The sequence below is a fragment of the Stenella coeruleoalba genome (genome assembly GCF_951394435.1).
Source record: "Stenella coeruleoalba genome assembly, chromosome: 8".
Taxonomy (NCBI): domain Eukaryota; kingdom Metazoa; phylum Chordata; class Mammalia; order Artiodactyla; family Delphinidae; genus Stenella; species Stenella coeruleoalba.
The window spans coordinates 10,937,430-11,008,864 of NC_137154.1; the positions used below are offsets into that span (position 1 = coordinate 10,937,430).

At 44.6% G+C, this 71,435-nt stretch overlaps 2 protein-coding genes across 3 annotated transcripts; one reads left to right on the plus strand and one right to left on the minus strand.

Moving 5' to 3' along the window:
• The first annotated feature begins 335 nt into the window (after positions 1–335).
• Positions 336–34,292, plus strand: OSBP (oxysterol binding protein). Of its 2 annotated transcripts, XM_079930052.1 has the most exons (14): positions 336–1,044; positions 7,300–7,508; positions 10,096–10,346; positions 14,767–14,965; positions 15,220–15,322; positions 15,647–15,701; positions 15,892–16,023; positions 20,649–20,894; positions 21,175–21,295; positions 28,357–28,460; positions 29,838–29,933; positions 30,682–30,863; positions 31,648–31,868; positions 31,971–34,292. In XM_079930052.1, exons 1-14 carry the CDS (start codon positions 680–682, stop codon positions 32,111–32,113), a joined length of 2,427 nt encoding a protein of 808 aa, XP_079786178.1. In that variant the 5' UTR covers positions 336–679; the 3' UTR covers positions 32,114–34,292. The 2 variants fall into 2 exon arrangements, with proteins under 2 accessions (XP_079786178.1, XP_079786177.1); XM_079930051.1 differs by having other exon boundaries at positions 31,648–34,292.
• Positions 34,293–56,013: 21,721 nt separating this feature from the next.
• OR4D11 (olfactory receptor family 4 subfamily D member 11) lies at positions 56,014–57,504 on the minus strand. The gene is given in 2 exon segments (XM_079930075.1): positions 56,014–56,525; positions 56,528–57,504. Coding segments are annotated over 2 exon segments (921 nt in total). The 5' UTR covers positions 57,219–57,504; the 3' UTR covers positions 56,014–56,295.
• Positions 57,505–71,435: the final 13,931 nt, after the last annotated feature.

Consider the following 71,435-nt stretch of genomic DNA (forward strand, 5'->3'; position numbering starts at 1 on the left):
CCCGGAACCAATCATCTCCAATCACCGCTCCGTCTCTCCGCCGACTTGTGAGTGGCATCCATTCCAACCAATAAAAAATGAAAGTGAGGCTGTGGAGCCTACACTCCTCCCCTTTCTCCTCAACTCTTTCTGCAAATGGTAGAAAAGGTTGAGCAGCTGATACGAACCACCAATCCGTAAGGGCGGAAGAGGGGCGAGGAGAAAAGTGATGGGAGGGGGTGACGTGGCGGTGACGGAGGCATAAACTAAAATGAGTGGCAGAAATACTAGCCAATCGACAATCACACTGGCTGGGTAGACTGCATTCTCGAGTCCTCCCTGAGCGCTGGAGACTTCGGGAAAGCACCAATGAGCTTTTCATGAGTCTGATTGGCCTTCACCTGCACCAATCAACGGCGTGCCTGGCGGAAGCGTCCCACCACGGGCTCTCACTGGGCGCTGGTGGAATGACAGGCCCAAGAGAAATGCCAATGTCCGAGGGGTCTTCCGCAAGTGACACTCAGCGTCACCAATCGACTTCCTCCTTCCCGGCGGCAGAGCCCTCCTCCCCGCGGCCGGCCTGGCTGGGCGGGGACGCTGCGCGGCGGCGGCTGATGCGCTAGCCGAGTGGGGCCCTCCGGGCGGCGACGGCGGCTCTCGTAGGCGGTTCCGGTCCTGTATCTCCGGGCGGCGGCGGCTCATGGCGGCGACGGAGCTGAGAGGAGTAGTGGGCCCGGGCCCGGCAGCCATTGCGGCCCCGGGCGGCGGCGGCGGCGGCGCCGGTCCCCCCATGGTGGGAGGAGGCGGCGCCGGTGGCCGCGGAGACTCGGGGCCGAGCTCTGGGATCGCCCCGGGCACGGTGGCCGCGGTGGCTGCGGGCGGCCCGGGCCCCGGGGCCGGGGGAGTGGCGGCGGCGGGCTCGGCTCCTGCGCCGCCGGCGGGGGGCTCGGGCGCTGGGGGTTCGGGCTCGGCTCGCGAGGGCTGGCTTTTCAAATGGACCAATTATATCAAAGGCTACCAGCGGCGGTGGTTCGTGCTGAGCAACGGGCTCCTGAGCTACTACAGGTAACTGCTTCCGGGGCGCCGTCCCCCACTGCAGCCCACAGCCCCTGTGCCAGTTACCCTCTCCAGCCCGCGCAGCAGCCAAGGTCGCCCCAGGCCCCTTTTCCTCACTTGCGCTCTTTGACAGCCCGCGACACGAGTCCACCATCACGAAAGTGAACGCCCCAGGACTTACCGCTCCACCTGGGTGATCCACCCTTAGTGCCATACCTTCCCCTCGGTCCCTGGCCCTTCCATTTGTTCGGAGAGCATCTACTCTTCCATTGTGTTTCCAACAGCGCATCGGTGCAGTGATTAATTCTGCAAGGAAGGCGCTGTTGTAGGTGTTTAAGGGACACGTATGGGAGGGCAAAGTCCAGGCACCGCTCGCAAGGAACTTACTGTAAAAAGTCCCAAGGCTTAGCTCTCTGTGCCTAGTCTCCAGAATTAAAGGTTATTAGCAGCCCTTGATGTACCCGCCTTTGCTCTCTCCACATTCAAGCACAAGGACACCACGCGTAGGGTGGCCTCGGTATCTGTCCCCTCTCTTTATCTCTCCAAGATTTGCCTAGGCTTTCGCCTTCTGGACAGACCAGAATGGAGAAGGGCACTCCAGTGTTTCTTTCTGCCTGCCCCACGTCCTCCTGTGGGAATCATTAAGTGTTCCATCCAGTATTTCTGGGATCTCTCTGGTCAGTGAGGTTTAAGTTTCATTAAGAGAAGAGTCCGTGTCTTTTGTATGACTACTTCTGTTCAAAAATGCTTGTTTTGGGATGTTCAATATATTTTTACGGTGACCCACAATCTTCTCACAACATAACATGCTTTTGGCTACTCATGTTACTATAGATAGAGAGGTTAGGACACTGGATTTGGAGACAGGACATAAACATTTCCTGAGTGCTGGACAGTTTGGATGGGTGTTTAACATACGGTATTCTTTGACTCCCCAAAACAATCTGGAAGTTAGGAGATATTCCCATCTTTCCAATGAGGAAACGGAGACTTAGCTTGGGCAACTTTCCCAAGGTCTTGAGTCAGGATTTGAAACTAATTCTTTTCACACCAACACAACCTAAAACCCAGGTTAGTGTTACATGGATCAGTCAGATATAGAGATAACTACTTATCCATAGCTAGTACATTTATAGATCATGATACTATGTATATTTTATACAAAATGTATAGAAGTTCCCTGTAAGGGAGATTTTGCTTAATATAATGGCATTTCTAAGTGAAATCTTTTTATAAAGACCATTCTATTTGGGCCCCAAAACAGTGTTGTTAAGAACGGCTCACTCTATATTTCTTTTCCTCTGCCAGTAGTCACTTTGCCACCAGGAGGGTTTGGGTGAACGAATCTCTTTTCCACCAACTCCATTGTATTGGCTCTTAAAGAATTTTGAGAGGAAATTGAAGATGGGAGTTGGATTGATGGAGAATGAACAGTTTCTAAAAAAAAAAAAAAATGATGGGGGTTGGAGGTTGTTGAAGTAGGAACACAGGCTTATCTGGTCTCTAACAGTGGAAAATACCTTAGCACATCCTCACTGCTTAAGCCACATTAATTGTGAACACTTGTGTATTACATTTCTTTTTTTTTTTTTACCATCTTTATTGGAGTATAATTGCTTTACAATGTTGTGTTAGTTTCTGCTGTATAACAAAGTGAATCAGCTATACGTATACATATATCCCCATATCCCCTCCCTCTTGCATCTCCCTCCCACCCCTCTAGGTGGTCACAAAGCACCGAGCTGATCTCCCTGTGCTGTGCAGCTGCTTCCCACTAGCTATCTGTTTTACATTTGGTGGTCTATATATGTCAGTGCTACTTTCTCACTTCGTCCCAGCTTACCCTTCCCCCTCCCTGTGTCAAGTCCATTCTCTATGTCTGCGTCTTTATTCCTGTCCTCCCCCTAAGTTCATCAGAACAATTTTTTTTTAGATTCCATGCATATGTGTTGGCACAGGGTATTTGTTTTTCTCTTTCTTACTTCACTCTGTATGACAGTCTCTAGGTCCATCCATCTCACTACAAATAACTCAATTTCATTTATTTTTATAGCTAATGATTCCATTGTATATATGTGCCACATCTTCTTTATCCATTTATCTGTCAATGGACACTTAGGTTGCTTCCACGTCCTGGCTGTTGTAAATAGTGCTGCAGTGAACATTGTGGTACATGACTCTTTTTGAGTTATGGTTTTCTCAGGGTATATGCCCAGTAGTGGGATTGCTGGGTCGTATGGTAGTTCTATTTTTAGTTTTTTAAGGAACCACCATACTGTTCTCCATGGTGGCTATATCAATTTACATTCCCCCCAACAGTGCAAGAGGGTTCCCTTTTCTCCACACCCTCTCCAGCATTTATTGTTTGTAGATTTTTTGACGATGGTCATTCTGACTGCTCTGAGGTGATACCTCATTGTGGTTTTTTTGTTTTTGTTTTTGTTTTTGCGGTATGCGGGCTTCTCACTGTTGTGGCCTCTCCTGTTGCGGAGCACAGGCTCTGGACGCGCAGGCTCAGCGGCCATGGCTCACGGGCCCAGCCGCTCCGCGGCGTGTGGGATCTTCCTGGAACAGGGCACGAACCCATGTCCCCTGCATCGGCAGGCGGACTCTCAACCACTGCACCACCAGGGAAGCCCCCTCATTGTGGTTTTGATATGCATTTCTCTAATGATTAGTGATGTTGAGCATCCTTTCATGTGTTTGTTGGCCATCTGTATGTCTTCTTTGGAGAAATGTCTGTTTAGGTCTTCCGCCCATTTTTGGATTGCGTTGTTTGTTTTTTTGATATTGAGCTACATGAGCTGCTTGTATATTTTGGAGATTAATCCTTTGTCAGTTGCTTCGTTTGCAAATATTTTCTCCCATTCTGAGGGTTGTTTTTTCGCCTTGTTTATGGTTTCCTTTGCTGTGCAAAAGCTTTTAAGTTGCATTAGGTCCCATTTGTTTATTTTTGTTTTTATTTCCATTTCTCTAGGAGGTGGGTCAAAAAGGATCTTGTTGTGATGTATGTCCTACAGTGTTCTGCCAATGTTTTCCTGTGAGAGTTTTATAGTGTCTGGCCTTACATTTAGGTCTTTAATCCATTTTGAGTTTATTTTTGTGTATGGTGTTAGGGAGTGTTCTAATTTCATTCTTTTACATGTAGCTGTCCAGTTTTCCCAGCACCACTTATTGAAGAGGTTGTCCTTTCTCCATTGTATATTCTTGCCTCCTTTATCAAAGATAAGGTGACCATATGTGTGTGGATTTACCTCTGGGCTTTCTATGCTGTTCCATTGATCTGTATTTCTGTTTTTGTGCCAGTACCATACTGTCTTTATCACTGTAGCTCCATAGTATAGTCTGAAGTCAGGGTGCCTGATTCCTCCAGCTCTGTTTTTCTTTCTCAGGATTGCTTTGGCTTATGTATATCATTTGCATTATTATATTCAGAGTTGATTTTCATTTTAACCCTTTCTAATTACTGATCCAGGACTATCAGTTTAAGGTTAAATCACAAATCTAAAATTTTAGTCTGCTCCAGAGTTTTTCCCCTACTCAGGTTCATGTTTTCCTGTTACACTGGCCATCATTCTAATGTTCACTTGATTCATGTCCTAACTTGGCTCGTAAGTCACTGTTAACACTGATTCCCCATTTTCAAAAGTTGTGTATCAGCTGAGGGCCTTAATGTGTGGTCATCTTTCCTCATCCAAGTTCCTAATCAAATCTGCTTTCTAGCCCAGTTGAGTCTTTGATCAGTACCAGTCTTGATCAGTATTGATCTTGGTTGGACAGTAATAACCTATATGTTGCTATCTTTTAAGTACTTGTAACCCCTTTTCACTTCTCTCTTACAGTAGCTAGTGGTACCTGTCTGACTACAGCTAAAACTACTTGCAAAACATATCAAACCACATATTGGGAAATATACCACGGGCCTGTCCTTGCCAGCTAAGATGGTTCCACCCACACACCAACCAAGCAACAGGATCCAAAGTTATCAAATCTACGCACTACCCTCAGAATCACATTGAAGTACTTCCTATCAACGAATTGGTAGTTTATTCTTTCGAACATGTTCTTTGGGTCCCCATCTCTGTATTTAGCCAACTCGTCTTTCCTCCTGCTTTTCTTGCCTCCAAAACCAATCGTATCTTGTATATGCCTTTTACAAAATACTGTTTTCTTTTTAGCTGAGTACTTCCTAGACCCATGCTCTGATGAACTGTCCTAATAGGCTTTGGCAAGCCTTCTTTTTACCTATCCCGTTCTTCCTCACAAAGTTACACAGATCTCCGGTTACTTAAAACCATATGTAGAACCCCAGCTCTCCTAGACACATCATGACAAGCTCATAGTATTAGTTTTCCTGGCTAGCCTCTAGAGACTGAGTTACTATTTCGGCTGGCCTTTTCAGGGAAGACCTTACTAACCAGAAAATACCACCTAATACTGAGGTGCCTAAAGAACTTATCTTGCACTCTGAAAAGCATGTCTTTCTCGCCTCTGCACTCACCATTTATAAGCATAGGTGTACCTGCTTGAACCCAAGGGCTCCGAAGTTAAGCCCGCCCTACTTCCAGAGTTCTTTGGTATTTTAAAAACTGCTACAGACATTATGTGATTTGAGAAACTTCTTTAGTTCATGAAGATGACCCAAGCAGAAGAGATTCCTAGGAAGTGGCTTGTGGAATATACCAACACGTTGTGAGGAGTGTGGTAGACGGTCCAAGCAACACCTTTGGGGTAGAAAGCAAGGGTGAGCTGGCCTGTCAGCTGCGGGTCTGTAATTCAGCCTGCATTATTCATAATGTAACTGAAGCTTGGGGGCAGGGGAGGGGAGGTAAGAATAGAAAAACCAGGGATTCACGTTACAGTGTGGCAGGTGCGGCGGGCGCGATGGAAGATGGCCTGGTTTATTGAGGACCCGTACCCCCCTCCCCCCGCCCCGGCCATCCCATACTGCTCATTTGTGCATCTGAGGAAGAAAAACCAGTTTCATGGGACAAACCGAACGATAGCAAATCTGTCTTCCTAAACACAGCACACAGACTTTCTCAAAGCCACCAAATCTTAGTTTCCAGAGATGGAGTGTGTGTCGTCTCTGGCATGCAGGAATTCTGGACGTGCCAGGTATGTTTGGCCGCTTGGCACTCGTGAAAGAGAAACGGCTCTGCTTTGCACTGTGGCAGTTGGCAAAGGACTTTGACCTCTTTATGTTCCAAGTTGGTCAGGGAAAAACTGCAGTCTCAACATGCAGGTCCCTGGGCATAATCAGCGGGTGGGGGCGATGAGCACAGTTTGCCCTGTACTCTCAGTTGTGCTAGCAGCTTGATCTTTTACGCCAGGTCTCTTGTAGCTTGTTGTCACCACCAGTGCTGTAAAGTTCAAAAGTTAGTCTATTAATAGAACTGTCAGTCAGTAGAAATGGGGAAAATTTTTATACCCAGTCCTCTGAGAACAGATTTGCTGAATCTCTCCTAGCTATTAATAGGATGGCTTAGGAGTTCCCACCAATAGAGGTCAGTGGACCTTAGGAAAGAATATATTCCAGAAAGATTATACCACCTGGTGATTCTTTAATGATTATTCTTTCTTTACTCCCACAGAAAGCTAGTTATTCCTATTTCATATCATTTGAGCTGTAGTCAGTATTTAATACTCTAAACGTCTAAGGGTGCCTTACACTTCTGCAAGATAGTTGTTAAGAGTAGTATGAGAATTTCATTTGGGCTGAGTTATAGTTGGGGGAATGGGTTGTTCAATACATGTAAAATGGAGCTATTCTTTCTCTTAGAGAATAAGATTATTTTACAGAATTTTGTTGCATGAGTTTATAAAGCACTATTTCATAATTATATCTTGCTAAGTAAAAGGTAATTCCTGACTGCAAAAGGGCATGAGGGAACTTTCTGGGGTGATGGAAATGTTCTACATCTTGATTGTGGAGGTGGTAGCACAATTGTATATATTTGTCAAAACTCACTAAATTGTACTCGTAAAATCGTTGGGTTAATACCGTATGTAGTTATCCGTCAGTGAAGCCTGTTCTTTAAAAGCTAAGGGTGAGAGGGACAGCAGAGCAATAAAATCTTATAGGCTCTGAAAGGAAATCCCTACTGATTGTTTTTTGAATTTTAGGGAGCCATTTGAGGGAAATATTGGAACTTGCTAGTTCCTAAGACTGCTGTATTTTCGAAAGGCTTAGAGTTATGAAATGGAATGTGATGGAGGATAAACCAACTTTCTACTTAGCTTGTCTTTGGCTCGTTATTGCAGGTCAAAGGCAGAAATGAGACATACCTGCCGTGGTACCATCAACCTCGCCACAGCCAACATCACAGTGGAGGACTCCTGCAACTTCATCATTTCCAATGGGGGTGCTCAGACCTACCATCTGAAGGCGAGCTCAGAAGTAGAGCGGCAGCGCTGGGTCACCGCCCTAGAACTGGCCAAGGCCAAGGCTGTGAAGATGCTGGCAGAATCAGGTGGGGAGCAAAGAATATTGTGTCTGGGGAACATTCTGTTTGCCCCTCTTATGCACGAATCTTATTTTGTCCCTCATTGTCATTGTCATTTAATTAGCAGCTATCTCCTGGACATCTCAGGCTTCTGCTCACCAGGCAGAATTTCTCCTGGAGTGCTGGTTTTCAGCTGGGGGCAATTCTGCCCCAAAGGGGACATTTGGCGAAGGCTGAGCATTGGTGGTGCTAATGGCCTCTAGGGAGTAGAGGCCAGAGGTGCTGCTGAACCTCCTGCCGATGCACAGGGCAGCCCCACAGCAGAGGTAGCTGGCCCAAAATGTCAGAGTTGTTCAGATTGGGAAGCTGTCTTAGGAGCATATGTTATCCTTTTGGCTCTTAATGCCAACTGACTACCTTAAATTTTGAGAAATAATTATTTTATTGATAGATCAGTCAGGATTATTACAACTCACACTTTGGATCTGTCCTTACTTTTTTCTTTTCTCCTGACATCTTCTTACTTAACTCTTTTCTGGTTGAGTTGAAACCAGCAGTCTTCGTAGATGGCCAGAAACATTGTACGTGAAACCCCCTGGCAGTGGGCAAAGAGACACCTGATGGGTGGTGCTGCTCTTATATCAGTCTGGGCAGAGGAGTGCCCAGCCCTTTGTTCAACCCAGCTTGGTGCCTGGGCTGGTGGCCAGAGCTGTTTCATGCTTGAGGCGCATTAAAAAAATAATAATTATATGTGATATTTTCTGTGAAAAATCTTTATTTTGCTACCATAGTCTCACTAAAAAGAACAATCTAATTATGTTTTGATTTTTCTTAAAGGAAAATGGTAGGATTTCCCTGCAGATGTTGATAGTTTAGTCGTTCTGAGCTTGTTCACTTAGAGCTGACCAAGATGCTCACCTGCTAACTTCTGTTCATCTCTTGTGTTTCTTATCCCTTGTTCTTTCCCATGCTGTGTTTAATATCTCTTAAGCAATGAAAGGAAAGTTTGCTGCTTTGTAAATTTCCGGGTAACAGGTTATATTTTGACTCTGGCCCTGCCTGTTTGCCTAACAGATAGGGCAGGTCCTTCCTTGTTTCTTTTGTTTTGATTTTAGTGCTGATTTTAGCTCCCCCAAAGGAAGTGACATTGCTGGAAAAGAACTTTGCAGCTACAAAGTGTTAAGGACAAAACTGATAGCAAGAGGCACAACACAGCTCTCTGCTTGACTTATTATTTGAAAGTCATTTAACAGAAGACCTTGCACAGCTTTCAGTGCAGGGGTGGCTTTAGTGTCAGATGAGCTCATCCTGAAGTTCCTGAGTTCTCCTTTAGAAAAGATACGTTAATGAGTCTTTTGATGATGTGGACATGGTTTACAGAGAGCATCTAGACTGCAGTTCTCAACCCATGTCATACAGGCCCACTGATCACCCAACAGATGATAGTGGATTTGCACTAATAATCAGTGTGACTGGATTGGGACCCTCAAGCTAGGGTTAAAAGGCTCAATAATTCATTCCCAGCCCCAAGAGCCATATAGCTTCTCCATCCTGTCCTCTGGGTCACTGGTTCGCAAACCTCAGTGTGCATCAGAGTTACCCGGACAGCTTATTCGAAATACAGATTTCTGGACCTTGCCTCACACCAGCCAAATCAAGGTTTTTCTGGGGGTGGGGCCAGAGACTGCACCTGTAAGAAGAACCCCAGGGTTGGGACATGAGGGGATGGAGGAGGGTGGTCAAAAAGTACAGGCTTCCAGGGACTTCTCTGGTGGCGCAGTGGTTAAGAATCCGCCTGCCAATGAAGGGGACACGGGTTCAATCCCTGTTCCGGGAAGATCCCACATGCTGCGGAGCAACTAAGCCTGTACTCCACAACTACCGAGCCCACGTGCTGCAACTACTGAAGCCTGTGCGCCTAGCGCCTGTGCTCTGCAACAAGGGAAGCCACCGCAACGAGAAGCCCACGCACCGCAACGAAGAGTAGCCCCCGCTCGCTGCAACTAGAGAAAGCCCACTCACAGCAACGAAGACCCAACACCGCCAGAAAAAAAAAAAACATTAAAAAAAACAGATTAAAAAAGAAAGGTACAAGCTTCCAGTTATAAGATAAATAAGTCCTGGGGATGAAAATACAACATGACGACTGTAGTTAACACTGCCGTTCGGTGTATTTGAAAGTTATTAAGAGAGTAGATCCTAAAAGTCTCATCACAAGGGGAAAAAAACCTTTTTGTATCTATATGAGATGATGGAGGTTAACTTATTTTAACCATTTCACAATATATGTAAGGTGTATATGCTGTACACCTTAAACTTGTAGCAGTGCTATATGTCAATTACATGTCAATAAAACTAGAAGGAAAAAAAGTGTGAGCAGAAAAATTGCTTATTGTTGTCTGTCCCAGGAAAAAAAAAGTAGTAGTACCCCAGCTGTTTGTGACACAGGTGGGCTGTGGACCACCTGTAGGCAAATCGTCTGGCAATGGTGAGCTCTCAGTCGGTCAGAACGCACAGCCTGAGGAGTGTCAGTTTGGTTGTGGGCAGAGTGGGTAGGGTTCCGACTCTCAGCCCTGGGCGCGGAGTCCTATCACTCACCTTTCCGCCCGTACAGATGAGTCAGGAGATGAAGAGTCCGTCTCACAAACCGACAAGACCGAGCTGCAGAACACCCTGCGGACCCTGTCCAGCAAAGTGGAGGACCTGAGCACATGCAACGACCTGATCGCCAAGCACGGCACGGCACTGCAGCGCTCGCTCAGCGAGCTGGAGTCCCTGCGGCTGCCGGCCGAGAGCAACGAGAAGATCAAACAGGTCAACGAGCGGGCCACGCTCTTCAGGATAACGTCCAACGCCATGATCAACGTAAGCGCGCACATGTCTGCCTTGCTTTTTGCTTCTTTCCCTCTTTGAAATGTAATTCTTCCCAAATGCTGGAAAATTGTAGTTGGTAAAGCATAGGACGTTAGGTCCTGCTTAATCGTTCAAGGGATTTGAGTTACATTTTTTTTGTTGCATGAAATGGAACAGGGTGCACAGATGGAATGACATTCCCGCTCTGCTTGAATGGTCAGGAGGACACTGCTCCAGCCCTGCGTCTGCCCCCAGCAGGGCATCTGATGGTGATGTTAGTTGAGTCCCTTCACCTCTCTGGGTTGTGGTTCTATCTATCTACCTATCTATCTATCTATCTATCTATCTATCTATTTTTCTCTAACTTTATCTATTGGAACTAAAAGGTCTTCATGGGCCCTTTCCACTTCCATGTTCTTTGAGATTTTGGTTGGAGTCTGACCCCTACTTTGCTAACGCACCCTGGCCTACAGTGTGGTAAGTCCCCGGGGGCTGGATTAAGTACTAGTGAGAACCTGTAATCCTGGTTAGTCCCATCTTGAGTCTTGGATTTGAGGGGTAATTCTGGGTGATAAGACAAAATATTCAACGTTGGGTACTTTTCTTTTCAAAAGAAGGGGCCAGTGCTTCTGCCTCCTTATGACTAGCTCGGGTGCTGTCGTTGCTTTAGGGAATACTTGGGCTGCTTGGGTGCAGGGCTCCAGGTAAACCCAACGTGCCACTGACGTTGGTGACGTGTGTCCGATACTGGGTGATAGGTATGGAATGAGTGCACAGTTTAAACAGCGCCCTTTTTCCTCTGCTGGCGACTGATCCTCACCCGGCAGGTTCGTCAGCTTCCGCATAGGAACACGAGAGGATGCTTCATACGGCACGTGAGAACACTGCTCTTTGAGAAGGGGCTTGTGCAGGTGGTGGTTTTGTTTTTGTTGTTTTCCTATCTAATTAAATGGGATGAACTTACTTCACTAGGGTCAGATTTTTCCTTGTTTGAGGAGTGATAATAAGGCATCTGCTTAGAATTAGTTGTGTTCACGTGGCTCTTAGAGATCGAAGGTCTTTTCCTATGACCAAGGGAAAATTTGTTTTTTTGCATTTAAAACCCCTTTGTTTCTTAATAGAAAGTTGTAGTAACTTTTACTTTCGTGTCATTTTCTGAAGCGTTGAGCACTCTCTTCAGTGCTCTGACTCCCACGAAGTAGAGGAGAGAAATTATTTTGTCCCCTTAAGGACTGCAGGCAGATCAGTGTCTCCCAGCACCATTCTGCAGACCAGCACTGGCGCTTGTGTTTCTGATGTTGGGTCGTGTGCTCTCTTTCCAAACTCTCGTACTTCTTGGTGCCTGTGTGCCTGTTTTTCTGGTCCTCCTGTGATCAGGAAAACCTCATAAATCATACAGGTCATTTAATCAGTAGTAAATAAATATACTTTTGAAATAGAACAGCTCAGGACACAACCATCTGTTAACCTTTTATCCGTGTCAGGTGAACACCCTGCTCCATGACAATTTTTTTCCTACTCTGATAGGAAAAATTTGCTAAATAAAACACCTCTTGATTTAAAAATGTCTCATAAAACTAGAACTTTATTTTGGACTTTTCTCTTGAAAATATGCTTATCTTCGTTCCTGGCGACAGTTCTTTTTCCCTGAGTTCTAGGTATCCAGAGTTTGTGTCAGTTCTCATTCTGTTCTCCCTGGGTGCACTGTCTCTGCCCCTTTTATAGCCAGTTACTGCAGGAAATGCATTTTTTAGCCCTGTGTTATTTCCTTTGTACCTTTTAGGGGATGATGGCAAGGCCTTAAAACTGACACGCTAGCACATCACATCTCTAAACAGGCAGTGTTATAGCAAAGGAAGAATGCACTCATTTCACGCAGTTGCTTGCTTGCTTAGGATATAGCTTTTCTTATTATCAGAGTGAGGCTAAGCAGGGGAGCGCATTTGACACTGTTAGCGTAAGCATTTGCTAATGCAGTGAACACCTATTGAGCACCTTCTGTGTTCTAGGCACTGTGCTGGGGATATAAAACTAATGTGGCTGTGGTCCCTGCCCTCAGGGAGATTACTGTCCAGTGAGGGGCCAGAGAAGTGAACAGATCCTTATGGAGTGTGCTGCGTGCCAGGAGACATGTGAGCACAGGCTGCTGTGCTGTAGCGCCGTGGATTGTCTAGCTCAGACCAGGAGCACCTGAGAAGGTAGCCCCCCAGATAAATTCTGAAAGACCCGAGAGAGTCTTCTTATGAAAAAAAGGCAACAAAGAGTTTGGGGTCCTGAAGTCTAACTGCCCCAGTTCCCCTCTCTGTGACCTGGGGCACCCTAGTCCCTCGGTGGCCCCAGTTCCTTTTCTGTAAATGGTGATGATCCTGGTAGCTGCTCTCAGGGTGTGGAGCGGCTTTTATTAGATAGTGGCTGTCGAGTGTTCAGTAAAGTGCCTGGCATATAATCTTCTCTCGCTAACTTTGAATTGTGACCCCTGTTCTTCAAAGGAAGTGAGGGAAGAGAGTTGATCCAGGTGTGGTGTGTGTGGATCCCTCCCTCTCTCCCAAAGTCTAGGAACCACTTGCCGTTGACTGTTACCCAAGCAAGGAAGTAGCTAGAGATAAGGCTGAAGAGGAGCTAAGTATGGGGGGTGGGGGGCTGTGTGCAGATCCTACTAATGGGCTTGGTAGTAGTGGATTAGAAGAGGATAAGACCGATTTTGATGCAGGCTTAACTCTTAATAGATAACACCTTATTGAATGATTACTGTGAGCCTGGTCTAAGTGCTTACATGTTAAGCAACAACTTTTGAGATAGCTACTGTTGTCATTCTTTGTTTACAGATGAGGAAGATGAGTAACTTGCTAAAAATTCCGTAGTTAGATAGTAGGATGGAGCTGTGACGATTCCAGAGTATGTCCTCTATACTGCTTCTGAGTGTGGAGGAACAAAAGAAATGTACAGAGTCCAGAAATATTGAAGAAAAATCAGTAGGATTTGATCATTGGATGTGGGGAGGGAAGAAAACTAAGAATCAAGGATCCCTCTTAGTTTTCTGGCTGGGGCAGGTGGAAGGGCCCTGGAACTGTTCTTGGGATGGAGATGCAGAGTCAGAAAGGGAACATGGTGAGTTCATATGGGACCCACTGATTCTGAGATTACTCTGAGCCATTGAGTAGGCAATTGGATAGTCTGGTCTGCAGCTCCCTGAGCGCAGAGCTGGAATTACTGATTTAGTAGGCATCAGCCCATAGGCAAAGGTTGAAACCATGGCAGTAGATGTTCTATTTACCTATTAGTTTCTCTTTAACAGGGTATAGACTTTTAAGCTTACATTGCTCCCTTCCTTTATTTATTAAGCAAACTGTATCAGGCTCCCACTATGTACAGAGCAGCTCAGTTAGGAGCTGGAGATAAGTATGTGAATAAGCTGTAAACGGTGTCTTCAGGTGGCTCACAGTCCATCTGGAGAGAAAGTCACGATCCTGCTGTGGATGGTGTGAAATAGAAATATGTGCAAAGTGCTGTGGAAAGTAGAGGAGAGATGGGTTTGGGGGGGGGGGGTCACAGAAGAGGTAACATTTGCCATAGATCTTAAAGAATGGAGAGGACTTGGCCAAGCAGAGAAAGGGGATAGGAAGGTATTCTATGCCAAGCAAATAGCACGTGGTCCGATGGGCAGGCCTGAAAGAAATCTGCATGTCTGAGAAAGGGTGAGCAGTTCAGGGTGCCTCCATGGCAGGGTGCAGGGGTGGGCCCAGCTGCCTGGACAGGAGGACACAAGGGCCATTTATGTCCATGACCAGTAGTTAGGATTTGGTCCTAATGTCGATGGGGAGCCAGTGAAGGGACTAATATGGTCAGATTTGTGTTTTGTCTCTAGATCTCTTCTTCGCTTCATCAGGTAGGCTTCTAATTTTTAAGATCAGTTGTTATCTTAGTGACCAAAATAAAAACCAATTAAATTTCCCCATATTTGGTTTAATTCACTGCAGACTCTCTGTTCTCAGTGTCTGAATTCCTCAGCTTTAGGTGACTTGAGTTTAGTTGAGAATGTATTGAAAGCAATACATGCTTATCCCATGCTTTTCCTCACCTTTTAGTCCATAGGTTTCTTCTTTGGAGCAGTTCACATAGCTGCCCTTTGTGATGTTGCACAAATACTTTGTCTAGGTTTGTTGCTCACTTGGTATTTGTTGTTTGGTCCTCATGACCAGGAAAATATGAAAGAACTATGACAACCACATTCAATATTTTTTTCTGGAGTTGACCTTGATTGTGTCATGGAGCTGGCTGTCCCTGATACTGTGGAATAACAGGGAAGGCCTTTCATTTTAATTTGCTAGTTCAGGTTCCCAGAATAAGGTTACTTACTGGGCTTACAGAGGCCTGAGGGGAATCTCTGACTAGCTGAGCTGAGGTGACCTATATCGACTCTTTCTCCATACAGGCCTGCAGAGATTTCCTTGTGTTAGCCCAGACCCACAGTAAAAAGTGGCAGAAGTCGCTGCAGTACGAAAGGGACCAGCGTATCCGCCTGGAAGAGACCCTGGAGCAGCTGGCGAAGCAGCACAATCACCTGGAGAGAGCCTTCCGAGGAGCCACGGTGCTGCCGGCAAACGCTCCCGGCGGCGCTGCTTCTGGCAAAGGTGAGCTGCTGGCTTGGCTCTTGGACGGCCTGTCTGATCCCAGCCACATGCTTTTCTGCAGCTGATAGAGAGAGCTGCAGATTCTCCAGAATCAGCGACTCATGTGAGATGGAATTCGAGCCCTTTATTCTTCTGACTTCCCCATTGCTTTCTACCATTTGTTACTAGGTTTGTGGTTAATATTTGAAAGCTCCAGCTGTGCCAGGTTTTGATAAATGCAGCCCAAGGAAACAAATGCGGCTTCCTCCCTGCAGGTCAGTGCTGCTCCGGCAAAGGAGACGTGAGTGATGAGGATGACGAGAATGAGTTCTTTGATGCTCCTGAGATCATCACCATGCCTGAAAATTTGGGCCACAAGTAAGTCATTCTTGATTCCCACCCCCCGCAAAATGAGCATATCTGGCCATGGAAAGGTTAGAAATGTTTCAGTGGAAGTGTCATAGTTGTTTACTAAGATATGGACTCTTTTCCTTACGTAAGTGGAAGACTGTCAGCTTTTTTACATGAACAAGTTCTCCAGAGATGTCTATTCCTACGTACTGCTTTCTAAGTGTCGTCGTTTGATCACTCATCAATAAGTTTGTGCCGTGTCCTTAGCATTCTGCTTTGTAAAGACATGGTGAGGACCAAACTCTAGTTCTGATCTTTATGCTAATTCTCATACGCTTCCCATCTGTGTAGACGTACTGGCAGCAACATCAGTGGAGCCAGCAGTGACATCAGCCTTGATGAACAGGTAACTCCTATTTGGGAATTACCAAGACTGGGGGACTTAGGTGTCATTCCCAAGGATTTGCTTATAAAGTACTAAGAGAAACAGAAAGTACTGGTTTTTTTTTTTTTTTTAGCATGGGGGAAGGGAAGCTTATAAATAGTGGGTTTTCTGTTCTTTGTGAGTGATTGAATGGCTTTGTTTTTGCGCTTAGTACAAGCATCAGCTGGAAGAGACCAAGAAGGAAAAGAGAACGAGGATACCATACAAGCCAAACTATAGCCTCAATTTGTGGAGCATCATGAAGAACTGCATCGGAAAAGAACTCTCCAAGATCCCCATGCCGGTGAGGGTCTCGCACAACCAGGCTCTGCCTGGAAGGCCTCTCAGGCCCCGGCCAGAGGAGTGCGGCCGGGACAGCCTCCACCCACTCCTGTGGCAGTTTGTGGCACGGTCCTTGTTACCCTTACAGTCATAAACGATCCCTTAAAACTAGCTGCTTTAATTTTCGCTAGGGATCTGGTATGTTTCCAGATCACCTAGAGTCAGATGCATTTGTTCAGTAACAGTTATTTATGAGCAAATTCCTATGCCAGATGTGCTGAGGACCTGCAAAGATAAAATTCAGCATCGTTTCTGTTTTCAAGAAGCATGTAGTTCGAGAGACAGACATGAAAACATGTAGAAAACATTCATTTCTATGATGGGAAGTACTGTGCATACAAAGGTTTGGGGAGACCAAAGCAAAACCAATTCATTCCAACCAGGAAGCTGTGGACCATCTCCCTGGTGAAGGAGGTGTTTGGACTGACCTCCCTGCCTCCTGTCATGCCCTCCTCCAGTCTGTCCACACTGTTTTCAAAAGGGATCTTTTCAATATTGCAAATGTAGTCATGTCATTCCTTAGCTTAAAGTCCTTTACTAGCTCCTACTGCTTTGAGAGTAGTCCCGGTCCCTTAGTGGGCTTGATACTTCCTCCCCAAGGACAAGGCTCCGCCCATACACGTGCCCAGTGTTCTGGTCTTTGGGAGTTACCTTCAGGGACTCACCGGCATCTTTTTTCTTTTCCCCTCAGGGCATTTGCACACACTGCTCTTTCTGCCCAAACTTTCATCAGCTTCCCACCCACCTATGCCACTTTTCTTTTGTCCTGGCTGATACCCTTTTTTTCAGGATTCGACTGTGGTGTCGTCTCTTTCAGCAGACCTTCACCCGTGCATCTGGTCAGGGTGAGCCGTCTCTTCCCTGTGTTCCAACAAGTGCCACTGTTTATTTCTGGACAGTGGGTTTAACTTGCTGGTTCACTCCCCAAGAGTTTAATGACTGCCTAGCTGCCTGGGGTTGTATCAGTGTATCAGGTATAGGTTCAGTTTAAAGAATCCAAAATATGTTGGTTTAGACCAGGGGGCAGCAAACTGTGGCCCTGGGGCCACATCTGGCTGCCATCTGTACAGCCTACAAGCTAAGCATAGTTTTTATGTTTTTAAATGGTTGAAAAATATCAAAAGGAGGATAATATTTTGTGATGTGAAAATTATATACAATTTACATGTCAGTGTCCGTGAGGTTTATTGGAACACAGTAAATGCTCATTCGTTCACAGATTGCCTGTGGCTGCTTTCATCCTAGAACAGCAGTGCTGAGTAGGTGTGACAGAGGCCGTATGGCACTGGAAGCCTAAATGTTTACTATATAACCTTTCACAGAAAAAGCTGGCCAACAAATATTAGCTTAACTCATTATCACGTTAAAGTCCAGAAGTAGGTGGTCCAGGGCTGGTACGATACTCCACACTGTCGTGACCAGGCTCCTTTCTGTCCTGTTGTTCTGCTGCCTGTGGCCTCAATTCCCAGGTGTTAAGTGGCTGCCCCAACTCGGGCCGTCAGGATCGCATTCCAGTCAGCGGGAAGAGGGAAAGAGGAGAAGGGCATGTCCTGCCTTTTAAGGGTGCTTCTTGGAAATATCATGAACCATTTTGCCTTCAATCTCTTTGGCCAGAACTTAGTTATATGGCCTCAGCTAGCTGGAGAGGAGACTAGAAATGAAGACTTCTGTTCTTGGTGGCATGACCTAGTTAAAAATTGGGGATTCAACTACTTGCAGAAGAAGGGAAGAATGGAGAGTGGGGCATGGCTGCAGGCTCTGCCCATAGCCGGTTGCACGGCATACAGACAGCATTCTCCCAGCCTCTTGGGGCTGATGGACCAGTGAGTGGTTTCTTTCTCTCCATAGACTGTTCTTCACGGGCAGAGACTGGTCTTTATATCCTTGATGCTTAGCCAGTGCCTGGCACATACATATCATTCAGCAAATGTTAAAGTAATTAGTTAACTGAGTCTTGGAAAAAAAATAGATTTGTATGTAAGTGCATAGGATTTCTGTTAGAAAAATGTTGACCTCCAGACAGGAAATGGCCATGAGTAAGCACACTGGAGAAGCATAAAATAAGTGGTTGACTAGGGGCCTGAAAAGAAGCCCCGCTTCTTTGCCTAGTGCCTTGAAGGAAGTGGTGGAGAGGTGGGCTGGAAATTGCAGCCTCAGAAATGCAGTTCCTGCTTAGAGATAGGTTCTGAGTCCAGGTGACCTCTCTGTCCTACTTTACCATTATTTCCTTGTTGACATCGTTACAAGGAATGTGCAGTCCGGTACCTGTTGGCCTGTGGATCTGGTCCTCACCCTTGCCCTGCTCTGTGCTGTGTCACAGGAAAGCTGATCCCTCTGGGCTGTGTTTCTCAGGCTTCCATGCCTGCTGACTCTGGCTGGGCTCCACCAGTGCAAGGCACCAGAAGGAGTTTGGAGCGGGAGGATGGGAGAAGTCCCAGGGCACTCCCCGCCCCGGCTACATTCTCTTGGGCAATGCTCTGGCAGCAGCTGTGTGGCTCTAGTTTCCACTGCAGGCCCCCCTGAGGCTTTAGCTTCTGTGCACGCCTCTGGCCTCTGCGCTGCGGTAATAACCACCGCTGCTCTTTGTTCCTCCTGCCTGTCAGCAGTTACGGCTTCCTGCCGCTGCTAATCTCCAGGCTGTCATGTTATGCTGCCCAGCTCTCCATCAGCCATATAACTAACGCCCTGCTTCTTTCCACTGTAAATTCTCAGATTTGTTTGTTTCCCTGTTAGCCCTCTGAGGGATAAAATGACCAGTATAAAAAGCTTGGCCCTTTCAGAGAAACTGTGGTTCCTGGAACGGCTGTTGGGGGGCAGGGCTGTGTGTGTGTGATAAGCGGTGATGGGCTAAGTAAGGATATACTGATTCTAGGCCCGGGTGGTTCTCATCTGTCCTGTAGCCACCAGCGGAGCACATCGCCTGTCTCATTTTCCTCGAAATGTATGGAAATGTTACTGCATGTTGCCTGCAGTTCTGCCACGGAGAGATTTTGTTGGCATAGTTAATAAGTACCGTCTTTTAAAAAGACACTTGAGGATTTGAGTTCTGTCCAGCCGTTTACCCTCGGTGTGCATTTTTCTTACCATAGTGCTTTTCTCTGTGCGGACAGCATGGCTTTGGAGTGTGGTACAGTGTTTTTAGCTGAGGCAGGGTAGATCCTCCTTCCCCCTTGGGAAATTTTCACAGAGAAATGCTTAGTATATTTCTCAGAAAAAGCAGGCTCTAGTAATTTTTTTATGTATAAATGCATAGAAACAAATATGAAACTATTAATAGTGGTTATCTTTGGGTGATGGTATTTCAAGTAGATGTTTTCCTTTATACTTTGTTTCCAAAGTTTGTTATAGTGGAAATTACAAGATGTTTCGTAATTGGGAGGGCAGTAAGCATTAAGGTAGTATGTGACTCCGAGATTGGGGGGTAGAAGGTTGGATTAAAATGCAGAAAAATAAAAAGAGGTAGGACTGTAGGAAAGAAAAGTGTTGTTTTTGTTTGTTTTATTAACTGAAATTTTGCTTTAGGTCAGCTCCATTCAATACAAAGGACATTTTTTTCTTCCTTCCTCTCTTCTTCAGACTCAACTCAGGCTAGTGATATTCAGGCTTCTTTAGCTGTATTGCTGGTTAAATAAGCTTTGTGGACTAGCCTGGGAACCTAACCTCTTTTTATAGTAAGTTTTTAAAGTAGTAAAGTCATCATAAGTTCCAGACAGTCAACTTAGAAGCTCATTCTTTGGGGGATGAGGGGACAATGTCTCTTTTGTTCACTTCTCTATACCTGCTGAGTTGTATAGGGTCTGGCACACGTGAGGGCTCAATAAATATCTGTGGCACGAATGGACATCTTCTGCCCGACAGAGGTGCGCAGACACACACTTGCTTCATCCTGTGGCTGAGTGCCCTAAGCTGGCTCTAAAACTTGAAAGGTAGAAGCACTCAGAGCCCTCTCTTAGCCCCCATCATGAATACTCCAGCTGCAGAAGCACAACTGTCCAGCCTCAGAGAAGAAAGCAGAATCCTTGCCTGATGTAGCACTGAACTGAGACTCAGCAATGGTCTAGTCTGGGAGTGGAAGCTAACTACTGTAATGTTTTTTCCACTAGTCAGGACACGACTGCACTTAGAATTTACTACCCTTTCTTTCCTCCCTCAAAAATGTTAAATACCTAACTTCTTCTCTGCGTATACTTGTGCTGAAGTCCATTTCTCCTTTTATTCATTCATTCAGTACCTATTTGATGACAGTTTCTCATGGGCCAGGCATCAGTGGCTCTTGGATATGCAGTGGTAAGCAGAAGAGGCATGGTTCCCATCTCAGAGTGCTTCCAGTTAGTGAAATAAATGAAAATGGAATTTCCACCACTCATTGACATGAACAGTTGGCCGAGGAGAATGGGCTGCTTTCAGGCTAGATCTTGGAGTTGCTCTACTGAGCAAAGGCCTCTTCTTTTCCCAGTGATTTGTTTTATCATCTTGACATCTTGATATGTGTCTCCCTCCGACTGCAAAAAGAAAAAAAAAGAAAGGAAGAAATTGTCTCATTTGGATGTGCGGACAGAGTTTTTATATCTGCTCTTTTCCTGACAGGTAAACTTTAATGAGCCCTTATCCATGCTTCAGCGCCTTACTGAAGATCTGGAATACCACGAGCTGTTAGACCGAGCTGCAAAGTGTGAGAACTCTCTAGAACAGCTCTGTTATGTTGCAGCTTTCACCGTGTCCTCCTACTCCACTACTGTCTTCCGTACCAGCAAGCCGTTCAACCCACTCCTTGGGGAGACCTTTGAGCTAGACCGATTAGAGGAGAATGGGTACCGATCCCTCTGTGAGCAGGTAAAGGAGCCTCAGGACTGTGACACGTCTCCTTTTTGAAGAAAGGGATGATTTCTTTGGTTGATACCCCTGGGTGTTAACGTTTGCAGAAATTCCAGACCCCGTCATCCCAAACTGCCTTCTTTTCCTTCAGGACTTCAACACTGGAGGCCCTGGTATTCATCTACTGCTATGGGTGTAAAAATGTCAAGTGTGAATTTGGGGTGTTTATCACCAGTTAATAGGCAGTATCTTTTTTTCTCCTTTCTTCCTTTTAATTTGAACCACTGATTTCTTCAAGGTGAGTCATCATCCCCCTGCGGCTGCACACCACGCTGAGTCCAAAAATGGCTGGACGTTGCGTCAGGAAATCAAAATCACCAGCAAGTTCCGAGGCAAATACCTCTCCATTATGCCGCTTGGTAAGGCCACCATCTTTGTAAGCATTTGTGCTCCAGGAAGGAAAGCTTTTCTGGCAGGATGGAGGCGGTTACTGGTTCAGTAGTCAGGAACCTGGAGGTCTGATTCAGGCACTGAACAGTACGAGCTAGCTTTGTGCAGGTCATTTAACTTCTCAGCTGCTGGGTGGGTTGGGGTGTGTGTGAGACTCTTTAAGGACCCATCTGGTCATAAGTTCTTTGTCTTCTTAGCTATATTTAATGCATCTTTAAGTACTATTTTAGAATACACATTTTAGCATGCATTTAAAAAATTCTTTTAGTTGGTGTTGTTTACCCCATTATCCTAGCAATCAGCTTCTCTCTATAGATCAGAACTCCTGTGACTGCAAAAGGTTAGGGTTCCTGGGTAGCCCCTCCTCCTCTCCTTTCTCCCCTCACTCTTCCTCCACCGGAGGGGTTAGGTGTCATTTATGTGACAGCTGAACTCCAGGTAAAATGAAACTTTATTTTAAAAGATCTTATTGGATTACAAGTTAATTTTGCACCAAGATCAGAAAGGTCAGGCCTGGGAATAGGAATCCTAGTATGCAGTGTTTGTGTGTCTGTACTTTAGGGGAAATGAGATTATTCAGAAAGGGTAGTAGATTCTTGATGCTCTTTTGAACTAGAGCCAGCCACATTTGGCCACGTGTGTACTGAAGAGTGAACGTTGGTCTGCAGAAAAAGAAACACAAAGCAGGTAGAGAGAAAGCAAGTGGCTCCCTAGAGACAGCGCTGGTAGCAACTGCCTGAGCTCTCGATGGCTTTCCATTTCCTGGTTCTAGTCTTTCATGTGGCAGAGCTGCAGTGCTGGGTTATTGCCGTACAGTCTTCTGCTTTAATAAATCCCCCTTTCTCTCAGAAACAAGGTAGCAGGTACAGTGCAAACTAGAAATTAGCCAGAAAAAAATCCAGGGATGTTCGTAACATATTAAAAGACAAGAAACTGAAATGTTAACTCTGTTGCCTCATGGTTAATATGCAAGAGGCCCTTAGATGAAAAGGAGACTAAGTGATTTTGGTCTTGATCTTTACTGAGAACCTTTGAACAGGTTCTAATTGCTTAACTGTCTTTGAAGCTGATAGCTTCCGAAGTGTGTTAGGTTAAGAGTAGTAAACACCTGAGATGTTCACACCTAATCTGCAGAACTAGGGTGTCAGTAGTCGTATTGCAGTATAACTTTCATCCATGCAGAAGGGTTTCAGAGGCCCCCTGAGGATTGCTAAAGGGATGGGTTATATGTATTTAATTCTAAGGAAGTTTATATACATTTTAAAAACGGCAGTAAACCTAAATTACCAGCGATGTGCTGTGCATTTTCTCTGTAATTTGACTAATCTAGAATTCTTTGAGGGGTAAATAACTATAGGAACATGATATAAGTGGTAGATCTAATTTTTTAGAGTTAAAAAAACCTTTGATAGGATTTCATTCTTTGGTTGTTTAAGGATTCATCAGGATATATTATCTTAAGTCACCCCATCTATTAGATACTGAGTATACCTACCACGTACTAGGTATGGTTCTAAGGTGCTCGGGAAATGCAAGTGAACAAAACAAAGATCCCAGCCTTTGTAGGGAGATTGAACAAGAATTGACATCGTGGGACTTCCCAGGTGGTGCGGTGGTTAAGAAATCCACCTGCTAATGCAGGGGACATGGGTTCGATCCATTTTCAGTGGTGTTCAGCTCTCAGAGGGTAAATTATTAAGCCAAGAGATGCCATTGAAGAAAGACAGATGGACGGGGTGTGAGTGAGTAGGCAGGTGGATGGGTTTTTGAGGTGGTGGAAGGTAGTCTGAGTCTTCCAGTAAAATTGACTGAAAAGGTTAGAATTCTTGCAGTCTGGAAAAAAGAATGCTTCTAGGAAATATGATTGAAGTTTGCAAAATTATGAAGACTGCGGTAGAGGGTAAATATGAGTTTGCTCATCCACTCATTTTGGAATTGGGTGGTAGCTTCAAGTTTAAAGAGATACATTTACATAGAGGATTATTTTATAGTTTGGAGTTCTCTAACCCAAGAAGAATCACAATTTGATATTATGAATGAAACAACCACTCAGCCTGTTGATCTCTGTGTCAATGACACTGCTGGGCTCCATGCACCTTGAATCTGCCCCAGCAGCACTTTAGTCAGAAAGTCCTCCTTATATATTTTATCCATTTTTCCAATTTCTGCTTTTTGATTAGAGTGATTAATCCATTTATATTTATTATAATTACTGATTAGTTAGGATTCACATCTGCCATTTTGGTATTTTGTTTCTGTACATCTTATGTCCTTTTTGTTCCTCCTCTACTCTGCCATTCGTTCCTTCTTTTGTGTTAAATAGATATTTTTCTGGTTTACCATTTTAATTTCCTTGTTATTTCTTTTACTATATTTTTTAAAGGTATTTTTATGGTTATCCTGGGTATTAAAATTAACACCTTCTAATAATCTAGTTCAGATTAATACCAGGTGAATTTCAACAGGATATAAAGACTTTGCACTTACATGGATCTATTACCTTTTCCCTCCTTTGTGCTTTTATTTTCATGCAAACTATTTTTCTACGTTATAATTCCATCAACATTGTTTTATAACTCTTGCTTTATGTAGTTGTCTTTTACATCATATAGGAGAAAAAAGTTATAAGCAAAAAATAGATGTATGCTTGTGTCTTTTATGTAGTTTAATTGCTGTTACCTTTACTGGTCTCTTAATTTCTTAAGGTAGATTTAAGTTACTGCCTAGTATCCTTTCATTTCAGCCTGAAGGACTTCCTTTAGCATTTCTTGAAGAGCAGATCGGGTAGCCAGGAATTCTTTCAGTTTTTGTTTTGCTGGGAATGTCTTAGTTCTCCTTGTTTATGAAGGATAATTTTGCTGGACATAGAACTCTGGGTTTGATGGTCTTTTTCTTTCGGCATTTTGAACGCGTCATCCGACTGCCTTCTGGCCTTCGTGGTTTCTGAGGATCACTTGTGTGTGACGCATCACTTCTCTCTTCCTGCTTTCCGGATCCTCTGTTTGTCTGTGTCTTTCTAGTCTGATTACGGTCGGTTTCAGTGTGGTGCTCTTTGAGTTGATCCACTTGGCATTCACTGGACTTCTCGGAAGTGGAGCTTAGTGCTTTTCGTCAAATCTGGGGAATTTGGGGCCATTATTTCTTCAAGTGCTCCAACTGTTATCACCACCTGTGGCAGCTGTTGTGTTAAATAATTGCCCCGGATTGTTGATAATTGCCCCAGGAAGAAGGCTGAGGTGAGCGGTGCAGAATCAGATCAAATAAAGATAAGCCCAGTGAGTGGGAGTTTACTGGGAGCCACCAGATAGGTCAGAGAACGACAGTACTTTGGAGCTGGGCTTTGGGAGCTTCCTGTTCTACTCCCTCCAGTGTTTGCTAGACTGCTTGCTGGTTTTCACGGCTACCATGACTGTGAGGCTACCAGTTTTCAAGGCTACTGCTGAGCTGGGGAGAGAAGGATAGGAATGGGGCAAGTTAAAACGCCACAAAGCTCATTTTGCTTACTGAGAGTCAGCCATTTTTCTTGAGTAAATGTTTCTTGGAGTATTGTAAGCCTTTGGTTAATTTCCAGAGTTATGAAAAAGTTGATTCTGATCACTTTTGTTAGTGTGTTCTTGTTGATTTTACTGGGGAGCTGATACATGGAAGTTCTTACTCTACCATTCTGCAAGTGGCTGTCTTCCCCTTTATACACTTTAAATGGCTCAGGTTTGGGATCTTTAACTTATTGTCAAGTTTTCAACGAAGGTCGTCACAGGGTGTTCTTTATTTTTCCACCATCCCAGTGAACTGGAAGGGACACTGCAGAACAACAGGTACATCATCAGGGTGGGATATAGGGTTATGGTATTGGACTGTACACATGTTCTGCTCTTATTTTGAACTTCAGCTCTAGCTGTCACTAGCTCTGTGACCTTGGGAAAATTATTTGACCTCTCTAAGCTCAGAGTCTTCATTTGGTAAAATGAGGATGTGGTAGGTTGAATAATGCCCCCCTGCCCCCAAATATATCCACATCCTAAGCTCTGGAACCTATGAATTTATCACTTTACACAGTGAAAGGAACTTTGGACATGTGGTTAAGGATCTGGAGATGGGGAGATAATCCTGGATTATTCTGTGGGCCTAATGTAATCAACAAGGGTATTTATAAGAGGGAGACCGGAGGTTCAGAGTCAGTGACAACAGAAGCAAGAGGTTTGAGTGATGCTAGGAAGGGTCCACAAACCAAAGAATGCAGGTGGCTTGTAGTAACTGGAAAAAGCAAGAAAATGGATTTTCCCCTTGAGCCTTCAGAAGGAACACACACCTGCTGACACCTTGATTTTAGACTTCTGACTTCTAGAACTGTAAGAGAATAAGTTGTGTTATTTTTTAAAATTTATTTATTATTTGTTTGTTTCGGGCTGCATTGGGACCACATTGCTGCGTGCAGGCTTTCTGTAGTTGCGGCGAGCGGGGGCTACTCGTCATTGCAGTGCGAGGGCTTCTCATTGTGGTGGCTTCTCTTGCTGGGGAGCACGGGCTCTAGGCACACAGGGTTCAGTACTTGTGGCATGCGGGCTCAGTAGTTGTGGCTCACGGGCTCTAGAGCGCAGGCTCAGTAGTTGTGGCACACGGCCTTAGTTGCGCCACGGCGTGTGGGATCTTCCTGGACCAGGGCTCGAACCTGTGTCCCCTGCATTGGCAGGCGGATTCTTAACCACTGCGCCACCAGGGAAGTCCCAAGTTGTGTTATTTTAAGCCACAAAGTTTGTCATAGCTGGTTTCAGCAGCAGTAGGATACAAATGTAGCCTGCAGCTAAGGTATCAACAAATATTTGAGTGCCCACTATATGCTGTTAACTATTTCTAGTTGGGTACATAATGGTGAACAAAAGCTCCTTTGCCCTCATTTAGCTTGCATTCTTAAGTAGACACAAAAGTAAATAAAACAAGTACTTTGATTTTATATAGTGGTGGTTCAGTGAAGAAAATAGAGTAAGCAGAGATGGGGTGAATGATGGAGGAAGGAGAGTGTTGTGTGTTCCCTTGTAGCAGAGTCAGGAACTTCTCTGAAAAGGTTACATTTGAGCAGAGACCTGAGAACAAAAAGAAACAAAACCAAAAGATGACTGGCAGAGAGAACCCCAAAGATAAGGGCCCTGGGGATGGAGCAAGCATAGCACGCATGAGAAACAGCAAGGCCACAGCAGCTGGTTCAGAGTGAGGAGGGGGACGCGGTGGATGAGACCAGAGGGGGTAGGCGGGAGCCTGCTCTTGTAGCGTCTTGTACACCGTGAAAGGAGTTGAGTTTTATTCTAACTACAGTGGGGAGTAATGGGGAGATTTTATGGTGTGGAAAGTTGATATGACATGTTTTAAACAGATCATTTTGACTAGAGACTTGAAGGGGGGCCAGAGTGGAAGCCGGGAGGCCGAAAAGAGGTTCGGGCAAGAGCTGCTGGTGGCTTAGACTGCAGTGGTGAAGAACAAGCGATTTAGGCCATAGTTAGGCAGAGCAAATGTTTTTGAAGATGGCTGTGAAGAGTAAATGAGTGAGGAGAGCCTAGCCTAGCCTGTCTGGTACACAGCAGGTGTTCCCAGCAGAGTTGCCATTGCTACTGGCAGTGTCGTGGTCACCAGTGTTATCCTCATCAGCATGACTGCTGCTGCAGCCACCAGGGCTACTTTAACCTTTTTGTACAAGAAGGACACGCCTCAGCCACGCTTAGTGTTCGTTTCATTAGTGGTTACAGAGGGAGCTTAGAGTTATACCGTTACTGGAATTAACTGTATTATTTAATGTGTATATCTTCTGAAATTTTTGGATTATTTTGAATCTCCACTCACCTCTGTTGAAGCCACTGATTTTGGCTTGGTATTCATTTGAGATTATAGGAACAGGAGAAGACCTTACGTACTGAGTGCTATAAAGGGTACAAATCAGGACCAGCCCCATGGAGAGACACATAGCAGAGGGTGTGGGAGGATCCTGGACATGAGTTTCCATGCCCTCTCCCCATGAAATCAGGGCCCAGCACCTTCCTGGCACATTGATGTGTTTAACATCCTAGAAACTCCACCAGGCTTCCTTGTCCAGAGATTTTATTGGGGTTTCATCGTGTGGGCACAGTTGATCAAATCCTTGGCCACGTGACTGAACTCAATATCCCGGCCTCCTTCCCTTCCTGGAAGGAAGGAAATATCATTCCCAGGAGGTCAGGAGGCCAGATCTAGCCCGTATCAGGTGACCCGCAGCCGCTGCTCTCTAATGACATGGTTGGTCTTTCTGGCCCACCCTCGTCCTAAGTCATCTTGTTGGCATAAGCTATCTAGGGGCCCACCTGAGGCACCTCATTGGCATATATCACCAGGGCCCTCATGAGTAACAAAGACACTACTGTCACGTGGGAAATTGCAAGCGTTTAGAGGTTGGACAAAGACCAGACAAATTCTTTATTATGCAACACGTGCTCACACATCGAATGAGTGTTGGAGCCGGTGCCCCTGCTCTATCCACTACTCCCCCCCCCCCTTTTTTTTTTTCCCCACTATTAAGGCCCATAGGTAGACAAGTGGTTTGCTTAAAGTCACACAGCTAGTTACTCACAACAGGGTTTGTCCCCAGTACTGACCACCAGTGTGTGCTCTTTTCCATATGCTGCTTTATTTTTTCATGTTGGGGCAGATGTGACCTGTTCCTGTAAATTTTGCAGCTAGTATAGCAGGTACAGTTAGTAAAAAGATTGGGGTTTTTGCTTTCATTTTTATTTCTACATTTGCAGAATATTACTTCCCAGCTAAGCTGTATCAGCTGTCAATGTTTGTCCTCATTAGTTATATTTTATTCATAAATTTTAAAATCACATGAAAAATTCAGTCAGTGCTTCCAACATTTATAAAGGTTATAAGTCCTTTTTGACTTACTGTTTTCTTTTTAAAAGTAAGAAATATTGATAAAATCAAATCAGTCCATCATTATTTCTAGCCAGCATGGTGCTGTTTTTCTAATATTTGGCTTAATTTGTGTGCCACTCTCTGCTTCTAGGTAGCATCCACTGTATCTTCCACGCAACTGGGCACCACTACACTTGGAAGAAAGTTACCACGACAGTGCACAACATTATCGTGGGCAAACTGTGGATCGATCAGGTGAGTAAAGGGACTCAGCGTGCTTCTGAAGTTCAGAAGAATACGTCCATCTTTGTAGTATTTAGGACGTGTGAACTGGCCCCAGACTGCTGTTACTGGTTTATCAGTTTTGCCTGAGGAATTTCTCTCAGGCAGTAATCCCACCCCAAACTCCCCGAGTTTCTATACCACAAACTATTACCTATAAATGACCAAGTTACAACATTCATTCAGTGACTGCTGTACTAGGGCTGTGTTAGGTACTATGAAGAATACAAGAAAATAATAAACATGGTTCCCATCCTTCATCCTTTCATTATTCATCAAACATTTGTTGCCAAGCTGAGTGCTAGGTCTTGGGAATACAAAGTCATATGAGGCACTGTCCTGCCAAGAGTTATTTTATCATTGGAGATATATGACAGATATGTGTAGGATGAAAAGTATTTGCCAAAATAGACTAGTGTAAGAGCTGTACTAAAATACTATCTAGGGGCTTCCCTGGTGGCACAGTGCTTAAGAATCCACCTGCTGATGCAGGGGACACGGGTTCGAGCCCTGGTCCAGGAAGATCCCACATGCTGCGGATTAGCTAAGCCCGTGCGCCATAACTACTGAGCCTAGAGCCCTCGAGCCACAACTACTGAGCCTGTGTGCCACAATTACCGAAGCCCGCGTGCCTAGAGCCTGTGCTCTGCAGCAAGAGATGCCACTGCAATGAGAAGCCCACTCACCACAACGAAGAGTAGCCCCCGCTCGCCAGAACTTGAGAAAGCCCGCACTTAGCAATGAAGACCCAACGTAGCCATAAATAAACAAAAAAACAAACTGTCAAACTATCTAATTCATTGTCAGTTTGCTCTTAAGACAGTGGTTGCAGTAAATTCAGAAAAGAGAGGGAATTCTGTCTAAGCAGTCAGGAAAGGCTTCACGGTAGATGTGGGAATGAAGCTGAGTCTTAAAGAGCTTTTTGGGATTTGCAAGATAGAAAGGAGGAGAAAATGCAATGAATGAAGTGTAGAAAGGCCCACCATATGTAGGGTTGAAACCGTGAGTAGAATACTTTAAGCACAGAGTTCATGAAGGGTACGAGTGGAGGATTGGTTTGGGAAGGTAAATTATTATGTGAATATCATCAATGTGTGTGCTGAAGTTCGAATTATGCCACTGAACATGTGACACAGTTATTTTAAAAAAGGTCATTTGGCCTTGATTCCAACCTGGCATACCGAGATTACAAAGGGATTCCACAGCATCTCAAGGTTGGCTAAGACCTGAATCTTAAATACAGGAAAGCTAGAATGTAAGATTGAGAAGAATTATGATGAATGAGGCTTAGCATATATTCCAGTCATCCATTCTTAATAAAACCAATCCATGATTCTTTTCTTTTTATAGTCTGGTGAAATTGATATTGTGAATCACAAGACAGGAGACAAGTGCAATCTTAAATTTGTTCCTTATAGCTACTTCTCTCGGGATGTAGCAAGAAAGGTAAGAGAAGTTGAAATTAAAATGTTTTTCACTTAGTGTGTATCCCATAGAAAGTCTGTTCCTTTGGAGCTGGTGTAGGTGGATAGATTGTGTGTGTTCAAAAAAAAGGAGAGATAAAGGAGAAAGTCAGCAAAAGACAACAAGTTAGAGAATAAAAGTCAAGAGCAATGAGGGATCGGCATTTCCTGGCGGTCCAGTGGTTAGGGTGCTTTCACTGCCGTGGGCCCCGGTTCGATCCCTGGTCGGGGAACTAAGATTCTGCAAGCTGTGCAGGCGTGGCCAGAAAACAAAAGAGCAATGAGATTTGAAAATGGGCAGCACCGAGGAAGGACGAAGGAAAGGGTTACCGGAAGGAGGCATGGGTACCTTGAAGTCTGAGTGAGAGTTCTGGTACCACCGCAGTGGAATTGTGCCGGGAGTTTTGATGGGAGAGTGAAGAAATCTGTTTGTGGCTCTCTCTGCTTTCTGGAGAGAAGAATATAACATAATTCTGAGGACAGTCAGATCCTTCTCCTACATATATCATTACAACAAAAATCTGTACAACAAAATGGTAATGAATCCTCCAACTCATGACTCAGTTATTTTAAGCAGCTCAAGAAAACATAACAAAATAATTTGAATGATTCCACGGAGTTTGTCATAACAGGATTTAACCAGTATTTACCCTAGGACTTCGGTGTCCAGAGTAGTCAGGGAAGCTGACACAGCGAATGCCGTACTCCAGAGCCCTGCTCTCCCTCTGTAGGTGACAGGGGAAGTGACAGACCCATCAGGAAAAGTTCACTTTGCCCTTCTGGGGACGTGGGATGAGAAAATGGAGTGTTTCAAAGTACAGCCAGTCATCGGGGAAAACGGGGGTGACGCTCGGCAGCGAGGCCACGAAGCAGAGGAAAGCAGGGTCATGCTGTGGAAGCGGAATCCTTTACCGTGAGTATCAGTGTGGGTCCCGCCCGGGTCCTGCTGTGACCTCAGCCTTGGAGCGGTGTTGCGGCATTTCTGCCTTCCTTCCCACTTAATTCTGTGAGGGACTGAGCGCGGGACATCGGAACCTGGAGATATGACCAGAAGGTGGTCCCCGTGTGGTTGGGTTGTAGCGTGCCTTGTCCCAGGAAAGTTCAAACCACTCAAACCACGTCTGCCAGAAACATTTGGTGTTTCCTAAAGGTCCTTTGGATTGTGATTCCGAAGGATGTTTTTCTATAATTTAGAGTAGAACTATTCAGAAGTGGCTAGAGGAGAAAGATGCCCACCACCTGTGGCCCAAAGGCCTAGCAGCAGTATAAAGGTCCCTGAGATAATGTGCAGGACTTTGGAAAGAAATTAAGGTGGAGGCCATTTGTCTCCTGTCATTATTTAATATGTTCAGTCCTCAGTAATAGCCAAGGTTATCCCAGAAAGAGGTTAAAAAGAAAGCGAAGGAAACAGGAAGAAAGAAGTTTTATTTAGTAGAATGTTTCATCCTTCCTAATTTCACCTGAGCATAGCACAGGCCCAGAAAACTATCCAGTTGAGTGATCCTGGGGAGGGGACGGGGAATGGTCCAGTCGGGTCTCTTAATTAGGTGAACCTGATGTGGTTGGTCCTGGAGTCTTTCCATCTGTAGCACAGCCAGGGTGATGTAGCCCTTGTAGTGAACTTAGTTGGTGCTCTTTAACTAACAAGGGTCTCAGCTCTGGCATTACCCTTCCTCTTTCTCACCCTTTACTTTTAGGAAGAATGCAGAAAACATGTACTACTTCTCAGAGCTGGCTCTAACTCTCAATGCCTGGGAAGCTGGCACTGCCCCCACAGACAGCCGATTACGGCCCGACCAGAGACTGATGGAGAATGGGCGCTGGGATGAAGCAAATGCAGAGAAGCAGCGCCTGGAGGAAAAACAGAGACTTTCCAGAAAGAAGAGAGAAGCCGAAGCTATGAAAGCCACGGAGGATGGTAGTGGACGCCTTCTACTCTGTTTCCCAGTCCCGACGCGTGGCAAACGCCCATGTGTTTTCGGCTCTGATTCTGTTTTTCTTCACCCTCTTTCCCTTTTAGGCACGCCCTACGATCCCTACAAGGCACTGTGGTTCGAGCGGAAGAAGGACCCTGTTACCAAGGAGTTAACCCATATTTATAGGGGAGGATACTGGGAGTGTAAAGAGAAACAGGACTGGAGCTCGTGCCCGGACATTTTCTGAACCGGCCGTGACAAAAGGAGGAGGATCCAAAGGAGAAGAGGACAGAGGATGCGCGGGAAAGCTGGCAGTTGTGACTCTCTTACGGAGAGCTTTCCTCAAGTTTGTCTGTCTTAACCAATCATTTTTTCCAAATCAATCACCAGAAGCAGACACCATTGGCGGTGATTGGCTGGTTGCCTTAGCTGATTGAAACTGAAGTCGACATTCTGGATACCGTGTGTGTGAGGGAGAGGCGTCCTGGCTGAGTGCTAGTGTCGTCCCGCTTCTGCAGAGTCACGTGCTCTTGACCCTTTCCTCTCCCTCTGCCCCGGTTTGAGATGCTGTCCCTCACCCTCCCCTCACAGAGCCTGCCCAGCCAGGACCTGCGGAAGAGGATGACGCGGGGGGCGTCCGGTGCAGTTCAGAGCGAGAGCTGATTTTAGAGGTTCCCTTTAAAAAGAAACACCACGTAAGACTTACCAACAGAGGCATCGTGAATGCTCGTGGTGGAGCTTGGGCGTGACGTTAGGAAGTGTTCACAGATGGGGTCAATTGAACGGGGTGTCGGTGCGGAGAAAACCGTGGCACTGGAACACTGGCGAGAGGGACTGTTTTGCAAGGCCGGGACGTTCAGAGTTAAATTCTTGGAAGTTTCGATCTTCACTCGCGTAAAACACCCTGCTGCTGTTCTCCATCTTCTTTGACAGCACCCGGGGCCACTTGGGTGGTCGGTAGGAGGCTTGCGTTATCCTCACAAAGGGGTTTTACGGACTTGCTCAGGCGGAGAACTTCTGAGAACACGAGGCAGGATGGAAGAACACTGCTGGCCACTCTTGCTTTCCCCGCTCCTCCTCTCCCCCATCCTTCATTGCCTTTCCTCTCTTCTCCCTCCGCGCAGTACTGCTTCGGGTTTGTGCCCTGTGGAGCAAAGCGTTACCTGTCCCATTCTGATATACTTCAGAATCTGAGAGAAGGAGTTTATCTGGAATAAGTTTTCACCATCTCTCAAGCCCCATGGACTGGAGCCACCTCTGGAATAATGCGTTAAGTATCTGTATAGTATATATATGTAGAGAAAAATCTAATTCTTTTTTGGTTTGATTTTCCTTCTTCCCATTAAGAATCTTGATTTTTGATATCACTTGTCTCCCTGGGACTCTCTCTTGGACACACTGATGTGGATTGGAGCCCCCTCTGCTTTCCCTCTTTCAGGGGCAGACAGATTCCAAACCTGATCAGGATCCCGCCCAGCGGTTCCTGAGCAGGGACCTTGTCCATGGTTTGTATCATGAGGTGCCCACTGCTGTCTAAACTCTGCTCTTCTAATTACCTGACTCTTGAAAATGAAATCCTAACCTCTTTCCTACCTTTTTTCCTTCTCTTACTAGGAAGAGTGTGGGTAGAAAGTCAGGAGGGTAATTTCCGGTTTGAGCCTGCCTCTGTCCAGATCTCAGCACACAGAGCTGATCCCCAAAAGAGCCTTCTTCCTAGGAGTCGGGGCGCCGTCGCGTGGGGTGGGGAAGAGAACTGCTCCTGCTGGGCCCTGGTTTCTTTCATTTTTTCCTTCTGTACTTGTTTAAGTTGTCTTGTTCAGAAATCTGACCCCGCCGTGCCACCCGCCCCTGGCTGAGGATCACAAATGAGGTGCCTTCCGTGTACGCTTCCCGTTAGTGCTTTTCGTTTCTGTTCCGTAACTGCCGAGCCTCAGCCAGCGTGGGTCCTGGGGGGAGAATCATTCCAGAGGAAGCCGTCCCGGCAGGGAGATTGGATCTGTACTGGGTAAATAGCATCTTACTCCTTCCCCGCCATCCCTTCCTTCCTAGCTGTGATGAACTTGAGACAGGGACACCTCCTGGGGAAGTTCCTCCTGCGAACTCAGCTCGATCCCAGCGATCCCAGCGTAAGCAAGGGATTATTCCAGGGCTGCTTCTTTGAAGGAGGCCCATAAAAGCGTTGATGTAACTGGGGTGGGGACGGAGCTTTAGACAGCGGGAACTCCCCAAACAGACGGAACTTCCCTGCTCTGTCTCCCGCTCCCGCTCCCCATTGTCTGCACTACGTTTCCAGCCTGATCCCCAGTGAGGTTCCTGCTAATGGAAGAGGCTTCGAGTCCTTCAGGTGAAATAAAGTCACATGAAAACAAAACAAAACTATATATATTTTCGGTTTTTTTGCCTTATTGTTTTTTTTCCAAGAAAACTACTAAATTAAATAATTTTTAAAAAGTCATATTGTTTGTCTGATTCACTTCTACTTAAGGAGGAGGCAGTGGGAAGAGGCGGAGAAGTGGCCCCTGGGTGATTTTTTCTTGGCAGTCTGGGAACTTGATCTTCATGGGAGATGGAAAGAAAAACTGGGCGCGGATTTCCAGATGCTTCGACTATTCAACAACATTCCAGAGGACCTAATGACCACATGAGTAGTTTTAAGAGCCCCCGACGCTTTAGTGCCATGTCACTGTCAGGGTCCCACCTTGCCATAGGGGAACGGTTTCTAGTGTTGTTGGTACTGGGCCTGTTTCGCCTCAAAAAATAAAAGTTCTTGAATTTCATCTCTCTTGCCCATTTAGATTTTCAGGATCTTAGTTAGCTGTTCCGTGTAAGGATTCAAATTCTGTATTTTGAAACATAAGCAATTGAGTATTGATTTGAAGACCTTGGAGAGAAGTAAAGGACAGTGAAGATGCTTGTTCAGTTTTTCTCTGCACAGTTTAGGGAGGGGAGAAGGTGGCCAAAGTGATCGAAGGGGAATGGAGAGGCCTCCGATGAGGGTGAGCGCCAATTCCTGCCCGGAGAGGGGGCGCGCACATCACTGAGCATCTGCTTCTGCGTCCAGAGTGCTGAGACGAGCTGTCAGCATTGCCAGGCTTCCACTTAAACAATTTCAAGAAGTATATTTTACAATTGTCACGTTGAATATGAGGAAAGGCGCTCAAAAAATAAATTTACTCAAGGTCACATAGCTGATTGGTTAGTCAGTACTGGAATTCAGAGCTGGGTTGGTTTAACCCCAGAGTTTGTGACCTTTACAAACTTGTGCTCTGTGAGAAACTGGGTTGGAAGGCGGCTGGTAGTTAAGTCATTTCCTCCTGGATTATACATCGTGCAGAAATGCGTTTCTCTGTTTCCAGAAGCTTCTTAATGTCGATAATATTATTTTGGGAGTCCCACGTGAAGGAAGGCGCATTGGAGCATTCTTTTTTTTTGGCCATGCCGTGTGGTATGCGGGATCTTGGTTCCCCGACAAGGGATTGAACCCACGCCCCCTGCGTTGGAAGTATGAAGTCTTAACCACTGGACCGCCAGGGATGTCCCGGAAGGAGCATTCTTGAAGTTCAGCCTCCTGGCTCCTTGGTTTCTCAAGGCTCTCATGCCCACAAAATCAGCTATGTTGTCAGGGGTCGTCTTTTCTAGCCTGGTTCCTGGGAAGGCCACTTAGCCTTGATGTTAAGTATCGGCAACGTTTTTTTTTTCTGGCAAGCTAAAAACCACGGTAGTCGACCCTTGACGCTTGTGAGAGCTGCATCCTGCAATTTTGAATACCGTATGGTATGTAATTTCCTCCAGTAGGGTCCAATGTACCTGAAACTTTAGTCCTTTAATGGGCTCCTGTGACATAATGGGTTGAGATGTGGATCGCGAGGAGTGTAGCTTACTCATGATTCAAAATTACACCTGTCAGGGACCTCTGAAGTCCCACAAATATGTTAAACCTATACATTTCAAAGGTCTGCAAGATAAGTGAAAATCAACCTATAGTAGAGTCCTAAAAGGAAGTGTAGAAAAGTCTAGAATTTATTCACTATAAGGTATATACCTTGTGAAACCCTAAGACTATCAAAATTTAGAGCTTCTAAAAGTTCATAAAGCTTTTGCCCAGTACTGTGCCCTGCCCTGTGGGAGGCATCCCTCAATCCTTCCCTGGCTTTCCCTTCTGAAGCTCATAAAATAATCTGTGGTTATGTTCTCCTCAGTCTTTCCTCCCTACTGTCTTTTCAAGTAGAGTGCTCCTTTTGGGGTTCACAGTGATCCCCCGGGGTCACTGAAGCAAGATGGTCAGATGAGGCATCTTTAAAGGCAAGAACTAAGGAGCTCAGAATCTTCTGTCAGTAGCCTTGCAGAGGTCACACTTGAGTTTGACCAGGTGATTTAAGAAGTTAGTAAAGAACCAGTTGGCCCTGAGAGAGGTAGGGCTAGGAATGTCTCCATTCGTTCATTCATTAAACATTGACTTCCAGCTTGTTACATAACATAACATTAGAGATACAAATGGCAAGAAAGAGCTCAGATAAACGGGCAATTACGATCTAGTTTGATAAATGGCATGAAAGCACTGTAGAGGGGCAACAAGCCTATAGAGAGTGGGGAGGGAGGGGATAAAGACATGGCAGGGAAGCCTTCTATTCAATACAACTAGGAGAAAGTATCTGAGTTGAGAGTTGCAGGTTTGATAGGGGTTAGGGAAAGGGCACCCTGTAAGATGCTGCATGGATAAAGATGGAGAGCAAAGTCGAGGAAAGCATCCTGCTTTTGGATGGCTGTATGAATGGCTGGAGTTTAAGGTCAAGGAGAGGGCACTGATACAGTGATGGAGAGAGGTAAGGCCCAAGTCATGGAAGTCTTCATATACCACATAAAGAAACCTTGGCTTTCGTTTTCAGCAAGGGAGCCAGTGAAAGATTTGTAAGCAGGGTGATAGGTTCCAGTGTGGAAAATGATTGACAGGTAATCAGATCAATTAAGAGATTGGAGAAGTGAGAATGAAGAGAAGTGCAGGGATTCCAGTATTGACTGGAATGAACAGCACTTGAGTATGATTATTCATGGAGAGCAGAGGGAGGGAGGAAGGGAGAAACTTGTATTTTTCTTGCTCAGGAAACTTAGAAGGAAGGTGGTAGCAAGCTAAACAAGTCTAGAGGGAAAGATGGGTTCATTTTGGGGCATTCTGAGTTGGAGGAGCCTGTGGAGAGGTTGAGTAAGCGACTTAAAACATGGGTCCAAATGTAATGGCTACATTTTTGTGAGAACTGAGGAATGAGATGCTGAGAGAGGCTGCACATTAAAATCACCTGCAAGTTAAAAGATATATAATCCTGAGCCCCATCTGCAGAGATTCTGATTCAATTAGGGTTAGGGCTAGTGCAATTTTATATATATATATATATAAACGCAAGGGTCACAAAATTATGAAATGAGAGGAGGAGGTGGAATAAATCAGCATATTAGGGGATATTATTAAACCACAGCTCGCTTCTCAGAGTTTGAGAGGTCTGAGCCAATTCCACATTTTGACAATGTCTATATGTTTCAATTTTTTTATTTATTTTTTTTTTTGCGGTACGCGGGCCTCTCACCGGCCTCTCCCACTGCAGAGCGCAGGCTGCGGACACGCAGGCTCAGCAGCCATGGCTCACGGGCCCAGCCGCTCCGCGACATGTGGGATCCTCCCAGACCGGGGCATGAACCCGTGCCCCCTGCATCGGCAGGGGACATCGGCAGGCGGACTCTCAACCACTGCGCCACCAGGGAAGTTCCTGTTTCAAATTTTTTAAACGTCAAGATGAGATTACAAAAATTGAGGTATACTTTAAATAGGTTTAGCAAATCAATGCTTTTAACATACAGATACAATGACTCTATGTATACTTCATCAGGAGGTAACATTGAAAATTGACATTTGAAATTTTATAAATGGCCTTCCTGTCTGTCCTCTTGCATACACTTCTTGAGACCACTTTGACAATATCTGAAAAATTCAGAATGTTCATGTATTTTGGCCTTGCGAAATCTGCCTTGTCACAAGGAAAACAAATACAAAAGGATAGTCACTGCAGTATTGTTTTTAATAATGAAACCTAGGGGAAAAAAGTCAAAATGTCCATCATTAGGTATTTGATTACATGGATTGTGTTATAGGCATCCAATCCGATACTGTGCGTGGGTTAAAAAGAATGAAATAGGTCTATGTACATAGCTGACATGAAAAAAAAAGTCCATGTTTTATTTTTAACATTTTTTCTTTTTTGCGGTACGCAGGTCTCTCACTGCTGTGGCTTCTCCCATTGCAGAGCACAGGCTCCGCAGCTATGGCTCACGGGCCCAGCCGCTCCGTGGCATGTGGGATTCTCCCGGGCTGGGGCACGAACCCTCATCCCCTGCATCGGCAGGCAGACTCTCAACCACTGCACCACTAGGGAAACCCTCCACGATTTAGTTTTAAATGAGAAAAGCAAATTGCAGGGTAGTTAAAACAGAGAAAAGTAAAATTATTTATCACATCTAGCTTATAAACAGAGGCCTTGCCTCATCACCTCTAATATTTAAGTGCCTACCTCCAGCTGAACCTATATCCGAATCCTTTTTACTGCAATGGAACAGATATTATTTCATTATAGATATGAGGGAAACCTCTTCCAAGGAAAGCCGAAATAGCTCAGTTGGGAGACCATTAGACTGAAGATTTAAAGGTCCCTGGTTCGATCCCGGGTTTCTGTGACTATCCTTTTTCCAATAACGTGCGCACTCGTCTACCCCTCTGTGAGGCGGGGATCTCAGGCTGCTGCCCAGGTCTCACTTGAGCATGGATGATAATGTGCTTGGGTGGATGCGGAAGAACAGGCCAGTTTTCTTTCTTTTCTCTGGGAAGGAGGAAACCGTAAAGGGATTTATGTCTTTGCTTTTAAGCTGCTCTGTGTGGCTGCTCTGTGTGGCCGGCGGGCTCTCCCCACACACGGTGCGCTGTTCGCTTTCTAATTCATCCCAGCCCGCCGGCTTCTTTCCCACCACTTTCCAGGAGCTGCCGGTGTTGGACTCTCTCTCCGCTGGGACGGGCGCGCCGACGCTCCGCAGGGGGAACTGGCGGTCATGGAGCCACCACATGCGGGGCGCGGGGCTGCACCGAAAGAAATCGTCGATTTCAGCTTGGGGTTTAACAATAACAAGGACAGCTTTTGCTGATGGTGGCGGCGGCGGGGTGGGGTAGGGTTGGAATTCCTTTCTGGTGTATGTCTACACTAGCGTTATCAAATCAAATACAGGACGCCCAATTAAATTTGAATTTCGGAGAAACAAGGACTATTTCTAGTATAAGCCTCCCAAAGATTGGCATGGGACATAATACACATTCGTTATTTTTCTGAAATTCAAATTTAACTGTATTTTTATTCGCTAAATCGCAAACCACTATTGTACATCATATCCCCACACATCTCTGGATGCGCCCTTCCACCCCACACCGCGGCCCCGGAAAGATACTCAGAAACTATAGTCAGGACGACGTGGATTTCAGAAGAGACTGGTAATTTCTTATTCTCATCTCTCAGGTTTCAAAATGCATTTGTGTCCATCAGCTAATTTGTTCTCACCACCACCGGACAAGACCTTGGTGGGGATCACCAGGAAACACCCCAGGAATCAGCCATCTCACCTGGTCCCAGGCTTCCAGAGCTGTCCGCTCTGGCCTGGGATGGGGGTGGAGGAAAGGGAGATTTGGAAGCTGGAATGAATCTTAAAAATAAATAAATAAATAAAATATCGGGCTTCCCTGGTGGCGCAGTGGTTGAGAGTCCGCCTGCCGATACAGGGCACACGAGTTCGTGCCCCGGTCCGGGAGGATCCCACAAGCCGCGGAGCGGCTGGGCCCGTGAGCCATGGCCACTGAGCCTGCGCGTCCGAAGTCTGTGCTCTGCAACGGGAGAGGCCACAACAGTGAGAGGCCCACCAAAAAAAAAAAAAAAAGTCGTGTTAAGACGATGAGCCACTCCATTCAAGGCAGTGCAATGGAACACACGCTCAGGGAATGCTTTCTTTTCTGCCAGCTCCCAGGCTGGGACATGGGGAGAGAGGAATGAGACCTAGTCCTCACATAAAAGGCAACATGGAGAACTATTGCTTTTGGACCTATTATTTGTCCTCCCCTTTCTGTTAATCTGTGCCAAGATGCCTGCTGATGAGGGGCTTCAGCCCCCAAAACTTTGCGCTCTTGGGTGGAAGGATACATTTTGCTTAAGGGACTCTGAAAAATTCAATGATCATCAAAAGGAAGGAAAACAAAATGGTGGATGAATAGATCGGGCAGTTCAAACTTTGCATGATGTATGTCGGCACGTGTGATGGTGAATTTTATGTGTCAGTTTGGCTAGCTATGGTGCCCAAATGCCAGCCTAGGTGGTGCTGTGAAGGTATTCTTTAGATGTGATTAACATTTAAATCAGTAGACTCTGAGTAAAGCACATTACCCTCCATAATGTGGGTGTGCCTCGTCCAATCAGGTGAAGGTTTAAGAACAAAGACGGGGGGTTCCTGATGAAGAAGGAATTCTCCTCAAGACTGTAACACAGAAAGCCTGCCTGAGCCTCCAGCTGGCTGCCCTGCTGAAGCTGGACTCAAGATGCAACATCAACTCTTACCTGAATTTCCAGCTTGTTGGCCAACCCAACAGATTCTAGACTTGACGGCCCCCACAATGCCCTGAGCCAATAAAAATAAATAAATAAATCTCTATCCACCCAGACAGCATGCTTTAAAGTGTTACAGGTAAGAGGGAAGGGTGAGATTTTTATTATTGCTCCCGAGGAAAAAGTGCTCTGAACGAAGGTCAACCACCTCGGGACCATGAAGGTGGGCACCATACTCCTAGGAAATGTTGGGCCTTTGCCCTAAAAGGGCAAACCCTTCCCAGTTTCCAGCCTGAGGAATCCCTTTGGGAAGTATTTGGATACATGCAGGAAGCTCCGAGAATACAGGTGTGTCTGCCTGCATCACCAAGCTCGCAAGCCTGGCACACCCCTACTCACCTTTCAAGGCACGGTTCTAATGTCTTTTTTTCCTGCCAGGTTCGGCTCTACCCACCTTCTAGTCATTCCTCAGTGTTACCAAAGTATATATTCCTCTATTAAAGCATTGATTACAGGGTCCCAAAGGTCTGCTACCAGCTCTATAGTAGCTCCACAGTGCAGGGGTGGAGACCAGGGATGGTGCGGGTCACCAAGAGCTTCCCCGGTGGAATGGAGGTTAAGCTGAGTCCTCAAAAGTGCTTTGGGCGGACGAGGGGGAAGAAGTGAAAGGGAGGTTGCATTCCAGTTAGAGGGAACACCGTGAGCCAAGGCCCAGAGGATTGAAAAGGTATAGCGGGATCTGTAGTACGAAAATAGTGGCGTGTACGCTTGAGAAGTGGAGGGAGGTGGCTTCAGCCTACCCAGAGTGGGGTGAGCGCGCGTGCGCAAAGGCCAGGCCCGTCGGGGCGGGGCTGGCGAGGGTGGCGAGCGGGGCGCGGGCGCGCTCTTAGAGCCCAGGGCGGTGGTGGCTGCCACCACTTCTGGCTGGATCCCAGATCGTCTCTTTCAGCTCATCCGTTTCGTGGGCGCCTAGGATGGGAACAAGGAACTGCGAAGTGGCGCTTCTCGGGAGAAGTAGCAGCTTGGTACCTTTAACACTGAACTGTGGTCTCCGACCCTGTGCGCTTTGGGTTTAGGGCAAGGAATCGCGGAGGGGCGGGGACAGTGAGTAAGCGGCTTCTCCTCCCTCCGCAGGGTTTTGCAGAAATCAGGATTCACGTTTGCCAAGGGGTCTCTATATAAAAGAGGACGTGTTCTGTTTTATTTGAGAAATCTGTATTCATCTGCCAGAGAACGACTTAATCACCTTTCCACACTCCCCACTTCGCCTGCCCGGCGCCGTGGGATCTCTGGACTGGAATTGGATTGAATCACACACGAAGGAGGAGTCCGGAAACTCATTCGGTATCCCGCCCATTAGCTGCAGCGCAAACGATTACATGGCTTTCACTCACCGGAGTGAGAGACTTTGTTGTGAGCCCGGATAGCTCAGTCGGTAGAGCATCAGACTTTTAATCTGAGGGTCCAGGGTTCAAGTCCCTGTTCGGGCGGAGTTTCTTTTTCTTAACAGGTATTTTAAAAGTGAGAACTAGCTTTAGGGGCCTCTGATTTTTAGCCGGTTGCCTTTGGAAAAGGGAGTAAAATGTGGAGCGTGTACCCTGCGTTTCCAACCACTTCCCGGGGGTAAAAGGCAGGCAGACACCACGGGCCTTTGTGCAAAGACCTCCAGGAGATTCGCAGTGCATCGCTGTAGGGTCTAAATAAGCTGGCTTACTCGGCAGCCGCCGACTGGGCTGCTTGGTCTCAACTACTGCTGCAATTAAAGAAAGGGGGACGAAGCCTTCAGGAAGTCGCTGGGGCTCCCGCAGTCGCCGCCTCCCTTCGCTCTCCGTGAGCGAGCCCTGCAGACCCTCTCTCTCGGGTTCCCTCCCTCAGGGTGCCTGAGGATTGTGGGACGGATCCCGCACCCTTCCACTCCACCTTGCTACCCTTCTAGGGAATATTTTTTGCGCTCTGAAAAGGAAGAGATGCCATCTAGAAACTGAAGCACCAGGCAGGGCAGCTCCCCCTCCCTACCGAGGTCCAGTCTCTCCGCTAACCCCCAAAGTGTGACCCTGAATCCAGGGAGAAGTTGAGGTTGAGATGGTAGCTTCTGCTGGTGGGAGAAGGAGGGTGCCTGCTGGGAAAGAGTGCGTTTGAGGGGCTGGAATGCGAAGTGTCCTGGAGTTCGAAAAACAAAAATGTTAGCTCCCACTGACTGCAAATTAATAAGGACAGCATTTGGCTCCTGAGAAGTTTTGAGGAAGTCGGGTTGTGGACACAAGAGCTCAGGCATGGATTCACCAAGACTAAACTAATCTTCCCTGTGAGGTGAAGGGACCAGGTACATCCTTGCCTACCTGGAGACTGAGCCTTCCTTGCTTCTGCCAGGCAACAGAAGAAAGTCGATCTTGAACTCATTAACAGGATGGGGATGTGGGCTGATTGAGTCAGCTGCCCTCTTAGGTGATGGACTATGGTACCTAACGTACCCAAAGGACGCTGATCGGTGGGGCAGGACGAAGGTGGACATAGAACTCAAGTGGGAGGCAGGGCCTTCACCCCTTCACCCTCCGAGCTGAATGCCTTACCCTGTGCCTACACAGACCCACAATTTTCTTCTCTCCAAAGCACAGCTTCCTCATCAGGAGCAAGGGAATGATAGTAACAGCATCCCTCTCATAAACCTGTGCTGATTAAATGAGGTAACAATGCATGCAACAGTGCTTAGTAGAGTCTTTGCCCCAAAGCGAGCATGCAGTACGTTGCAGCTATTATTATTACAGAGCTTTCAGTCTAGGGAGGGAACAAAAGACACACTGAAACAGGTAAGAAACCATTTCAAAGAAATATGTTCCCAATATGTGAAGATCGTGAACCCGTATTCACGTGACTTGTGTTGGTTGGTATGTGCTGAGGCGACAGCAATGGTCACCGACCCAAGGAAGAATGGGATTCTTTCTGGAAGGAAGTGAATCATGGCACTCAGGTGGCGTTCCAGGGGAACAAAGTAAGGGAGCTGAGGCAAACACTCGGATTTTGCCTCTTCTTCCTCAGGAAGTCCCCTGGAAAGTGAGCAAGTCCATTTCTGGCAACCTTGAAAAGTGGAGTCTCTTTGCTCCGATCATTTCCTGACTGAACAAGAACACACCAGGCGGGGGAAAGGAGAGGACAAGGGGAGGAGAGCACTGAGACCTCCTGGCTCTTTCCTCCTTCCTGTCCTCAAGTTCACTCCCTCTCCCTTTCACCAAGGGGTGAAAATGAGAAAAAAGCAAAACAAAACAAAACATCAAAAACTAAAAGGAAAAGACAGATCAAAGTCTCTCTCTACCAAGACCTTTCGAGCTTTGGAGCTGAATAGCTCTGCTTCGGTTCTGGATGATTTGAGGGCAAATTAGTTATTTCATTTAAAAATTATCATATTATATCAACCTTAAGGCAGGGGTGGGGGGGTGGGGACTGAACTGACACCACGTAGAGGACGTGCTGGGCACACAGTAGGCACACAGTAGGCACTTAGTAGGCGGCTGTCTTTCCTCTTATTAGGGTCCTGGGGAGACGTAAAAAAAGCCTCAGGAAGACAAGAATATGTAGCCTGGGACAATTTCCCCACATTGACAGAAATTCTTTTTCTCACTCACTGCCCTCGGAATCTCAGAGCTAAAATAAGATGCAATTTGGAAGGTGAAATTGGGAATTGGAAAGGTAGAGATGAAAGAAAGTCTTAGTTTTTTAAATTTTTTTCTTAAGTTTCCTTAACACGGTCGAGAAAACCATCGTCCTCGCCGAAATAGCTCAGTTGGGAGAGCGTTAGACTGAAGATCTAAAGGTCCCTGGTTCAATCCCGGGTTTCGGCAGAGATTTTGCTGACTCATCATTGGACAGGACTGGAGTCTGGAGTACCTTCCTTTTCTTACAGTGTCTCCCATGCAGGCTCACCTCCCTCCCCGATCCCACACACTGCGAGGATCCTAAGAGCTTAAACCTCGTAAAGATATCACAAATCATGGAATGACCTGGACCCAGTCCACTTAGACTATGTGTCGGGTGTTTCATAGTGTGATGGCCACCACTTCCGGTCTGCACGTAGAAGGTCTTGAGTTTGATGCCAAGTATAGTTACGCTGGGCTTGCAAGCGTTTCTCATTGACGACAGACATGAAGACTTCAAAAACGTTTGTCTATACACGCAAGTCAGGGTCCTATCAGCGTGTTAGAAATTTGGTGAAGAATGGTTCTCGGCGGAAGATGTGATTTATAAGCACGTGTGTTGACCTGAAATACTTCTTGGAACCCCAGTCTTCTCACCGCGCTTTTAATAAACAGTGTGTGAACTATTATCACTTAGTGCCAAAATTTGCACATTTACTGCCAGGAGCATTACCATCCGTGACTCTGACGATGTTTATTGATGTTTCTATATAAAATAATACATGTTAGTTTTAAGGAAAAAATATCTGAAGACAAAGTATCTATCATACAAGGTTGGAAGAGAAAAGACTGAGGTTGGAAGAGAAAGTTATCAGTTGCTTTCCTCACCTTTCACTTTTTCTGCAAAATCCACCTTTGGTCTGGCCTGGGTTGTAAACTCCAGGAGGGCTGAATCAAGTGTGTTCCGCATAACCTCACACCTGCTCAGCGAGAGTGGTGTGGACACACGCTCAAATTTGTTTTAGGAGTTTAAAATAACCGCCCGCACAGGGACTTGAACCCTGGACCCTCAGATTAAAAGTCTGATGCTCTACCGACTGAGCTACCCGGGCTCGGAAAGGCAGCCTGGCTCCTAGTCTATCCACAGAAAATAGACCACGTGGCCCTATTCTTTTCCTATTCGATTAAAATCCTGAGTCTTTTTGTTGATTACGTGAGCGGTGAAACTGCAAAATCAAGGTCGGGAAGGCGTTTGGCGAAGGAATCTTTTCTGATCCCATTACAGAAAGGCTATCAAGAAAATAGACCGTGCTTCCACGCCAGCAGCGCCCCCGCCCCTCGCATCCTAAAGGGAACATCCCAGGAGGAATTCTCCAGATTTAGAACGTCTGGATTTCTAAATCCAATCTTGGTCTGTGAAGAGTCCCGGAGGGTCTTGTGGGTGGAATCTTATGAGTAATTGATTAGGTCTCCAATCTTTATTAGTCAGAACACATCCAGGACCAAGACCCGGTCCTGGTCCACAGTGGGGCGGGAAGGCACGCAAAACAGAAGTCAAGCGCTTTGATGGTGGGAAGCAGGTCAACGCCAGAAGTAAGCGTCCTGCCAAGTATTCAAGCGGGAGGTGATGCCCGGATGAGCTACCAATGGCGACTGGGGCCCTGAAGGCTTGGGAAGAGAATTTTGAGCAGAGGGAACAACAAAAGGAAAAGGACCTTCGCCAGGGAATCTGAACATTTTCCTTGAAGCTCCCATTGAAAGGTTTGGATCCGGCTGGAGTTTATATTTTTAGGAAGTCCCATTACCCTGGCAGCTGTGTCCTGAATATAACTAATGTGGACACACAAAAAACAAAAAGTTTCCTGCCATTTCAGTAAACAACCCATGTTGCCTACCATTCCACTAAACAACGAATGTTGCAGCCATCCAGCCACCAGCCCCTGCACCTTCCCTGTTGGTGCGCCCAGAGGGGAATTCAGGATGGAGAAAAACAGGATACTGGCCCTAGAGAGTTAAGATGCATGTCAAAGGAATATTTTCAATGAACCCAGACCCTTGCATCTTCCCAAACTTAGAAAAGCACTAAAATAATTAACTTGAGATGTCTGTTTTGTGTGTGTGTGTGTGTTTGGCAGTAATCATTTGATGTTCAACTACATGGTTTTTTTTTCCCAGCAAAAAATCCTATATATCCTGGCCCCTCCCTTACCTTCCTGGAACAGTTCCTCAGAGCTGAGAGGCCGATTCCCTGGCTATAGTCTTCAGTAAGGTCCCTGAATAAAACGAAACTCTCAAGTTTTAGGTTGTGTGTTTTTTCAGTTGTCACTAATAGGCGCATTTTTTCATTACTCCTGTTTCTTCATTGCCATGTTATTCATTGAGGCACTGGATAAGATCCCTTGAAAGGGAAGGGAAAGGAATCCTATGGGGTAGAGCCTCATAACCATTTTAGCTGCCTTCGGATTTCAGAGACACTCTGAACTCTGTTGGGGAAGGATGACGTCTGCAGTCTTTTATGGAGAAATATATCCGTGTAACCGAGCAGGACCCTAGGGGGCCTTCCTGAGACAGAGACCCCGAACTCCACCTAGTGTGCTCCACCTGCCTCTTGTTTGTAGAAAAGCTTTAGTCTCCCAGGCCTCCCAAGAGTCAGAAAAAGCTAGCTCAAGAGGTAAGGATTGGAAGAATGTGAACATATAGTAACAAAAGCTAGCAGTTGGGCGAGGAGAACTGGTAACAATGTAAACAGGTCAGCCCTATAGGAGTCACAGAATCTTTAGTTCTTTCCTGAAGGACATAGACAACAGTGTCTGATGCACATTCCTGAGTTGTTTTGCAGATACTAAAACCACCACCAGAGGGAAAATCTAACTGCATGATGACCAGACCGTAGCCTCGACACAAACTGCTCCATCTTGGGCAGTACTGAATCTATGACTTGCATACTTCCAGAAATTCGCCTCAAGGAAGTGGAACCAAACCGACCCTGGAGTTGAAGATTAACTGTGCTTAAAACGGGGTGATTCCGACCAGACCACTGCATGAATCATTTTGAGATGATTATCGGAGCTGTCTGTGCTGTTCTGCACATAGCCCGCACACCCCTGCAACTTCCTGGTTTTTCCCTATAAAACCCTTTTCCCTCTAACTGGCAACTTGGAGATGGTTTGGGGGACACTAGTTTGCTATCTTCCCAGGTTGCCGGCTTCCTGAATAAAGCACCAACCCTTGTGTCTCTCGAACACTGACTTTTGAGTGAGATCAGCTGAAACTGAGCTCGGTTCCGGCTCCGGTTGGTAACCTCAGGAACTATGAACAAAGTTTAAAAAGTAATCCACTAGGGAAAGATAGTCACGTTATGTTAAACAAAAATGACAGAAGGTGCTAAACCACACGTATGATATAATATTTGTGGAAAAGTCAAACGATGTGTATATGAATATATATCCTGTAATTGTATATATAATTAATTATATATATTTGTATATTTGTTGCTTGCATGTACATAAGAGATGTTTAAGGGTAGAAAACAATCTGATAAAAATGACCACCTTTTGAGGAACGGCAATGAAGCGTGTGAGAAGAGTCTCTCACTGTTTCCTTTACGTACATCTGTATTATTGCATTAAAAAAGCATGTATTGTTTTCAATAATAAAATAAATGAAGAAGAAAAACATTGTCAGTTAGATTATTCCATCCTTCTGAGATCACGTAGGCAGCCCTTTAGATCAAAGCATCCCTGATCCTGTGTTTTCTACAGATCCCAGCAAAGGAAGGTGAAAAGCAAATTTCCTTCCCAGTAGAGGCATCCTCCATGCTTCAGGGTTTTGGAGGGGAGTATCTGGTGTTGGGGAGGAAGGACTTTTTCCCTCTATCCTTCTTAGTTCTGGCTGGTCTAAGAATTAAATTGACAAGACAGATTAACAGAAGAAAACTAAACAAAAGTTTAATAATATGTGTACATGGAAGGGACCTAGGAAAATTAAGTAACTTGCCGAAATGTCTGACAACCTCACCTTAAATATTATCTTCAGCTGAAGCCAAAAGAGGATGTTGGGGATAGTGATTTGGAACCTCAAAGGGGAAGAAGGAATTGGCATGAATATGGAAAAGCAAATGTTTGGTAAACACGGTTTGCTGGGCCATGCAGAGACCATGGGACACAGAGAGGAATGTTAACACTTTTAGACTTTGCTAGGTTTCTCCCTGTCTACCCACCTGGTTCGTACTATAGTAATCTATGGTGATAATTCCTTTCCTGGAACAGATCCTTCATCTACATTCTTTAGGCAGTTAGGGAGAAAGTCCAAAGTCAAACTTTCTTCCTGAGTCTTTTGGGCCTTGATTGTTTTCAGCTCTAAACAATCCGCATGCCAGAGAGACATTTTGGGGTGGTAAATTTTGCTCCCCTACACTGGTATTGAAAAATCACCAGTGAATTAGGTGCGCTTTTCACAAATGAAGATGTAGATCCCTAAGAATCATATGACATGGCTGGATTTAGCCAAGAAAAATAAAAAGATTCTCCCCCCCGGAAAAAAAAAAATTGCCTGTAAGATGAAGCCAATCCTCTGGGGGAGTTAGTGAGCCTTTGGTCGAACCTCAGCTTCCTACAACAGTTCTGTACTCAGCTTTGAATGTAACGCAGGAGAGGGTGAAGATTTGTTTCCTGTTCCCCTAAGGCAGACTAGATTGACAGGCATCGAACCCTGAGAACAAAAGTCTCAAACTGTGTATAATCAAGTGTTAATGGTGTGGAACTGGGCTGCTTAGCGTAGAGACAGTTAACTGGAGCTGTGTGTAATTTCATTTAAGAAATTATCCTGTTTTTTTTTTCCTACGCACCACCCCTCCATCCCTCCGTCCGCCATCTTGAAATGTCCCCTCTTCCCACTTTCTAAGTTCTTTGGTTTGGGAAGTTCCCTCTGATCCTTAAAGACAGGGATCAGAACTTGCCGCAGAGATCTCTGCTTGATCCTCTCCAGAGGGGGTTGGGTCCCGAGGACTCTGAGACTGTCCGTATTGCTGCTCCCACCACAACCTCCCTTCAACACCTGTTTAATGGTCTGTCTTTCCTCCTAGAATGTTTCTGCTGTGAGGACAGGACTTCTCTGTGCATCTCCACTGTTCTCCAAGCAAGCTCTCAAAAACTGCTGAATGAATGAATGGACAGTTGACTGAGGGCCAGGGGTCAGGGAAGGCTTTTCGTGGAGGAGGAGGGGGCAGAACTGGTCCTTGGAAGTTTTTGTTTGGTAGAGAGAGGGGAGAACATTCCTGTCAAGGTGAATGATTTCCATAATCAAATGGAATAAGTTTGTCCTGAAAAAGTTCTATGCCACTCTGTCGTGCCACTCCACTTAATTCTTTGTAAGAGCTCATCGCCATCTGAAATCCTCCTGTTCATGAACCACCTCTTCCCTCTGTCCCTCTGTCCTGTAAGTGCTTCTGGACAAAAACCTTGTCGGTTAAGGACCTTCTATTTTTTTTTCTTTTCTTAATGTTATTTTCTGTTTGGTTTACTTTCTTTTCTTTCAAATCTTTGCATTCCCACAACCTCAGCGTTTAGAACGGTATTTGGCACATAGCATGATCTTAGATAATCTCTATTTCAAAAAGGGAACGTTTTTACTGCGTAATGTACCCCTCGCCCCCTCCCCTACAAAGTAGTATAGTTTCACGCAGACGTTTACTTTTCACCTTCCAAACCGTCGGTTCTGAAGCTATTGCTACAGTTTCCAAGTCTGCTATAATCTTTCAGATTAAGTCCTCAGGAATTCGGAAAAAATGACGCATGTCATGTTCAGAAAACCAAACGGACTTGTACCAGAAGTGGGGTTCGAACCCACGAGGATATAAATCCATTGGATCTTAAGTCCAACGCCTTAACCACTCGGCCATTCTGGTATCCGCCAAACTCATCCTTATTTTTACATAACCTGACTAATACTGAGCTACGAAAAGTTGCACAACAATTTAAAAATTTTATGCCTTATGTAAAAGAACAATACGGGGATGGGGGGGAATGGGAAACTCGCTAACTTTCATCACATCCTGTGATTTCCTCATGTCCAGTCACCAGAAACGAGCCACACGAAAGCGATGAAGACTCAAGTAGCAGGATTCCTAACACATTCACGTCTGAGGACACCACAGGGTACTGGAATGGGCTCCTTTTCAAAGTGGGCGAGTCTCCTCGGAAATAGTAGGTAATGTGTCTTCCTCCTAGCGCTTTCCTTATTAAAACAAAAGCGACTCTGGTGGGACTCGAACCCACAACCTTTGAATGCCTCCATCTAATCTAGAAGTCCAATGCGCTATCCATTGCGCCACAGAGCCCGACGAGTCAAAAATCTTCCGCGTTGCTTACATCAAGGCAGGAGCGGCGTCTGTCTGGGGGACGGTCGCCGGCACGTCGGGTCACGCTTTCTTTCTCGGACAAACTGGGAAGCCCGCGTCGCCAAGGAGAAGCGTGGATGGGCATTGCGCTTGAAAGTCTGAAATCTGTTTGAAAGTTTCTTCTCGCGAGCGATCGCCAGGCATCAACTCTCAACTTCATTACACATCGGGAGAAAAGTCTTTGTATGAATAAAATGTCTTTATTGTATCCTGGCGCGAAAGTGCAGCGGGAGGTTCCATAGTGTAGCGGTTATCACGTCTGCTTTACACGCAGAAGGTCCTGGGTTCGAGCCCCAGTGGAACCACAGCACGGATTTAACCTTTTTCAGGGATATTTTAACGTTTCTTTTTGCCAGCCGGAACTTGAGTTTTACTCCAGGAAGTGCGAGACGCCGCCGTTTCCAACCGGGCTCCGCGCTGCGCCCCGAAGTGCAGGCTAGGCTCCAGAGGTGCCCGCGCACATCGGCCATCAAGGCTGCCCCCTCGTGGCGTCACTAGGGAGGTGCAAGCGGCCCCGCCCTGCTCAGGTCATCGCGCGTCTCTGCGCCTGCGCGCTCCCGACTACGCCCCCACCCTCGCAGTTCCGCCTCCAGGTGCCTGGGTAGGTGTCCGGATCCCGCTCCTTCTAAACCCTGCTTTGCCATCTTTCAGTGTTGCTGCCACCACTCAGTTAGGGGTTATCCCGAAGGTCACCTCTCTCCTTTGTTGATTACTTCCAAGTCCACTGACCTCGTACTTCTATTTAAATTAAAAAAACTTTTTGAAAAATTATATGCTCATGGTGGAGAATTCAAACAGCCCCACGTGTTTTACGGTGCTGTTTCCCTCCGGCAAAGAATTTTCCTTTGACTAAACTCTAGCTGGGCTCCTCTGAGCCCTCCTCTCAACTAGGCGGCCTATAAGACTTGAAAAAACAGTTAGCACTAATATAGTTTTTAGCAGCTCAAGACTGCATCCCTAAAGTGACTCTAGTTTCAGTGAAAGTGTCAGCCTGAGAAAACTGAATGCTGCCGCCGCCCCAGCCCCATTTACTGTTTGTTCCAGCCAACAGCTGAATCTGGGGGCCCGGATCAGCAGTATAACTGTACTTTTTCTTTATAAATCACTTATGATTAGTGTACAAAGGTAGCGTTGCCAGAGGTACTGCTCCACCCCAAAAATATTCTAGAAATCCTTCTATTTCCTTCTTAAGCCTTCACTCATCTTTTCACTTCCGGTGTTTGGATATATCCTAATTCTTTAGTCTGTGCTTTTTGATGAGCGATTAAATTGTATTCAGTCTTACAGACGATACCGTAGTGGAATTCCTTGGTCATTGGTTTTGGGGTGGATCACTATGTAGAACAATAATAGCGGAAATCTTGAATAGTCATTATTATCTAACCCATTTTACAAAGGACTAAGAGGAAGCACAGAGAAGTTACGTAATGGCCCAAGGTCACACACTGGCCCTAGACAATTAAGGTGCAGATCAAAGGAATGATTTCAGTAAGCCCAGACTCTTGCATTTTCTCATACATAGAAAGGGGCTAAATTCATTAATTGAGATGTCTATTTCTTTAATCACCAGTACTCTTTTGATGTTTGACTATGTTTTTTTGTTTTTGTTTTGTTTTTTTGCAAAAACTCCAATATACCATGGCTCTCTCTTACCTCTTCAGAACAGTCCCTCAGAGCTATCTGAGCGGCTGTATCTCAGGCTTAAGTCCTCGGTAAGTCCGCTGAATAAAACATAATTCTCCACTTTTAGGTTGTGTTTTTTTCTTTTCTTTTTTTTTCATTCGACATAGGTTTTGAGGCTTCGTCTTTGGAAATAAAAATCTCAGTTAAATTCTTAAACGTCTGCCAAAGGGAGAATCATGGAAAAGGAATAGGTCCCTCTAGTGGTGAGAAGACATTATGAAACATTTTGCTCTGTAGACACTGTTCCTAGATTTAAGAGGTTCTTTGAAATACAGCTTCCCAACATCTCCCAAGGTGGGAGATGTTGAACATTTAGCCAAAACGCAAATACCCTGTGTTAGAATCCATATGTTAAAAGATTGTTGTCAAGCAACACGTTCTCATTACATGGAAGGAGAAGGAACACATTTTCATGGGAAATCGATTTTAATGTATACTGCTTCTCTCCAAAGTACTGTGGTCTTTTAGGAACCCAGTAATCAATTAATTGTCTCTTAAAAGTAAGTGTGTGTGTGTTTGTGCGTGTGTTTGTGTATGTATGTGTGTGTATCCTGGGATAGTCTCAAAGTAAAAAGTGTGTATACATGTGTGTGTCTATTTTTTTTTTCCTGGAACTAGTCTCTTGTGAATCCTCAATTCACTATTTGCCTCTAGAAAGTAAAGATTAAGTGCTAAAAGAGGTATGCGAGGGCTTACCTGGTGGCGCAGTGGTTGAGAGTCCGCCTGCCGCTGGACGAGACACAGGTTCGCGCCCCGGTCAGGGAAGAATCCACATGCCATAGAACAGCTGAGCAGCAGAGCCTGTGCTCCGCAACGGGAGAGGCCACAACAGTGAGATACCCGCGTACCGCTAAAAAACGAAAAACCGTATGTGGAAGGGAAGTTTTTTGGTTTTGTTTTTTGGTAATAAAAAATGATTCACAAGGAAGAAAGTAGCTGCTACTGTTGATAAAGGAACATACTAGTTATGGCAGAATATGATTCTGTATTCTTTGGTTCCAAGGGAACCTTGAATTGTTTTTGACGTTTTTGTTACATGGGTAATTAGGTACAAAATTCAAGGCTGAAGTCAAAAGTGTGGTGAATGATTTTAATTCTAGGTAGGAAGTAACACCCACCCCCAAAGAAGCAAATGTAGATTTTTAAAAGATCTTCCAACTTTAGTAAAGCATCCATGAGTCCAGGATCAGACATGAGCAAATGTGAATTTCGTCAATAGCGTCTGCCTTGTGTTGCCCCTGCCACCTGGCTGAAGCGTTCCACCCTTCTGTACCTGGGTCTCTGGGCTACCTTTACACCCCGGACTTGGACTTACCTCCCTCACATGCACCCGCTGCAGCTTTCCTGTCCTACATCTCTTCCACTCTGGGATGACACCTGGTGCCTTTGGCTGCGCCAGTAGACCACCTGAAATTAATCCCTAGTGAGGTAATACTGAGAATGGATTTAGAGATTTGACTTCCAGTGGACCTTGAGCCCCATTATATGCTCATTGTAATATATTAGCATCTAACTGACATGCCCACAGGCACCGTGACAGTTCTGAGGCCAACCAGGAAAGGCCAAAAAGTGGGCGGTGGCCCAATTCCTGGAAGTCCCCGCCCCTTCCCCAAAACAGTTAGAAAACCCCTCCCACTCATTAGCCTTTGAAATTACCCAGCCTGGTGGTCCAGTGATTAGGATTCCATGCTTCCACTGCAGGGGGCATGGGTTTGATCCCTGGTCAGGGAACTAAGATCCTGCATGCCAAGGCCAAAAAAAAAAAAAAAAAAGAAAAAAACGTTACCCAGCCCGTAAAAACTAGCGACCCCATATTTGGGTCCTCTCGCCTTCTGAGATGGCCCACACTCTGTCTATGGAGTGTATATTTCTCGAAGTAAATCCACTTCTTACCTATCACTTTGCCTCTCACTGAATTCTTTCTGCGCTGAGACATAAAGAACCTGAACTTCAGCAGGTCCTGAAGCCAGGTGTGTGATCTCAATTACAAGATAGCGGGTTCGCGTCTGGAGCCTGTGCTCCGCAACGGGAGAGGCCACAGCAGTGGGAAGCCCGCGTACCGCCAAAAAAAAAAAAAAAAAAAAAAGATAGTGGGTTCAAGACCCAATCTGAGTTTTGGCAGGGTTCAAGTGCTGGCGGGAGTTGTGTGCTTTCAGTCGCGTTGTATCTAGCTTGAACCCCATGAACTGTGTCTAATTTATGAAATATCCCGCGAACAGGAATTTCAGGGCAACACCAAGGGAGCAGCAGTAGGCAGTGACAGAGCTGGTTGGGAGGGGCTGGATTTTGGAGCAAGTTTCCCTTGTTTGTGTTTCCCTCCTGAATCCCTCTGTGCAAATGGCTCTTTACTTCCCTTACATCTGTCCATCAGACATGGCTGGGAGATTAGACTGGGATATAACAGGCCAATCAGTACTTCCAGTCCAAATTTTAGTTGACTACAGTTTTCATCTATTTACTCGACAAAAATAATAGGTTGCCAGGAGACCCGCTGGAATTTATTTATTTATCGTTTCTATTCCCTTAATGCGGAGGCTCTAAAGAAAATGCTAGAAAGAGGAACGAGGAAGAATTTAGAATGGGCTGATTTGTAATCTTCTAGACAATCAGTCCCTGAATAATGGAAAGTCAGTTTATTCTTAAGCCTTTGCTTCTTGTGAACCTGTGACTCAGGCTCATTCTAGCGAAGCAGACAGGATAGGGTTCCTTTCTCCCTTGAGGGCTGGCCCAGAATAAATGGCAGGAAAATGATGCTGAAATTCTTAGAGGTACAGAAGCCTTATCATATGTACTCCTCGGTCAGATAATGACAACAAAATGTCTTTCGTGACATTACAATAGAGGATAAATTTTTATAGACGAGCTTGATGCCCTCAAATCCTGCCTGAGGCAACAGGAGTAGTCAGACATGCATTTAGCTGATGGTCAGAGATCTCAGATCTAGCCTTGCCCGAGCCATTTATTAGCTATGAAAACTTTGAAAAAATATGAACGTTATCTCAGCTTCTGTAAGGGAAACCCAAAGGCTTCCTTAGAAAAACAGAACTCATATCTTCCACGGTGGGCAATGGAAAATTTCCACAAAGGGAGGGGTGGCTGGATTTTATAGCCTGGACTCCTGGTCCCTGGAGATCGTTTTACTAATTATTGCTTGGGCTGCACACATGGTACAGCCACAACTCAAGAACTGAGAGGTAATCTTCTCTCAGACTTCATTTCCTCACCTGTAAAGTGAGGTGTTCGAGTGATATAAGCTTTAGAGTCCCTTTCAGAGCTGACAAGTTACAGACCTGAGACTCTAAGTTGCTGACAACCACGCCACGAGACGGTTATTTCAGACCATCCTTATTAGAGGGTTCTGCTGTAGGGCAAAGGGAAGACTCTGGCCTCACGATGGGCTGTTGATTGGGGTTTTCTATTGTGTTGTGAGAAAATACTTTTCAATTCTGACTCTTCCAATCTGGACTTCACGGCATCTATTTCTTTTTTTAAAAATAAATTTATTTATTGTTGGCTGCATTGGGCCCTCGTTGCTGTGCACGGGCTTTCTCTAGTTATGGAGAGTGGGGTCTCCTCTTCGTTGCGGTGCGCGGGCTTCTCATTGCGGTGGCTTCTCTTGTTGCGGAGCACGGGCTCTAGGCATACGGGCTTCAGTAGTTGTGGCCCGTGGTGGGCTTAGTTGCTCTGGGGCATGTGGGATCTTCCCGGACCAAGGCTCAAACCTGTGTTCCCTGCATTGGCAGGTGGATTCTTTTTTTTTAAATAGTGATCTTGGGGTCTTATTTATTTATTTTTGGCTGTGTTGGGTCTTCGTTTCTGTGCGAGGGCTTTCTCTAGTTGTGGCAAGCGGGGGCCACTCTTCATCGCGGTGCGCGGGCCTCTCACTATCGCGGCCTCTCTTGTCGCGGAGCACAGACTCCAGACGCGCAGGCTCAGTAGTTGTGGCTCACGGGCCTCATTGCTCCGCGGCACGTGGGATCTTCCCAGACCAGGGCTCGAACCCGTGTCCCCCGCATTAGCAGGCAGATTCTCAACCACTGCGCCACCAGGGAAGCCCGGCAGGTGGATTCTTAACCACTAGGGAAGTCCCCTATGGCATCTATTTCTTTTTGTAAGGCCCAAATCTCCTCTTCAGTCTTTTCATGGCTGACTTCATCTCCTGGTTCCTCAGGGTGTAGATCATGGGGTTCAGGACAGGAATGATGACAGTGACGGTAATGGAGACAGCTCTGTCCATGGGGAGGGCAATGAAGGGCCAGGCGTAGACGTAGATGCAGGGCACAAAGTGCAAGGTCACCACCATGATGTGGGCTGTGCAAGTGGAGATGGCTTCTCCCCAGTGTGAGACATCAGCATTGTCAAGATGACTGTGTAGGACACAAGCAAGATGAACCACAGTGTAAAGATCAAGCCATTATTGGAAATCATTAAGACCTCAAGGGCAAAGGTGTCGGTGCAGGTGAGTTTGAGGACCTGGGGAACATCGCAGTAGAAACCATCCACAACATTAGGTCCACAGAAGGGGAGTGGGAGTAAGAGGGAAATCTGCACGATGGAGTGGACGAAGCCTCCCACCCAGGAGGCCACAATGAGGGCAGTGCATCGCCCCCTACTCATGATAGTCACATAGCGCAGGGGCTTGGAGATGGCCATGTAGCGGTCAAAGGCCATCACAGAGAGACAGAAAACATCTGCCCCACCGAGGAGGTGGAAGAAAAACATCTGTGTGGTGCGACCATTGAAGGAGATGGTCTTTCTCGTTGTAAGAAGGTTTACTAGGACCTTCGGAACAGTGATGGAGGAGAAGCAGATGTCCAAGACAGAGAGATTGCAGAGCAGGAAGTACATGGAGGTGTGAAGGCGAGACTCACAGGTCACAGTGACAATGACGAGGAGGTTTCCCATCACGGTAGCTGTGTCCACCAAGGATAACAGAAGAAATAAGACCAGGCTCAGCTCTTGGGGCTGGGTCAGTCCTTGAAAAATGAATTCTTTCACCCTGGTGTAATTTCCCTGCTCCATCGGGTCATGTATCTTCTTCTTCTTCAATTACCTGGAGAGAAAACAGAAAATAGAATATAGAAAAGGTATCATTAGAAACAAAAGGAGTGGGAGTTATATGACCAGGCTGCCTTGGGGGTTATTTTTATGATTATTTTTCTTTGGGGCAGGGATGCCTACAATTCTATCTCTAGTAGATGGCATTTTCTGAGTTCTCTCAGAGCAAACCAGAGCGTGGGTTTCCAACGGGTGTAATTAACTGAAGCTCCTAAATCAGTACGTTATTAAATTCTTATTAAAAATTTTACAGGCTTATCATTTTGTAGATTCTATATGCCTCTTAAAAAGTCACTGAATGCTCTGAGAAGTGAAGAGACTAGTTTTGCTTTTGTTTTCATGCACACTCATGTATCTCATTGTTAGGAAGTGGGAAACACACGCAGGGGAAAAATATAAAACACGGTCTGTGGCTCTAATGGAGGCTTACAGTTTCTTCTCTCATCTTCTTCCACAGGAGACCATCTGCTTGGCATAGTCCGACCAGATTTTCATGATACCGGTGACCAGTTCTAAATTAAGGCCAAAAAACCAGTTTACGGTTTACTGTCTCCCTAGGATAAATAGCTTTGCAGCAGCTAAGACAATTTAATTGAGTAAATCACTGTTTCTTTCTTCTTCTTTCTGTTTTTTTTTTCCAGTCTCCCTTCTTTTGGTGTCTTGTTTTCCTCTGATTTCCCTGGCCCAAGATTGGGACTTGGTAACTGATAGCTATAGTCCCTGCTCTCCATAATGCTCTTGGCAAGAACTTCACCCTCCAGGACACTGGACAAATGGTTTTCCTTTCTCAGGCTCCCTTCCTTTCATCACTTACATTTGTACGTCCCTCCTTGCCGCCTCAGTATTTGTAAAGGTTTTAGTTTTGCACAAAGAGCAAAGATGTTAGTATCAGCAGAACTGAATTTGTGTGTGTGTGTTTTAAAAGTTTATTGAAGTATAGTTGATTTACACTGTTGTGTTAATTTCTGCTATACAGTAAAGTGACTCAGTTAAACATGTATATATATATATATATGCTTTTTCATATTCTTATCCATTATGGTTTATCACAGGATATTGAATATAGTTCCCTGTGGTATACAGTGGGACCTTGCTGTTTACATTCTATATATAATAGTCTGCATCTGCTAATCCCACACTCCCACTCCATACCCCCTCCCCAAAGCCCTGGCAGCCACAAATCTCTTCTCTATGCAGCAGACCTGAATTTGATAGACTCTGTCACTTAATTGGTAGGCAGCTCTGAGCCTCAGTTTATCATCAGTAAAAATGCGTATAATCATGTTTGTTTTACAGGATTGTGAAGCTTAAAGAAACTTGTTTAATTCACTTAAACTGAGGTCGGCACAGACCACATTTCCGCTGCGTATAGCACAGTTAACATTTTGCAATCTTTTATACACATTATTTCAGAAATGCTGACGAAAATACACTTTTTTATTCTTTTCTTATAGAATATGATTCTTTGAAATAATTGCAACTATTATCAAATCTAGCATTTCAAAAGCAGGTACGTTTCATACAATGGGATATTATTCAGTGATAAAAGGAACTGAGCTCTCAAGCCAAGAAAAGACATAGAGGAAACTTTAGTTACATTACTAAGTGAGAGAAGTTGATCTGAAAATGTCCATACTGTACGATCCCAACTATATGACGTTCTGGAAAGGATAAAATTATAATGAAAACATTAACGGTTGCCGGGGGCTGGGTGTGGAGGTGGGGAGGGATGAATAGGTGAGACACAGGGGATTTTTAGGGCATTGAAACTATTCTATATGATACTCTGACTGTGGATACGTAACATTATGTATTTACTAAAACCCATAGAATGTACAGTGCTAAGAGTGAGACCTCATGCAAACTATGGACTGCAGTTAATAATCATGTATCAATATTGGTTCCTCAATTGTTACCTAACGTAGCACACTAATGCAAGATGAATTAATAATAAATGCATTCCTAATAAGGGAAACTGGGGTGGCAGTGGGGAGAGGGGGCACTCTGTACGTTCTAATTTTTATGTAAACCTAAAACTGCTCTAAGTAGTAAAATCCGTTACTCTAAAAACAAACAAACAAAAGTATGCCAAAGGATAAAACAATTTAGCACATTTCTAGTTTGCAAAGGAGCACAATTTTTTTGTTTTGTTATTTTGCGGTACGTGGGCCTCTCACTGTTGTGGCCTCTCCCGATGCGGAGCACAGGCTCCGGACGCGCAGGCTCAGTGGCCATGGCTCACGGGCCCAGCCGCTCCGCGGCAGGTGGGATCTTCCCAGACCGGAGCACGAACCCGTGTCTCCTGCATCGGCAGGCGGACTCTCAACCACTGCGCCACCAGGGAAGCCCAGGAGCACAATTTTTTAAAAACTTTTATTACCAAGATTCCTTTCCTATAAATCCTACTTGATGCTTTTCTCCTGTTTCCCACCCTGTTTTAAAGAAAACATTTAGAATAAATTCCAGTTCGGGTGTTGACAGGCATCAGGCTATTGTGATTTTGCCAACTGCTTAAAACAAAACTGTCTTTTGTAGCTTTTTTTTTTTTTAATCGGCTTTGTTGCGGTGCAGCTTCCATACAATGAACTGCACACATTTGGAGGTAAATTTGATGAGATTTGACATACGTGTACACCCATGAAGCCATCACCACAATTAGGATAAGGAACATCTCCATCACCCCAAAGTTTCCTTGTGCCCCTGAGAACTGCAGAATCTCGGCACCTAATGACTCTGTCCAGACCTGCACCAAGAGGTGACCAGACTGTAGCATGGCCTCTGGCAGCGCAAGGCTGTGTCCTTAGGATGACCCCAAACCCCCATTAAAACGCCTTCCTGGGAAAGCACAAAGCCGCCAGGTGAATTTACTGTTTGTTCCAGCCAACATCTGAGATAGGCCGCTGACCTCCTTTACTTAGAGCATGTATGGGAAAGGCCTTGTAATTGTGAATATGTATATCTTGTGACTAACAAGTGTCTCTCTCAAGGACTGAGAGCCTTTCCTCTAACTATGATCAACAGGAAGGAAGGGGCCTCTGTCTCCCAGTCTCCGTGGGGGGATTACTTCCAGCTCCCAGACACAACCAGCCTAATCGCACTGACACTAACTCTTTGCAATTTTTCACTTTTCTGGCTCTACTGAGCCCCAGCTTGTCCCCCTCACTCTCCCTTTAAAGCACCCAATCTCTTTGGGCAAATAGGCTTGGAGCTTAGCCTTTTCACTATTGTTTTCACTAACACTGGGCTGTGTTCACCTTTGACATTTCTTTGTACAACTTCCCTCTGTATTCTGTCTGTATTGAAGCCAACCTCTCATCCTGCTGTTCATGACTCAGCTCTCCGGATCCCACTGTACTTTATTTTTCATTTTCCCATCAGAACAGAACTTCTATATTACTAACTTTCCTCCTATTCCCTTTCCTTTGAAGCCCAAGCAACACAAAGCTTATTTTCTTAGCTCACTCCCAGTGATCTATGAATCCATCAATAACTCCCAGAAGATTTCATCCTTTTCAAATATTTTTAGTTTTTAAAAGGGCCAGTTAGGGACTTCCCTGGTGGCACGGTGGTTAAGAATCCGCCTGCCAATGTAGGGGACACGGGTTTGAGCCCTGGTCCGGGAAGATCCCACATGCCACGGAGCAACTAAGCCCGTGCGCCACAACTGTTGAGCCTGTGCTCTAGAGCCCTTGAGCCACAACTACTGAAGCCCGTGCGCCTAGAGCCCGTGCTCCACAACAAGAGAAGCCACCGCAATGAGAAGCCCATGCACCACAAGAAGAGTAGCCCCTGCGCGCCACAACCAGAGAAAGCCCGCGTGCAGCAACGAAGACCAAAGCAGCCACAAATATATAAATAAATTTATTTTTTTAAAAAAAGGGCCAGTTATTTTCTTCAGAGTAAATGGTTTTTACAGATTTTTAAAAGAAAATGATCAGAACACATGAAGTTTTTTAGACAATGCACAGAGGATTTTTCTTTTTCTTTCTTTCTTTTTTTTTTTTAATGTTGGACTATGGTGGGAAGTATTGTGGCACAGAGAAAAGATACCAGCTTAGGAGATCTGAGCTCTGAGGCCTTCATGGAACAATAGTGGAATCTTTAAAGGCGTGTAAACTCCAGGATGTTCAGTCTTTTCATGAGTGAAATGGGAGCCTTCACTGCCTTGAGTCCCTTTGCAAGTAGGCAAGTTCTGCACAATATTAAACAATATTAAATGGATCCATTGATCTAGGTGATTTCTAGACCTTTGGAGCTTTTTTTAAATTTTTAAATTAAAAAATTGTTTCTTGTTGGAGTATAGTTGCTTTACAATGTTGTGTTAGTTTATACTGTACAACAAAGTGAATCAGCTACACGTATGTACACATCCCCTCCTTTTCAGATTTCCTTCTCATTTAGGTCACCACAGAGCTTTTTAAAAAATATATACATTTTGGAGGACTTTCCTGGAGGTCCAGTGGTTAGGACTCCACACTGCTACTGACGGGGGCCCCGGGTTAAATCCCTGGTTGGGGAATTAAGATCCCACGTGCTGCGTGGTGTGGCCAAAAAAAAAAAAAAAAAAAAAAAAAAATATATATATATATATATATATATATAAATTTTTTTATTGGAATATAGTTGATTTACAATATTGTGTTAGTTTCAGGTATATAGCAAAGTGATTTGGAGATATGTATGTATGTATATATCTATATTCATTTTTTCTATTCTTTTCCATTATAGGTTATTACAAGATATTGAATATAGTTCCCGGTGCTATACAGTACATCCTTGTTTTTTAAATCTATTTTATATATGGTAGTGTGCATCTGTTAATTCCACATTCGCAGTTTATGACCCCCCAACCTTTGGAGTTGTAATACTCAATTGTTTTAAACAACGTTGCCCTCAATTACCTTGTGACGAGTCTAAGACTGTGTTCCGTCCATTGCTTTTACCAACATTTGAACCTCAATTAATTGTAAACCTCAACTGTTTCTTGGCAGTTAACTGATGGCTTATTAGTGGTGGCAAGAAAAACGGCTGCGATCAAGAATTTCCAGGGGCAGTCTACCGTAGTGGTTAGGAGAATGGGCTTTGTAACCCAAATGCACGAGGTTCTGTGCAGAAATTAGTCATGAAAGTAATCAAGTCACCAATGCAACTGAAAAATGGGTACACTTCCCTGCACAAAATACATGCACAACTAAGAAAGTAAAGATGGAGGGTGGGAGGACAAATGAGAATCCCTCTGTATGTGTGTCTGTAACAGGAAGGAAGAAGAGAAAACAGAGAACTATTGTTTATAAGTTTGCTGTTGTCCTTGCTTTTGGCAAGAACGAGTTCAAGATCTCAAGAACTGCTTTAGAAATAGGCCGAGGTAAACCCATTCTAATAAAACAGGCTTGGGAATTTCCTGAGGGTCCAGTGGTTAGGACTTGGGGATCTCACTGCCGGGCCAGGTTTGATCCCTGGTCAGGGAAATAAGATCCTGCAAACCGCACAACTGGCCAAACAAACAAACAAAAAACCAGAAAAAAACCCCCCAAACCCCCCAAAACAGGCTTATTGAATTTCATAGAGTCCCCAACTTGAGGGAATCCCCGCCCCAATTGCCCACCAAGCATATGTTCCTCTATCCCTCTTGACAAGCTGACCTTCTCTCTATGCTCCTCAAGTCCCCTTCCTAATACTGAAGGACTAATTATCTGCTCTGTATCAATAAAGTTTTTAGCTTTAATATTCAGTACCCTCTACCTTTCAGGAGCATTATTAACATTCAAAATATTTCTGAAATCCACAATAATATTTCAAAACTGGTAGTGCATGGGCACACATGCACAGACGTATAGTCAGACACACAAGCACATAGCCAAAAGCCCCCAATGTCACAAAATATCCTCCCTTAAAGCTCCCGACCTCTAATCCCTACCCAAGAAGCAGTGCTAGCCATTCGGTTGCATACACTGACCTTAGGAATGATTGATTATCAAGGAATACTCCTCTTTAAGGTAGACATGCCTCTGGGGGTTGGTTGGTACAGTACCTTCTCTCCTGATACAGGAGGCAAAGGGTAGGCTCCCAGAATTGCCTCTGAGTGGTCCTAACACACTGCCCCACGGTGCCGGTGCCATGAGCACCAGTCTCTCAGCCCCAGTGGAAGGATCCCCAGAGGGAACACTTTTGGAAGTGATTGTTGAACCTGAGTAGCCAGACTTTCCTATTGGGATGCAGCTCCCTAGAGTGTTATTAAGAAATTGAACGCACACTAGAAGGGGTATGCGAACATGCACATCTTGGTTTTGAAATTCTCCTAATGCAGGGGAGGAGATGTATCCTCATAGACCTTGGGATTAGAGCCCAAATATCTTTGCCTGAAGGGCTCATAGGGGACAAACAGAGGAGTCTGTCTCCTTAAGAGGCGGGAATGTAGGGAAAATAAATAGAACTCCCAGGAGGGTGTGTCTCAGTCCATTTCATTTCTTTCTTTCTTACTTTTTTTTTTTTTGTAGGCAGGTGGTTTGCTTGTTGTCCTAATAATATACATAATCAGATGCATCAGAAAGACTGGGAAATGCATTTTCTCCTTGTTTTCCACCAAACTTCTCACACAAAGAGGGAATATAGCAGACAAAGGATGGGTTGGTACCATTCATCCATTAAATATTTAATTATAAAAGATTTACTGAGTACCTTCCATGTTCCAGGCCCTATAATCCCAAAGATTTCCATTTTTTCTCTCCTCTCATTTCTTGTTTTCTTTCTTTTTTCTTTTTGCCATACCATGCAGCACGTGGGATTTTTGTTCCCCTACCAGGGATTGAACCTGTGCCCTCTGCAGTGGGAGCTCAGAGTCTTAACCACTGGACTGCCAGGAAAGTCCATCTACCTCCTCTCCCCACCCCCTCATTTCCAATATCTTTTTTTTTTTTTTTTTTCGGTACGGGCCCCTCACTGTTGTGGCCTCTCCCGTTGTGGAGCACAGGCTCCGGACGCGCAGGCTCAGAGGCCATGGCTCACGGGCCCAGCCGCTCCGCGGCATGTGGGATCTTCCCAGACCGGGGCACGAACCCGTCTCCCCTGCATCGGCAGGCGGACTCTCAACCACTGCGCCACCAGGGAAGCCCCCAAATTCTTGTCTTATGCAGTTGCCCTGCTGTAGTTCTTTCTCTGATTCTGGTTTTAATTCTTCTATTTCTTTTTTCCCCCATTTTGCTCTTTGAACCTTAGAAAAAAATCCTTTAAAGACGACAGTTCCCCAGGCAGCACTTTCCTTTTTATTCATACAGAAGAATAAGAGCCCCTTTTTCATTTCATTGTCATTAATTTTTGGTGTCTATGTCAACAACATGGAGTGATAAGAGTACATGTTCAGAATAATGATCACAGAAGATTTCAACTGTCCGGAATCCTAAAATTCCCCACACTAACTACTTACTGTAACTAGAAAGTGGAGAAATCATTCCCAAAGGAGTCTTTGGTTAAAGCTGGAACATAGAAATATTTTAATTGATGACAGCATCTTATTCTAGAATCTTTCTTTTGTATATTGGAATGATAAGTGAATGGTTTTCAAATCTTCTGCTCAGGAAACCACATGACAAAATTAAGAGCTTCTGTGTCACCTGTTCTCTTTCTCCCTCCCTTCTTTCTTCCTCCTGTTTTTCTTTACTATTTCTATTTTCTTTCCTTCCTCTATATACCATTTCCAGGACAGTATTAGGGTTCTCCAGAAACAGAGCTAATAAGATCTATGTCTATATCTACATCAGCTATATCCATCATATTTATGTATATATACACAGTTAGAGAGAGAGAGAGAGAGAATTATCGTGCAGAATTGGCTCACGCTATTATGGAGGCCGAGAAGTCCCGCAATCTGCCTTCTGCAAGCTGGAGACCCAGGAAACCTGAGAGTGTAATTCAGTCCTAATTCAATGACCTGAGAACCAGGGGAGCCACTGGTGTAAATGATGAGACGAGATGTCCCAACTCAAGCTGTGAGACAAGAATATGGGGGTACATTTCTCCTTCCTCCACCTCTTTTGTTCTATTCAGGTTTTTTTTTTTTTCGGTACGCGGGCCTCTCACTGTTGTGGCCTCTCCTGTTGCGGAGCACAGGCTCGGGACGCGCAGGCTCAGCGGCCATGGCTCACGGGCCCAGCCGCTCCACGGCATGTGGGATCTTCCCGGTCCGGGGCACGAATCCGTGTCCCCTGCATCGGCAGGAGGACTCTCAACCACTGCGCCACCAGGGAAGCCCACATCTGCCCTTTTTAAAATTGGATTTTTTTCCTTCTATTGAGTTGTATGAGTTCTTTATACATTTTGGATATTAACCCCTTATCTGATATATGATTTACAAATATCTTCTCTCATTGTGTAGGTTGTCCTTTCATTTGTTGATTATGTCCTTTGCTGTGCAGAAGCTTTTCAGTTTGATGCAGTTCCATTTATTAATTTTTTGCTTTGTTGCTTGTGTTTTTGGTGTCAGATCCAAAAAATCATTGCCAAGACCAATGCCAAGGAGCTTTCCCCCAGTTTTTCTTCTAGGAGTTTTATGGTTTCATGTCTTATGTTTAAATATTTAATCCATTCAAGTTAATTTTTGTGAGTGGTCTATGATAGGGGTCCAATTTCATTATTATGCATGTGGTTATCCAGTTTTCCCAAAAATATTTATTGAAGAGACTATCCTTTCTCCACTGTATATTCTTGGCTTTTCTCCAATTCATAAATTAATTGATTGTAGTTGTATGGAGTTATTTCTGGGCTCTCCGTTCTGTTCCGTTGGTCTATATGTCTGTTTTCATGCTACTGCTATGTAGTTTTGATTATTACAGGTTTGTAGTATAGTTTCAAATGATAAGTGTGATGCCTCTAGCTTTGTTCTTTCTCAAGTTCGCTTTGGCTGTGGAGGGTCTTTTGTGGTATCACACAATTTTAAGGATTGCTTGTCTATTTCTGTGAAAATTGCCTTTGGAATTTTGATGGGGGTTGCATAGAATCTGTAGCTATCTTTGGATAGAATGGAAATTTTGTAATAAGAATTCTTCCAAACCATGAGCATGGAATATCTTCCCATTTATTTGTATTTTCTTGAATTTCTTTCATCAGTCTTGTATGGTTTTCAGTGAACAGATCTTTCACCTCCTCGGTTAAATTTATTCCTAGGTATTTTATTCTCTTGATGCAATTGTAGATGGGATTGTTTTCTTAATTTATCTTTCTGATAGTTTGTTGTTAGTGTATAGAAATGATGTACTTTTTGACTTTGGTGAGTTACAGTTTTGCCACAATGTGACTATATGTGGACTACTTCTTATGCATTCTAGGATGATATGTTATGAATATGGGAATTTGTATTTCTCATCAATTATAGAAATTTCCCAGTTATATCCCATAAAATAGTGACCCTTCCTCATTCATATTATTTTTTCATTCTGGAACTCATGCAGATATATTACTTATTAGATTTGTTCATTTTCTTTTCCAAGTCTCCTAACCATCCTTCTGTGTATATATGTGACCAATTTCAGGGAGTTATTCAGTTGGTTATAGCTTTCATTTCTAGAAGTTCTATTTCATTCTTTTTACAAATCTACTTTTTTTCTTTTATTATCTTTTTTTCTTGCTCATTTAAAACACTCTTTTAAGGGACTTCCCTGATGGTCCAGTGGAGAAGAATCCACCTTCCAATGCAGAGGACGTGGGTTCGATCTCTGGTCGGGGAACTAAGATCCCACATGCCGCGGGGCAACTAAGCAACTACTGAGCTTGTGCGCCTCAACAGGAGAGCCCGCGTGCCACAACTAGAGAGAAGCCCACATGTAGCAACTAGAGAGAAGCCCACTCACTGCAACAAAGATCCGACACAGCCGAAAAACAAACAAACAAAAACTCCTTTAATTTTTTTAGCTTCGTATTCACATTACATTCTGTATATGATTACTCCAGTGTTCAGGTCCTTGAGAGTCTGTTATGCTTTGGTTGTTTCTTTTGATTCTTGCTGATAATGGCTAGTTTCTTCATGAATTTTTAATTATGAATTTATATTCAGCTACTTATGTGGAAATCTTGGAAGGCTCAGGTTCACTGTGCATTCCTTCAGAGAAGGCAAATAGTTGCTTCTTCCAGGCATCATAAGTCATTATTAACCCTGAATTAATCTTAGTTAATTTTTCCCTTTGGAGTTTCCCATTTCATGTAGGCAATGCAAACTTGAACCCAAGACTCCTGTCAGGGTTTTGAATTCTCAGAAGAGATGATTTTTTTTCCACTCAAAGCTCAGGTTGAGGCAAACCATTTCATTGTGATCTTTGCTGTGGGATGATTTCTATCCAGTTTACCCTTCCACTGATGGAGGAGTATTCAATTCTCTGGTTTTCTGCTTTATGTTTATTTTTGGTCCTGAGGCTTTCCCTTCCCTTCTTGTGAGTTCTGATATGCACTGAAGTGTATATTTGCAAGAAGCAATGCATGTGCATGTTTAAATCAGGACTTTACTTCATGATATGTGGTCTTTCATTTTGCTTAAAATAGCACTTATCTCCGCAGTGGGAGAGGCCACAACAGTGAGAGGCCCGTGTACCGCGAAAAAAAAAAAAATAGCACTTATTATATTTTCTCCATGAATATTGGTGGTGTATAGAAAAAAATGATGCATGTAATTTGATTTTATATGTTACCACCAAGTTGAATTCTTTTACTATTTTCAATAATGTTTCAGTGAATTCCTTATAGCATTTTGGGTATATCTTCTCAATATCTGAGCATAATGACTTTTTTTCCTCCAGTTTTCCCACCTTTATATACTTTCTCATTTTTGTAGTGTTTTTGAATTGTAAGTGAATTCAAGTTTAATAATTAATATTAGTGGTGACAGTGGGCATTATTGTCTATTTATGAACAGTATTAAAATTGTTTTAATGTTTAATCATTAAGTATAATGTTTGCTATATAGTTCTTGTTGATACTATTTATTGAGGGGGTACACTTTTTTCCTCAGTTCCTGGCTTCTTAGGTGTTTTGTTTCCTAGGGATGTAGGTTGAATTACAGTGAATATTTTCTACATCACTGAGATAATTGCCTTGTTTCTTCTTTTAACCTGTAATTGCAGTGAATTATATAAATATTTCTCTCTGAATTTCTGGAATAAATTCTATTTGGTCTTGTTGCTGTGTAATACATTGCTATGTAACTTCCTAATGTTTTATAAGAATTTTACATCTGTCTCTAAAGATGTGATCGGTATGTACACCTATATTAGATATGTGATATTATTAGATCTATTAGGTGCTATTATCTAGTTTTTCAATAGGGTTACACTAATTCTTATAGAATGAGTTAAGGAGCATTCTAAAATGTATAAGATTTGTAAATTACTGACTCCTTGAATATTTATTGGAAATCGTCTGCAAAGTTATTTAGGCCTAGCATTTTTTTTAACAACTTTATTGGAGTATAATTACTTTACAACGGTGTGTTAGTTTCTGCTTTATAACAAAGTGAATCAGCTATACATATACAAATATCCCAATATCTCCTCCCTCTTGCGTCTCCCTCCTACCCTCCCTATCTCACCCCTCTAGGTGGTTGCAAAGCACCAAGCTGATCTCCCTGTGCTATGTGGCTTCTTCCCACTAGCTATCTACCTTACATTTGGTAGTGTATATATGTACATGCCACTCTCTCACTTCGTCCCAGCTTACACTTCCCACTCCCTGTGTCCTCAAGTCCCTTGTCTACGTCTGCGTATTTATTCCTGTCCTGCCCCTAGGTTCGTCAGAACCTTTTTTTTTTCAGATTCCATATATATGTGTTAGCATACGGTATTTATTTTTCTCTTTCTGACTTACTTCACTCTGTATGACAGACTCTAGGTCCATCCACCTCACTACAAATAACTCAATTTTGTTTCTTTTCATGGCTGAGTAATATTCCATTGTATATATGTGCCACATCTTCTTTGTCCATTCATCTGCTGATGGGCACTTAGGTTGCTTCCATGTCCTGGCTATTGTAAATAGAGCTGCAATGAACATTGTGGTACATGACTCTTTTTGAATTATGGTTTTATCATATACTGGTATATGCCCAGTAGTGGGACTGTTGGGTCATACGGTAGTTCTATTTTTAGTTTTTTAAGGAATCTCCATACTGCTCTCCATAGTGGCTGTATCAATTCACATTCCCACCAACAGTGCAAGAGGGTTGCCTTTGCTCCACACCCTCTCCAGCATTTATTATTTGTAGATTTTTTGGTTATGGCCATTCTGACTGGTGTGAGGTGATACCTCATTGTAGTTTTGATTTGCATTTCTCTAATGATTAGTGATGTTGAACATCCTTTCATGTTTTTGTTGGCAATCTGTATGTCTTCTTTGGAGAAATGTCTGCTTAGATCTTCCACCGATTTTTGGATTGCATTGTTTGTTTTTTTGATATTGAGCTGCATGAGTTGCTTGTATGTTTTGGAGATTAATCCTTTGTCAGTTGCTTTGTTTGCAAATATTATCTCCCATTCTGAGGGTTGTCTTTTTGTCTTGTTTATGGTTTCCTTTGCTGTGCAAAAGCTTTTAAGTTGCATTAGGTTCGATTTTTTTACTTTTGTTTTTATTTCCTTTTCTCTAAGAGGTGGGTCAAAAAGGATCTTGCTGTGATTTATGTCATAAAGTGTTCTGCCTATGTTTTGCTTTAAGAGTTTTATGCTGTCTGGCCTTACATTTAGGTCCTTAATCCATTTTGAGTTTATTTTTGTGTATGGTGTTAGGGAGTGTTCTAATTTCGTTCTTTTATATGTAGCTGTCCAGTTTTCCCAGCACCACTTATTGAAGAGGCTGTCTTTTCTCCATTGTATATTCTTGCCTCCTTTATCAAAAATAAGGTGACCATATGTGTGTGGGTTTATCTCTGGGCTTTCTATCCTGTTCCACTGATCTATCTTTCTGTTTTTGTGCCAGTACCATACTGTCTTGATTACTGTAGCTTTGTAGTATAGCCTGGGGTCAGGGTGCCTGAATCCTCCAGCTCTGTTTTTCTTTCTCAAGATTGCTTTGGCTATTCGGGGTCTTTTGTGTTTCCATACAAATTGTGAAGTTTTTTGTTCTAGTTCTGTGAAAAGGAAGGACACTACATAATGACCAAGGGATCAATCCAAGAAGAAGATATAACAATTATAAATATTTAGGCACCCAACATAGGAGCACCTCAATACATAAGGCAAATACTAACAGCCATAAAAAGGGGAAATCGACAGTAACACATTCATAGTAGGGGACTTTAACACCCCACTTTCACCAATGGACAGATCATCCAAAATGAAAATAAATAAGGAAACACAAGCTTTAAAGGATACATTAAACAAGATTGACTTAATTGATGTTTATAGGACATTCCGTCCAAAAACAACAGAATACACATTCTTCTCAAGTGCTCATGGAACATTCTCCAGGATAGATCATATCTTGGGTCACAAATCAAGCCTTGGTAAATTTAAGAAAATTGAAATCGTATCAAGTATCTTTTCTGACCACAATGCTATGAGACTAGATATCAATTACAGGAAAATATCTGTAAAAAATACAAACACATGGAGGATAAACAATACACTACTTAATAACCAAGAGATCACTGAAGAAATCAAAGAGGAAATCAAAAAATACCTAGAAACAGATGACAATGAAAACACGATGACCCCAAACCTAAGGAATGCAACAAAAGCAGTTCTAAGAGGGAAGTTCATAGAAATACAATCCTACCTTAAGAAACAAGAAGCAACTCAAATAAACAACCTAACCTTACACCTAAAGCAATTAGAGAAAGAAGAACAAAAAACCCCCTAAGTTAGCAGAAGGAAAGAAATCATAAAGATCAGATCAGAAATAAATGAAAAAGAAATGACGGAAACGATAGCAAAGATCAATAAAACTAAAAGCTGGTTCTTTGAGAAGATAAACAAAATTGATAAACCATTAGCCAGACTCATCAAGAAAAAAAGGGAGAAGACTCAAGACAACAGAATTAGAAATGAAAAAGGAGAAGTAACAACTGACACTGCAGAAATACAAAGGATCATGAGAGATTACTACAAGCAACTCTATGCCAATAAAATGTACAACCTGGAAGAAATGGACAATTATTAGAAATGCACAACGTTCCGAGACTGAATCAGGAAGAAACAGAAAATATGAACA

What these genes read in the sequence shown, in the direction of transcription:
- OSBP (XM_079930051.1), top strand. Translation starts at nt 680, where the DNA reads ATGGCGGCGACGGAGCTGAGAGGAGTAGTGGGCCCGGGCCCGGCAGCC. An exon ending in CGGCGCTGCTTCTGGCAAAG is followed by an intron (nt 14,966 to 15,219) that starts GTGAGCTGCTGG and finishes TCCTCCCTGCAG; the next exon opens with GTCAGTGCTGCTCCGGCAAA. An exon ending in TGGAAGCGGAATCCTTTACC is followed by an intron (nt 30,864 to 31,647) that starts GTGAGTATCAGT and finishes CTTTACTTTTAG; the next exon opens with GAAGAATGCAGAAAACATGT.